General features: G+C 36.5%; 5 protein-coding genes across 6 annotated transcripts in view; 3 read left to right on the forward strand and 2 right to left on the reverse strand.

Moving 5' to 3' along the window:
• Nucleotides 1–14,004, reverse strand: part of tmem38a (transmembrane protein 38A) — a 19,926-nt gene extending 5,922 nt beyond the window's left edge. Inside the window, exons 1-3 of the mRNA XM_059341328.1 lie at nucleotides 13,297–14,004; nucleotides 2,882–3,038; nucleotides 1,844–2,028 (exon numbers count right to left, since the gene is read on the reverse strand). Of these exons, the coding sequence (XP_059197311.1) occupies nucleotides 1,844–2,028; nucleotides 2,882–3,038; nucleotides 13,297–13,420 (466 nt within the window). The 5' untranslated portion in view covers nucleotides 13,421–14,004. The remainder of the gene's footprint in view (nucleotides 1–1,843; nucleotides 2,029–2,881; nucleotides 3,039–13,296) is intronic.
• Nucleotides 14,005–15,562: 1,558 nt separating this feature from the next.
• Nucleotides 15,563–17,663, forward strand: smim7 (small integral membrane protein 7). Its single transcript, XM_059341476.1, has 5 exons — nucleotides 15,563–15,658; nucleotides 15,882–15,923; nucleotides 16,016–16,068; nucleotides 16,143–16,233; nucleotides 17,058–17,663. The coding sequence occupies exons 1-5, from the start codon at nucleotides 15,633–15,635 to the stop codon at nucleotides 17,071–17,073; spliced, it is 228 nt and encodes a 75-aa protein (XP_059197459.1). The 5' UTR covers nucleotides 15,563–15,632; the 3' UTR covers nucleotides 17,074–17,663.
• A 2,192-nt stretch (nucleotides 17,664–19,855) lies between these two features.
• On the forward strand, nucleotides 19,856–27,329 carry LOC131977378 (mediator of RNA polymerase II transcription subunit 26-like). Of its 2 annotated transcripts, none has more exons than XM_059340642.1 (3): nucleotides 19,856–20,360; nucleotides 24,206–24,283; nucleotides 24,386–27,329. In XM_059340642.1, the coding sequence occupies exons 1-3, from the start codon at nucleotides 20,289–20,291 to the stop codon at nucleotides 25,955–25,957; spliced, it is 1,722 nt and encodes a 573-aa protein (XP_059196625.1). In that variant the 5' UTR covers nucleotides 19,856–20,288; the 3' UTR covers nucleotides 25,958–27,329. The 2 variants fall into 2 exon arrangements, with proteins under 2 accessions (XP_059196625.1, XP_059196626.1); XM_059340643.1 differs by having other exon boundaries at nucleotides 24,209–24,283.
• Nucleotides 27,330–29,377: 2,048 nt separating this feature from the next.
• On the forward strand, nucleotides 29,378–46,510 carry slc35e1 (solute carrier family 35 member E1). The gene is made up of 6 exons (XM_059340645.1): nucleotides 29,378–29,739; nucleotides 33,503–33,573; nucleotides 38,045–38,182; nucleotides 39,076–39,201; nucleotides 39,845–40,090; nucleotides 41,721–46,510. The coding sequence occupies exons 1-6, from the start codon at nucleotides 29,412–29,414 to the stop codon at nucleotides 41,937–41,939; spliced, it is 1,128 nt and encodes a 375-aa protein (XP_059196628.1). The 5' UTR covers nucleotides 29,378–29,411; the 3' UTR covers nucleotides 41,940–46,510.
• A 4,011-nt stretch (nucleotides 46,511–50,521) lies between these two features.
• Nucleotides 50,522–59,853, reverse strand: LOC131977904 (prostaglandin E2 receptor EP4 subtype-like). Its single transcript, XM_059341369.1, has 3 exons — nucleotides 59,814–59,853; nucleotides 53,129–53,856; nucleotides 50,522–51,312 (listed from the first exon to the last, which is right to left on the reverse strand). The coding sequence occupies exons 1-3, from the start codon at nucleotides 59,851–59,853 to the stop codon at nucleotides 50,980–50,982; spliced, it is 1,101 nt and encodes a 366-aa protein (XP_059197352.1). The 3' UTR covers nucleotides 50,522–50,979.
• Between the last annotated feature and the right edge of the window lie 12,236 nt (nucleotides 59,854–72,089).

Here is a 72,089-nt window from a genome sequence, read left to right on the forward strand (position 1 = left end):
TTTTCAATCAGCTCTAATGGACAACAGAGTGAACTTTAACATTCATAATAAGGATTGTTGATGCTTTTCGAATTTTACCATGAAAATAACTTTTTTTTTAAGGCTTTTTTCACTTTTTGCTAGAAAAGCGCCTTCGACCGTTCTTCTTTTTAGGGTCAGCTTTATTGGCCACATACAGAGATTCTGCTTTTGTATTTTTAGTAAAGTCAAACAAATCTGAACAAACTTTAACTTTTAAAATTCTATAAAAATCTATTTCATGTAGTGATCAGTTTTTCCCGAGTGATTCTTTGATTACTCGTGTCTTAAGTAAAAGTACAACAGTAACAGGACCAAAATGTACTTAAAGTATAAAAAGTAAAAGTACTCATTGTGCAGAATGGACCCACTCAGATAGTTTTATATTTTCTAAATATGTTATTAGATTATTTGTATTGACTGCATTTGTACAACAACTTTTAATTTATCATGTTTTTCATGTTTGACCTAAAAAGTGACTATAACTGTCAGCTAAATGTAGTGGCATAAAAAGTACAATATTTGCCTTGAAATGTTCTTTGCCTTGAAAATATTGTTTTGATTAGACTTATTAAACAACAATTTACTTTTTTATCATTTCAGATCAAATACTAAATTATCTTAAACAGATCAAATTAATTAATTAATTTATTTCAGATCAAATACTAAATTATATTAAATATTGTTCAATAAGACAAAAAGTCTCCGAGCAGAAGTATGCAATCAGAATTAGGATGAATAATCTGGTTTCCTGGTATAACCTGCCGTCAAGTTACTAAAGTATGTAAGCCAACTGGTTATGAATGAACACCAGCATGCACACATGTGTCGTTCATTCATGTAAATCTAAATGTGGAGGCTGTCGACACACACAGCTGCTGCAGAGCGAGCAGCAAACTCTGCAGGCTGTATTAAAGATTTCCTTCCAAGTATAAGTTAACTATAAGTTAACTATGCTTTTTGCAACTACCGGATCTAAAGCAAGAACAATGCCTTATTACTTGTTAATTAATGGTTATTAAGGACCTTATTATAAAGTGTTACCTAATATTTTAGTATGTAAAAAAAATAAAAATAAAAACAAATTACCAAAGTGTACCAAAGCACAGACAAAAAATAAAAATAATCACTTTTAATATGTAATATGTGCCACAATATGTGAACAATGTACTGTAATATTGCACAATATACACACTACCGGTCAAAAGTTTTAGAACACCCCAATTTTTCCAGTTTTTTATTGAAATTCAAGCAGTTCAAGCCAAATGAACAGCTTGAAAGGGTCCAAAGGTAAGTGGTGAACTGCCAGAGGTAAATAAAAAAAGGTAAGCTTAACCAAAACTGGAAAATAATGTACATTTCAGAATTATACAAGTAGGCCTTTTTCAGGGAACAAGAAATGGGTTAACAACTTAACTCTATGGAGTCTTGGGCTATTTTGTCCATTTTTGAATTCTTTTCATGTCTTTGTAAGTCATTTTGTGTCTTTTTGTGTCTTTTTTTAGTCATTTTGTGTCTTTTGGTGTTTTTCTTTGTCATTTTGTGTCTTTTTTTTGGTCATTTTGTGTCTTTTTTTAGTCCTTTAGTCCAACATAAAATGTGATTTTGAATCTTTTTTTTACTTTCAAAACACTATCATGCTCAATAAAGAATTTTAAATGTTGCAAATGTGCATTAATTTCAGAGTACACTGAGACATTAAACTGCATCATTTTCAATTAAATTCTGGAAAAGTTGGTGTGTTCTAAAACTTTTGACCAGTAGTGTATATATATACGCTCAGACTGTAACACCTGTTCTGATGTTTACTAATCCCAGCTCTGACCTTTGACGTATCCAACGAGGACCATGATGAAGAAGCCGTGGTGGTAGGCGTGGTGGGCGTGGTGAACGCCGGCGGCGATCTTACGAGTGCGGACGACTTCCTTCAGGGCGACCAACACCAGCTTGACGGGCAGGAAAGCCACGCATTTATAGAAGAGGTTCAGAGGGCAGTAAAAGATGAGGTACCTGAAGAAGAAGAAGGTGGAGAACAAGATATTAGACTAAAAATGTAATGTGTGTTTTAAAATGTGCTAAACTACCAAACTTGTCTTGCTTGCTCATCCATTAAATTTCTGCTTTTCTCAACTGGCTGTTTCTTAAGTTGCATTTGATTGATTGTCTTTATTTCGAACATGCAAACAACAAGTTAAAATATTAATAGATGAATAAATAAAAAACAAAACAAAAAAGCAAAAAAAATATTGAGAAAACAGACACTTTCTGCAAGCTCGAAAGGGAGTAGGAAGAAGTAAAAAAACGTATCGAGTCCTACCCCTTAACAGGTCTCTATATCTATATACATATATATATATGAATAATCAATATAGTCACATACAAATTTTATAAACAATTATATATCAATATATATATATATACTATAAACAGTTGCAAATTTACTAGATTAAAATGGCAAATCTGCGCGAAAAAAGTTGCAGATTTACGAGAAAAAAGTGAGAAAAAAGCAATTTTTTTCTCCAGATTCACCACTTTAAATCTCTTTAAATAATTCTCATAGATTTGCCACTTTAATCTTCTTGTAAATGTTATTGTTGTTATAGCTTTGGCTTCTTCTCACTCCTTTTGAACACATATAAGTGTTGAGTCTTGTTGTTGTTTCACTTTGTGTTGTTGTCTTGTATTTATTGTTGTTCGTTTGTTTTTAAATGTTCATCTTTTATTTTGTGTTCAAATAAATTCTCAATCAATCAAAAAACTGGGGCGTGCCGACCTCCATCTACTGTAGGTGACTTTAATAAACTCAAACTCTCCATTTACAGCAGCATCTCTCCCTGTGAAGGTAAGCTGAGGACGTTCTCACCAGACAGCTGAGGCCAGCAGGATGTGGCTGTTGTGTTGGAAATAGTCGATGGGGCTGCTTCCAAGCATGATGTCTGCCAGGATGTAACTACCGAAGCAGTAGAGCATGGCACAGAGCCAGGAGGCCACGGGACTCCTGCGAGAAACCTCCACCGAGCCTGCAACACAGAGGAGGAGCGTCAATAACACACGGAGTGGAAATTAAAATGTCAGCGTGTGGTGAGACGGGTTAGTTCAGTGAAGGTCGAGAAGTTTTATACACTCAGTGTTTCTCAGTGTGAGATGTGTTCGGCCTTAAGAAGCTGCAGTGTGTCGTGGTTAAGGCTTTTACAGTTATTAGTCATTATGGCTAATAACACAACTTACTCAATTTATTCATTTACAACAGTGTTTACAAATGATTAACCCTTTATCAGGCGAAGAACTATATATGGTAACTTCAGTGGATATCAAAATGGGGTCGAGAAAAAAGTTGCAAATTTACTAGATTAAAGTGGCAAATCTACAAGAAAAAAAGTTGCTGATTTAAGAGATTTTAAGTGGTGAATCTGTGAGAAAAAAGTTGCTTTTTTCCCACTTCTTTCTCGTAAATCGGTGATTTTTTTCCACGCAGATTCACCACTTTAAATCTCTTAAATCTGCGACTTTTTTTCTTGTAGATTTGCCACTTTAATCTAGTAAATTTGCAACTTTTTTCTCTAAATATTTTCTTTTGGATATCCGCTGAAGTTACCAAATACGGTTCTTCACCTGATAAAGGGTTAATTACAGGTTAATGATTCAAACAAAGAGGAAATAGAAAATAATGTGTTAAACATTTAAAATATTCTGTGGATTATTTTAAAATATCTACTTTAGCTAGAGGTCATTTCAACAAAGACATGTAGATATCAACGTTCAAAATAATGTCTTTGTCCGAAATTTGGATTTTATATAAGCAATTTACTGCTTTTTTTTTACTTAAGTAAAACGTATTTGTGATGAACCACTGAAGAAAAACTGTTTCTGTGGTGTAAAACTGTTAGAAAAGTCATTATCAGTGGATCCCGTGTGTGTGTGTGTGTGTGTGTGTGTGTGTGTGTGTGTGTGTGTGTGCTGTATCTTTGTCCACGCCCAGCTGAACTTTTCTGTCGACGCCCTGATAATCCGCCCTGTTTGTCACAACCTAATATTGACTCACGACGTCTGAAGTCTTTATGAGTCGACAGTATACAAAGTCAGCAGATGACTGAGTCTTTAACCCTTTATCAGGCAAAGAACTATATTTGGTAGTTAGAGTCAGGTAATATTTAGAGAAAAAAGTTGCAAATTTACTAGATTAAAGTGGCAAACCTACAAGAAAAAAAGTCGCAGATTTCCGAGAAATAAGTGGGAAAAAAGCAACTTTTTTCTCCCAGATTCACCACTTTAAATCTCATAAATCTGCACTTTTTTTTCTCATAGATTTGCCACTTTAATCTCGTAAACTTTTTTCTCAAAATATTATTTTCGTATGTTTTTTTACACATTCTGGCTGTATGTAATATCCTCCAATATTCTCTAGGGTTGAAATTTGGAATTTGCAAATATTTCAATGAGTGTCCTATTAAGGGTTAAAGTGGTGAATCTGGGAGAAAAAAGTTGCTTTTTTCCCACTTTTTTCTCGTAAATCTGTGACTTTTTTCTTGTAGATTTGCCACTTTAATCTAGTAAATTTGCTACTTTTTTCTCGAAATATTACCTGAAGTTACCAAATATAGTTCTTTGCCCGATGAAAGGTTAAAGTGCCTTCAACAGCTCTCCATCATTTATTAAACTGATTGCACACTTTATGTTTACGACCATTTATTATGGTTTTTAGATGACTTAGTGTGGCAGAGACTCATTAAACGCTCAGCACCTATAATATAATATATATATAATATATTCAACAGTTCAAAGCGTTCAGACGACTGTTCAAAGAGGTTTGACTGGTTTCAAGAGTTTCCTCCCTCTGGTGTGTATAAAGTTACAAGCCTGCTCTGTTTGCTGCTTTAGCCGTTTTCTCTCACATTATCAGTAACAATGAACACAATCCAATAATTTCTTTTTGACACAAACTTACTGAAAAACAGCCGTCGGTTAGTTGCTTTTGTCACATCACACTTTTTAAAAAATCTGTTAAATTTACAGTAAAATATCAGCAGCTGTGGTTGCCAGAAGTGGGTTTTCTAGTGTGAATTAAAATATTAATTTTTTATCAAAAAACTGTAATTTTGAGTGAATAGTCCCTTTATTTTTAGGGTTATTGTGGCCTTGTGACATTATGCTATTTCTCCTTTAATTTCACATGAAAAAAATGTGTTTTTTCTACAGTTTGAAAGTTTTGTACAATTCCTTGATTGATGGTAATTAAAAGCGTACTGCAGTGATATTCAGTTTTGATGAAATTCTGATGCAGTTTGACAGAGTTTTACTGTAATTTCTACAAACACTTTTTTAAATGCAGACTGTCTTTTTACCTTAAGTTGTGTATTCTTGGATTACTTCAGGCCTTGTATCTTATTACTTTAGATCAGCTATTCTCAACCTTGGGGTCGGGACCCCAATTGGGGTCGCGAGATGATTTCTGGGGGATTTCTGTCTCCACTGTGTTAAAGCGTTCATGTGTTTTAGTCTTTTTGGTCACTTCATGTCTTTTTTTGGTCATTTTGTGTGTTTTTTCTGTCATTTTGTGACTTTTTTGGTCATTTTGTGTCTTTTTTGGTCATTTTATTTCCTTTTTTGGTAATTTTGTGTCTTTTTTTAGTCATTTTGTGTCTTTTTTTAGTCATTTTGTGTCTTTTTCTGGTCATTTTGTGTCTTTTTTTATCATTTTGTGGTCAATTTGTGTCTTTTTTGGTAATTTTGTGACTTTTTTGGTAATTTTGTGTCTTTTTTTTGGTAATTTTGTGTCTATTTTTAGTCATTTTGTGTCTTATTTGGTCATTTTGTGTCTTTTTCTGGTCATTTTGTGTCTTTTTTGATCAATTTGTGGTCAATTTGTGTCTTTTTTGGTCATTTTGTTTCCTTTTTTTGGTCGTTTTGTTTCTTTTTTGGGAAATCTGAACTGTGCGTGATTCTGTTCAGTGAGCGGGGGTCGTGGACAACATGCATGTTAAATTGGGTGTCACGACTCAAAAAGGTTGAGAACTACTGCTTTAGATACTGTACAAACTGTACTCTCTATGAGATCATGTAAACTTTCAGAAAAACCCCTGAGGGTCTCTAGCTGTCTGTTTGTTATCCAACAAGGACATGAGCAAGTTTGTTTGTCCTCTTTCTCTCACAATGTTCTCCTCCTTGTCCTCTCGCTCTCATTTCCAGCCATGCTTCTCTCTACTGGGACATACTGGGACATACTGGGACAAACTGGGACAATCTAGTGCTCTCATGCCAGCCCTGATCCAGTTTGATGGTTAAAGTCCAGAGGGAGTCTTATGCTTAACTGTAAAGGGCACGAAGGCAAATTTAATTTGTGATATTGGGCTGTATAAATAAAACTGACTTGACTTGGGCATGGGAATTATCTTTAGCCTGATTTGCTGGCAGGTATTTATTACAACTGCATGCCAAAAAACAATTCAATTATAGCTGCGGCCAATCGGAATGCTTGGTATGATAAAATGCAGCTAATTATAACGGAAAGCTTAATTAATTCTTAACATAAACTACTGTGATAATGAACCTTAATCTGGAAAATAACTCTCACTGTGAAATAAATGGAGTAATAAGTAAAAATGTATCAAATTAAATATTGTAGAAATAAGTATAAAGTATGAGGCATGAAATGGAAATACTTATATGATTACAACTACTACAAAGATCTACTTTATTCTAATAAATGAAGCCTTATTCCTCTCACTGCTGAGGAGTCCTCGTATAAAAACAATACAGTACACACTGTAAAAAAAAAACTGTTGTTTTTACGGTAAAAAACCGGCAGCTGTGGTTGCCAGAACTTTACTGTAATAAATACGGTGCAACTTTTTGTAATATTACGGTAAAAGGATATTAGCACTGTTGATTTCATGTTTAAGATTGCCATTTTATTCCATATTTAACCATAAAAAATAAAAACTTTTTCTGTCAAAAGAAATGCTGTTCTGCCATATAATTGACAAGAAAATACTTTATAAATGCTGCATAAATTAAAGGTTTTTACCATTAAATATTACAGTATATTTTTGTAAGAGATATGGTGTTTAGTACATTTAACAGTGATAAAAAATATTTTTACAAAAAATAAATGCTAAAATTACAGGGATGTCTTATATATGTATATATATTACAGTATATTTTTTGCTACAACCACGGTGCCAGTGTATTTTACAGTGGAGTAATGTATTTATTTTTTTTAAATGTAAAAAATACTGTTTTGGCTGGTATATATATATTTACAGTGTTTCATTGTTACTGAAACTGAATCAATCCATTTATCATTTTACAGTCTTTTACTGTCATGGTTTAGCAGTTTTTCAATGTAAAATCTACAGACATTTTTTACAGTATATAATAACATATAATAATGATTGTGTTCATGCTGTAGGCAGAGTAAGACATGGTTTAAAGACTGTACGTGTGTTTAGAGGCGTTCAGTAAGTGGAGACGTGAACACAGCGCGGCTGCTTCGCCGCACAAATCTCCAACAACAGGTGATGAGGGTGTCGTGGTGAGACCGGCGCTCGGTTTGAAAGCAACCTGATCCTGAGAAATGTTCCCCTATAAATACGTTCTGCTCAACTGCTTCTGCAGCCTTGCAACTGTCAGCCTATCTTAACCTTTGACCCCCCCTCCCAAAGCTCATTCATGTGTTCCTCTAACATAACCTGTGAACCAAGGTTATTATAGTTAACGAAAACTAACAAAATAACAAAAACTAAAATTGAAAAAACATTTTCGTTAACTGAAATAAAAATAAAAACAAGAGTTTAAAAAAAAATGAACTGAAACTGTATTTTGTGGTTACAAAACTAACTAAAATTATAGTGAAAATGTCCTTAGTTTTCGTCTTTGTCAACTTTTTTCAGACATTATTCAGTGTTTCTTTATAACTATGTTATGTCAGAACAACTTATTTCTGTATTTATTGTAATGTCTTAACACTTTTTTCTTGTATGATGCTCATATGATGTTTATTGTGATGTCTCTTCAAATTCTGTCAGGAAATGTTATGTAAAATTATTTAAATGGTTAAATAAAAAGTTCCAAAAATAATAATAATAATAATAATAATTCAGTGTTTCTATTTCAGCATGCAGGAACACATGGTAAATATGTTTACTGAGACTGGGAACTAGAACCAAAATACAAAACACCCAGAACTGTAAGAGTTAATAACCTTATTGGGGCTGAGATGATAAACCAAAGGAAATGAAGGCACATAGCCCAGTACAAAAAAACTAAAACTAACACTAAAACTAATAAAAACTAAACTAAAACTAAGCATTTTCAAAAACTAAAAACTAAACTAAAACTAGAAAACTCACTCTAAAAACTAACTAAAACTAACTGAATTTGAAAACAAAAATTCACAAAGAAATTAAAACTAAAACTAATGAAAAATCCAAAACTATTATAACCTTGCTGTGAACATGGACTCTCCACTCTGACACTTGTAGGGAACAATCTTGCAAATGTTGGCAGCAGGACACATTTGACTGTAAAATGAGAGTCAGGAAGTCTCTTTATCACCACGTGTTGCTGTTCGCCTCAGAGGAACTGATGCTGATTGTTTAAATAGAAAAACAAGAACCATGGACATGTCTTGCACCTGTTTTTCTTTCATTTAACACAAAATACAGCAAATTTGCTTAAACCTGAGCGATAAAATCCTCGTTTCTCGACTACAGTCACGGATAAAGTTAGGTAACACTTTACAATAACCAACTAAGTTATGTTTATATATGTTTTATAAACCACTTATTAACCATTTACTACATATTTAATCTTTAAATGTCTTCAACCAATTTCTTAAATGAATATGAATCTTTTCTAAATCATTAACATACTTAATATGGTGTTAAAAATGTTATAATGAGTGCAACTTAAACTATTAATAAACTAACAATTATAATTTAATTGTTTGTTAACGGTAAAGTAACTATAAACTTACATTAATATACCATCTATTTGCAATTTATAAATGATTTAGTTAGTTAAACATTAATAAATTATCTATTTACCATTCTAAAAGGCCTATAAAGGGTTTATAAATGTTGATTAAACATTAATAAAGTATCTGTTTACCATTTATAAATGATGGTTATTGTAAAGTGTTACCAAAAGTTATTAGACCACCTTGTTTTCTTCAATTTCTTGTTCATTTTGATGCCTGGTACAATTCAAGGTACATTTTCTAGGGCAAATATAATGATAACAACGAAAATAGCTCATAAGAGTTTAATTTAAGAGCTGATATCTGGCCATTTTCCGTGGTTTTCTTGATAATAACCAAAATTATTATCAAGAAAACAATGGAAAATAGCTAAATTTTTCCATAACTGTCTTGTGAGAGACTCCATTAAAACTTTAGGGACAGTAATAACTATGTTTCTGCATAATTGTTTTCATGTGCTAACAAATATAAAAGCTGTGAATGTTAACCCTTTATCAGGCAAAGAACCATATTTGGTAACTTCAGTTTCAGTTTTATTTTGAGAAAAAAGTTGCAAATTTACTAGATTAAAGTGGCAGATCTACAAGAAAAAAAGTCGCAGATTTAAAGTAGCAAATCTGTGTGGAAAAAAGTCACAGATTTATGAGAAAAAAGTGGGGAAAAAAGCAACTTTTCTCACAGATTTGCCACTTTAAATCTCTTAAATCTGCTACTTTTTTTCTCGTAGATTTGCCACTTTAATCTAGTAAATTTGCAACTTTTTTCTCGACCCCATTTTGATATCCACTGAAGTTACCAAATATAGTTCTTCACCTGATAAAGGGTTAAAAGAGGTATTCACTGGTTTGGCATTGTACTCCTTTAACATTAACATTAAAGCAGAGATACACTACTGGTCAAAAGTTTTAGAACACACCAACTTTTCCAGAATTGAATTGAAAATGATGCAGTTTAATGTCTCAGTGTACTCTGAAATGAATGCACATTTGCAACATTTAAAATTCTTTATTGAGCATGATAGTGTTTTGAAAGTAAAAAAAAGATTCAAAATCACATTTTATGTTGGACTAAAGGACTAAAAAAAAGAAACAAAATGACAAAAAAAGACACAAAATGACAAAAAAAGACACCAAAAGACACAAAATGACCAAAAAAAGACACAAAATGACCAAAAAAAGACACAAAATGACCAAAAAAAGACACCAAAAGACACAAAATGACCAAAAAAAGACACAAAATTACAAAAAAAGGACACAAAATGACAAAAAAGACACCAAAAGACACAAAATGACCAAAAAAAGACACAAAATGACAAGAAAAGACACAAAATGACTAAAAAAAGACACAAAATGACCAAAAAAAGACACACGTCTCCTCCCACTTTGTTCCGTGACGCCTTATTGCAATGTGAATGGACGCTAATATTACGCCGTTGCAGAATCAATATGAATGTCATAAGGCAAAACGACGAAAACACTTTTGAAAAGGCCCCATGGATCCTTTGTGTTATCTCCTTTAACAGACGCTTGACCATGAACTCCTTGCAGCAGCAACATTCAAAGTGACAAAGTGAGTTCCTGGTAGATCAACATCAATAACATCTGCCGTTTCATAATCATGGTGTAGATATTGAGTGTAGATCAGGGATGTGCAACAGGAGGCCCGGGGGCTGCATACGGCCCGCACCCTCACTTGAAGTGGCCCTCAGTACAACTACATGCATCTGAGCATGAAATCTTAAAAGTGCCGTGTAAAAATGCACAAAATTACTTCTTGTAATTAATGTTGTTCTGCTGTTCTTGCACTGAAAAAAAAGAAATCTCAGTAAGTGGTTATTTTTTACTTGCTTCAAACCTTTTGTATTCCTATTTATACTGTTATACATGCATTTGAGCATGAAATCTGTTTTGTGTCTTTTTTGTCTTTTTTAGTCGTTTTGTGTCATTTTTTTTGTCATTTTGTGTCTTTTTTTGGTCCTTTAGTCCAACATACAATGTGATTTTGAATCTTTTTTTCTTATCTTAAAAGTGCAGTGTAAAAATGCAGAAAATTACTTCTTGCAATTAATGTTGGTCTGCAGTTCTTACACTGAAAAAAAAAGAAATCACCGTAAGTGGTTATTTTTTATTTGCTTCAAACCTTTTGTATTCCTATTTATACTGTTATACATGCATTTGAGCATGAAATATGTTAAGTTACTGCACTGTTAACATATTAAAAATTGCAGTTTTATCATATCTGGTTAAATGCACGGTCCTATATGTGGCCCTGTGGTCGTGTCGATGATAAATTGTGGCCCCCTGCAGCATTTAAGTTGTTGTAGATACAGCGTTAATCTCTTTGCTCTGCAGTTGTCTTCACATCTTTATTTCATCTGATGTTCCCCTTCAAGGTCAAAGAAAAGTGGTAAGGAGAAGACAAAGGACTATTGACCGCAGCCATTATCTTTTTTTGTTTTTATTCCACACGTTTTGCTTCCTGTAAAAACCTGACGCCTACATTACCCACAATGCACCTCAACCATCATGTCTTTATGTTCTGAGATGATCGAGCAGAGAGGAGGAGAGTCTCCTTTAAAGTGACACTGTAAACTACATTAGATTAACCGAATAGTTAATTTTGGCCCCCAACTAATGTTGAAAAATGCAGTTATATCATAAATAGGCTACTATCTGTTTATAGTGAATGAAAAATCCTATTCTATCAATTAACTTCTTCCACACAGCTCATGGAGTATAAATGTTAAAACTGCTATAGACCCAAACATTCATTCAGCTGAGCAGTTTATTTTCTCCTGAGGCATCATTGTTGAGGAAAAGGTTGGATATAATGATATTATTGGGCTACAAAACACATGAAATATGTCGTACAAGCCATTTTAGAAGCATTTGATGGACATCTTCACTTCTTTGAAGCTGTAAACCTTTAGATCAGGGGTCTCAAACTCAAATTACCTGGGGGCCGCTGGAGGCAGTTTCAAAATGACCAAAAAAGACACAAAATGACAGAAAAAAAACTAAGTTACTTAAAAAAGACACAAAATGACCAGAAAAAGACACAAAATGACCAAAAAAGACACAAAATTAGAAAAAAAGACACAAAATGACTGAAAAAAGACACAATTACCAAAAAAAGACACAGAATTACCAAAAGAGACACAAAATTATTTGAAAAAGACATAAAATTATTTTTTTTTAAAGACACGAAATTACCAAAAAAGACACAGAATGACCAAAAAAATACACAAAATCAATTAAAAAAGACACAAAATTACCAAAAAAAGGAATTAAAGGGACCTTCCACACACAACACGGTAAAGTGCCATTCATATAAAACTCACATTAAACTTTCATATCAAGGTGGGGGCCACAAAATATCGTCACGAGGGCCACAATTGGCCCGCGGGCCGCGAGTGTGAGGCCCATGCTTTAGATGATGTGTTCACAGAAGTTTCAACTGTAATCAAAATGACTGAACTTTCATGTCAGGGTGAACTTTTTCCTTCAGGTGAGGAACATTTTAAAAGCTACACACTCTTTCGGGACAATGAAGTCACGCTTGGCTGATAACTCAACAGCTTATTTCACGTTAAACGTTCAACTGCAGCCTGAAAGTGTGCAGCAGAGGGTCTTCAGAGCCCCCCTGACTCTGGCTATTTCAGGATCTTCTATTTATTGCCTAAGTCTCTGGTATGCTCAGGCCTTTCTCTCAGGTTTCACCCTCCTCGGGGCTCCGTTGCTCAAAGGAGTCACAATCTTGGAAAATATCAGGTTTTATACCCAAGCTGAGTGGTTTAATCCACTCCAGTGATTTCCTCAGTGTAAATGAGGTCAGGCTGCTGCAGCAACAGACATTTCCCCACAACAAGCAAGCCGAGCTGTAAGAGCTCCTGCTGGAGTTTATGTAACAGGTCATGCTTTATAAGGACCGGCTACTATACTGATAACAGCTACAGAAAGTCCCTATAGGGAGATTACTCTGATGTAGAGTTAAAACACATTCATCAACTTCATATTCCCTTTAATTTCCCACACAAGTAGTTAATCATCTGAGAAATAACGTATAATAATAATGAATTAACCCCATGTTAATAGATATTTAATTCAAGATATATTTTTACTTTTTATGTTGTTAAAAAAATTAAAAAATAAGTATGTATGTTTATTAACATGTCTGGTGCGAGTTGATCACGTTCCTGCCAATATAATAATTAAAATAGCTAATACATTGTCATTAAATTTTAAAAAAAAAGGAAACTGGGGGGGGATTAAATGTTTTTAAAAAGTGTAAAAGACACTGACCTGGCTCATACTTGAGGTAGAGGATAGACACGATGTAATAAGCGAGATCAAACACCGGAAACATTCCCATTTTGGAGAAAATTTGGGCAAAGTCGCCCAAATTAAGAGCTGCAAGCACTTCCATGTTATTGTCTGACAGCCACACAGTCTCTGGCTTTAGTTGCGTTTATTCCAACTGCGCAGTGTGGATCGTGAAGCCCCCCCAAACCCGGTCCACCGACTCTCCACCAGACCCCCAGGTCTCAACAGTGAAAGCCTGTGACACTCAAGCCCTCCTATTAATACCGCTCATCTCCACAGCCTCAGCATCATCATCATCATCATCATCATCATATGCGGTCCGCGCCAGCTGCTCCAGCAGGAGCTTTACATGTCAGCTGCTTGAAATGCAGAAACAAAAGGTTTGTCCTCCAGTGTTCATCGACAGAATCATGATTTAACTCTATTATTACTATTATTTAATGCCACGAGACGCGTTTAGAGGTTTGACTGCAGCCTGTAAACACAATAAAACCCGAGACAAGAGTCCAAGGATTCAAACAGACAAAGACTCATTCACTGGCTCCGATAAAAACATCCCACAATCCGGATTAGATCCTGCACCGACCGAGGCTGCATGCTGAGATCAGCTGTTGACATTCTTCCAGATGGTGCAGCAATGCGCAGTTACACCAAACCCGCTATAAATGAACAGCAACAGTAAATATAGGCCTATGTATGTTAATAAAATGTTTCATTTATTTATTTTTCTGTTTTTGCTTTTCATTCTTGAGAATAAGAATCAGAGCAATGAGCTCCTCCACCACTAGAGGGCAGCCAAGACACGAAAAGTGAAAACATTGCGTCTCCAAAAATGCAAAATGTTGACTTAGATAGATAGATAGATAGATAGATAGATAGATAGATAGATAGATAGATAGATAGTTAGACTTTATTTATCCCAAGCTGGGAAATTACAGTGTAGCAGCAGCATTACACACAGAGACAATAACAACACAATTAAATAATTAAATAAAAAGAACAACCTAGGCATACTTCAGGCAATAAAATATAAAAATACAATAAAAATGTAATGTAAAAATACAAATAAAGTGTCTAAAGAAGGAGTATGTATTAAGGAGTAGAATTCCAGTGCAGAATAAATATGAATATGCAGTATAAAAATGTTGGTGCTATGAAACAAATAAATAACTTAACTTAACTTTTCAGGAAGTATGAAGAAAGAAAATGTCTTAATTTTATCATTCATCGGAATGATCCTTCCTAAACGTTGTACCATTTTATCAAAAAGTAAGAGACACCAAAATCCAAATGCTTCTACAAAATAAATAATTTTGCACCTCATCTCTCTATAGATGTATTGTTTTATATAACAGCATCTAATCGACTGTCTAAGTCATATTGTTTTTTATATTGTTGTTCTTGAATACTGATCTCAATTTGGTTTGGTTTGTGAAAGCAAAGACATATTAAATCTCATAATGTAACTAAATAATTTAATCATTCACTGAGTTTCTGAATTTAAAGACTAAAGGGACTTGAAATTATGCTGTACCTATAAAGGTTCATAGCCAGAAACTGTCTGAGGTCAATATTAATAACAACCACAGTTACCTTTTTAGAGTTCATCTCTCTAAGGGAGAACATTCTGATATTTGTGTCAGTAAAAAATAAAAAATAAAAAAATAAAAAAAATAATAATAATATGTAATATATGTATAGTATAGTATAATATATATATCAAATCAAAATCAATAAAATCAAAAATCATATATATATATATATATATATATATATATATATATTAAAAAAGCTGCAAGAAACATATTTTTTCCCCAAAACAGGAGTATGCATTTCGTTGCAAAAAACGTTTTTTTATGTATAATAAAATAAAATAAAATATAATATAATATAATATAATATAATATAATATAATATAATATAATATAATATAATATAATATAATATAATATAATATATCCGCTGCTGTTACATTTCTTGTCCACAGGGGGCGCGCGTTGCTCCGGTATGGTGTGGTATAAAATAGTGTTACTTTCCCCCAATATTCGTCTTTCAGGTGGAATTTTTCAGCTGCCATAGATTACACCTCCTATCTATTTCCCCCCAACCATACCTTTAACCTTTTTTCACCATTTATTGCTATTATTAGTGAAATGAAATATCCCTGTATGGCAGAGAGAAGGCACACAGCCTTGAAGGAACCTGACAGTCTAAACTCAGGGTTAATAATAAAACCCAGCTCTGAAACATGATTGGTCACATTCCTGATTGCGTAGACGAACACGGAAGTAAAGCGTCTCTGAGGTGATGTGAAAATGATCGGAGATCTGTTGATATTCGGGTAATTTGTTTGGTTTCTGACATGTTTCACACACGATACAGCTTTATTTTAGTGGAAATGTTTTGTTTGTGTGTTATTGTGCGATGTGTTGCTGGTTAGGTGGCGGTTTATTAAGCTGAATAACCGGCTAGCTCGATGCTAATGCCAGCTCAGCAGCTAGCTAGCGTTAGCTCCGCAGGTAAATAACATGTATTACCTGTCTGTCTGTCCCTGCTTACTGTAGGACCTTACTAGTGAATGCAGGGGCTGTGCTGAACTTTAAACTGTGAGTATTAACAGACACGGTGTTTAAAACCTCACACCAGAGATACAAAGACAAATAGACACGTTAAGAGTTTAACTGTGGATGTTTTTCAGAAAAAGGAAGGAGTCCCAAGGATTTGGAGATGACTCCAGATCACCGACAACAGGTGAGTTAGTATGTGTGAGTGTCTCAGTTAAACTCAGCTCTTTAAGCTCTGCCTCAAACTAACCTGTCTTTCAGGTGACAACATCAGAGAGTTCCTGCTCAGCCTCCGATACTTCAGGATCTTCATCGCTCTGTGGAACATCTTCATGATGTTCTGCATGATCCTGTGAGTAATCAGCTTTAACATGAGGCATTATTGTTATTATTGTTATTATTATTATTATTGTTATGATGGGATGTCATGCTGAACAAGCTGCGATGTCTTGAGAAATGGTCATAAGAAGTGACTTTGGCTGTTTCTGTCCCGAAACGTCACTTTTTTTTTTTTTTTTTTTAAACATATGTTTATTGACATTTTGAGTAAGACATGAACAAACAATACGAACCCCACCCACCAAAGATCTCATCCATAAAGGTCCAAAAAAGAAAGAAAAAAAAACTAAAACAAAACTAAAACAGGAAGACTAAATGAGCAAGTGGAAAATAATAAAAAATGAGGATACATAGAGCCATATAATCACACATACAATGCAATGCCATTAAGATAACAATAGCAGCAACAAAACAAAAAAAACAAAAACAGATGCAGACATCAGAGCAGCAGTACAGACAATTACAGGGCCGAAACGTCACTTTACTGTTCAATTACCAACTCAATTGGGTCATATTTAAAAATAAGGAAATGTATGTGGGCCAGACATTTTCAGCAGCCTATTTTAAACCTTGTTTAGCTTTTGGTAATGACAAATTTACTCAAATGCAAATGAATATAGTGAAAAAAAATAGCAATGTTTATTATTTCACATACAAAATAAAATTGTTATTGTTGTTATTATACTATTATTGTTATTAATAATTATGTTTAGAACCATTTCCCTCATTCAACTGTGGTTCAGGTTGTCCTACATTTTCCAAAATACCTTTTTAAAGAGTCAGAGAAATAATGGAGTTGTTGCATACTAACCTGCTGAATGTCTTTAATCCTCACAGGTTGTTTGGGTCATGATCATCAGATTGAGCTGATTTTCCACGTTGGAGGCTATAAACTTCTCTGTCAACTGAGTTTTCTGTTCTTTTGGCCCTTTTAACTGTAATTGTGCTCCACTTACTTTACAACTCCAAATCATACTGATTCTTGCTGTACAGGAATTTAAAATCACTGTATTTATTTTGTCTCACAGAAGTTGTAACATTTGTACCTTCTTTTTTTGTTTAAGCCGTAACTTCATCAGCACCTTTGCTGAATCGGTGTCGTTTTGTGCCCCTGTGCTTCATGAAAAAACACATTTTTTTCTCCAGCATGTCAGTCGCTTATTCAACTTCATTTTATCCCTTTTATTCACATCCATCAGAGTTCAGTTGGATTCAACAGAGAAGTCAAAATGATCAACTTAATGAACTTTATCATCTCTCTTTATCATAACATCTCCTCTGCACAAACATCTCTGCCCTAGTGTGTATCCTAACACATTATTTAAATGCCGTTTAGAAATTACAAGTCATTTCCTTTATTCTGGGGCACATGTAAGTAAATGTTTATGCCCAAAAATGTAAATGTGTTCTATTCATAACAATAAAAAAACACAGGTTTTCTTATCCAATGTCTGTTCATTGATTTGAATGGTTGTCTGAGTATCTATTGACACAAGGGAAGCATCATCTTTCAGCCAAAGCAGTATTCCCTATGAAGTGACTGATACACATAAATTCATTTTTTTCCTTGTCAGTGTCATAAGTTGATGGCATGATATTTCTCCCCAATAATACTTGTATATATATATCCCCAGCCATGCACCATACTAATTGTATACAGTATGTACTTTACAGTTATTACACTAGAAATGAACATTGTCCTATTTGTATTTTATATTAAAATTCAAACAACCACTTTTTAATGTCACTGACAATTTAACGTAGCGAATAAAAGCAAAAATGGCTATCGTCTCCACTGGCAGTTGGAATATATTTTATGGATGGAAATAAACTGATTGGGTGTTGAGTTTCTGTGTCTAGACTGGGACCAGTTCAGAAGCATTGATCTAGATGTTGGAGGAGATTTATTTCTCCCTTCACTCTTATTACAACAGTGCCATCAAGAGTCGACGTGAAAAATTAAATTAAGGTGGAAAAACACAATAGAAATAAAATAAATAGAAAATGAATCATTCTAAAATGAACAAATATTAAAATAATGACTTAAAGACAAATTATTATTTTTTAAATACATTAAATATTAATAGAATAAAACATTCAGAAAAAAATATTACTTATTTTTTTATATTATTTTATTTATTGATAATATGAAACAAAAATAAAACTATTAAAAATGGAAGAAGAAAAGAAAAAAAAACTACATTAGCTGAATGCTTGCCTAAATAAGTAAATCTTGATCTTAAAAAATATCAACAGCTTGTATATCTAATGGTGGGCAGGGTGTTACATAGTCGTGGAGCTTAGTAGCTAAAAGAAGTTTCTCCATTTGTTTTGTGCATTACTTTAGAAACAGTTAATATACCCGCATCAGAAGACCTGAGAGCTCATGTTGGTTGATAAGGAGTCAATGCTGTTCTTGATGATTTAATAGAAATAATAATAATAATAATAATAATAATAAAGTCAAAATTAGGTTTGGTGTCCATGCATCTCTAATCAATGTTTTCCAAAATTAATTGTACAACAAATATTAATGCTTTTTTAAAAATCTTGAAATATATATATATTTTTGGTCAATATACAATATAATATAATATATTATAATATATATGACAATAATTAAATGATTCCTTCCTGTTCACTGTAGGTATTTTAAAATTTTTCTTTTTCTTTCTTTCTTTCTTTATATCAAACATCAATGCACAGTTACGAAGAACAAGAAACGAGTTACAGAAAGATAAACAATGCAAAAAATAAAATAGAAGTAAATAATATTTTAAAAAAATAAAATAGAAGAATAATTAAATGGAAAAAACTGAAATAAAGGAGAGAGTTGAGATATACTGTTCAAACTCTGACATATATTATTTATATAAATAAAGTCATTTTAAGTAAAATAATATGATATATAATATATAATAATAATAATAATAATAATTAAGGCCGGTATAATAATAATAGTAGTATATTACAGTATATAGTAATAATAGTAATGGCAGCAACAGTATATATAATAATAATAATAGTAATAATATTAATAACATAGAAAAGTGTCGTGCGTAGATTTAGTGCATAGATTTAGTGCATTTCAGTAATGTTGGTAGACAGGAGAGAGTTGAGATATACTGTTCAAACTCTGACATCAACAAAAATAAATCAGTTTTTTTACTTGAAAACTTACATTTGTGTATGTGGTATTTGGCAAAAAACAAAAATTAAATTTATAAGAAAATATGCATCATCATCATCATCATCATCATCCTTCTTTTTGTGATCAAAACAGACAAATATGACATCTTTAGATAGATAGATAGATAGATAGATAGATAGATAGATAGATAGATAGATAGATAGATAGATAGATAGATAGAATTAAACTGGTGATATGATGGCAACAATGCTATATTGACTAGACGGTATATAATAATAATAATAGTACAGTATATAATATAATATAATATAATATGTAATAATAGATAATAAACAATATAAAAATAAATAAAATGAAAAATATAAATAAAGTAATTTTAAGTAAAATAATATGATATATAATATATAATAATAATAATAATAATAATAATAATAGTAATAATAATAATAATAATAATAATAATAATAATAATAATAATAATAATAATAATAATAAATAAGACATCTTTATAATGCAAAGTAAAACCATTGCAAATATTTGTGTGAACAATCGAGTCCATGTCCTTCCTGAGTTTGTATGTAAATCCACCACAAGACATATTTCACTGAACAACACCGCGGATGTGAACAACTGGTTACGTAAAGAATTTCCCATCATGCTTTGCGGCTTTGACAAAAAGCCCGATGAGCAGCGCGGAGAGGAGAGGAGGCGACCAGCCGAGGGGGGGAGCCCATTCCCGGACAGGCTCTTCTGTTCTTCGTCGTTACTAAAAACGTGACGGCGGCGGATGAAAACCAGAATAAAAGCATCATAAAACATGGTGCCCGCTCCCACGGAAGCTCTCCCGTCGGGCCTGTGAGTGTCGGCCGGCTGCCTCTCCGGGGGAATCCTGCTGTCTGAGTCCGTCCTGAGCCGCGATGACAGCGGCTACAGCCACTCCGCAGGGGATGAGAGACCGGCTGCTGCAGGCCGTCGACGGCCAGAGCAATGTGAGTATAGCCGCTGGTTGCTGCAGGAGACCCGGACAGCACAGGCCGAGCCGACCCCGGGGGGACACAGTGGGGCCAGGCGGTGTGTGCATGGCTAGTTATGATTTGGTTGCTAATTAGCCGGCTAACATCATAGTTAGCTACAGGAACTAATAACAGGCATTCCTGCAGCCAGCTAACTGACTTCTGATGGCCAAGTTAGCATTATTGTGTGTGTGTGTGTGTGTGTGTGTGTGTGTGTGTGTGTGTGTGTGTAAATGCTTCAGGACTGGGGACTGGCTAAACATGAACTACCACTATTAATTATAATATGAAGGTAAGTGCTGTTTCACTGACAGACAGTTGAATAATGGGGTATATGATCAAGGCTTCACACAGATTAAATTATCATCTCTACCCTTCTCTATCATACAGCTGATAACATTGTCATGGTGTGTTGCAGCTCTTTTTAAAGGCAAGATCCGTAGTTACATTACATTACATTACATTACATTACATGTCATTTAGCAGACGCTTTTGTCCAAAGCGACTTACAATAAGTGCATTCAACCTGATGGTACTAGACATAGACCACAGGAATCAAGTAAGTACAGAACTTTAAGAGCCAACTGTCATTGCTACAGGAGTGCTATATGTTAAAGAAGAAAAGAATAAGAATTTTTAGGTTTTTAGGTTAGGTGACCATGACTTAACCGATGTCCAGGCTGTAGTTCAGCCAAACTGGACAACATCCTATCAACACTATGACATTATAACACCAGACTTAGTGAGATGCTGTCCAATGCTTCTTGTAACACAGATACAGCACATACTCATCAAATACAATACAGATAGCATAAGCTTTATTAACTTAAGCTACTTATTTGCTGGCATAGAAAAATGTTAGAATGAAGATTTCAAATTTGGAAATTAAATCAACGGTTTAAGCACATTACATTTTTTAGATTACATGTCATTTAGCAGACGCTTTTGTCCAAAGCGACTTACAATAAGTGCATTCAACCTGATGGTGCTAGACTTAGACCACAGGAATCAAGTAAGTACAGAACTTTAAGAGCTAACTGTCATTGCTAAAGGAGTGCTATATGTTAAAGAAGAAAAGAAGAGAAAAGAATAAGAATTTTTAGGTTAGGTGACCATGACTTAACCGAAATATTGTTGGAAGAGATGGGTCGAAGAAGATGTCCAGGCTGTAGTTGAGCCAAACTGGACAACATCCGATCAACACTATGACATTATAACACCAGACTTTGTGAGATGCTGTCCAATGCTTCTTGTAACACAGATACAGCACATACTAATCAAATACAATACAGATAGCATAAGCTTTATTAACTAAAGCTACTTATTTGCTGGCATAGAAAAATGTTAGAATGAAGATTTCAAATTTGGAAATTAAATCAACGGTTTAAGCACATTACATTTTTTACATTACATGTCATTTAGCAGACGCTTTTGTCCAAAGCGACTTACAATAAGTGCATTCAACCTGATGGTACTAGACATAGACCACAGGAATCAAGTAAGTACATAACTTTAAGAGCTAACTGTCATCGCTACAGGAGTGCTATATGTTAAAGAAGGAAAAAAGAGAAAAGAATAAGAATTTTTAGGTTTTTAGGTTAGGTGACCATGACTTAACCGATGTCCAGGCTGTAGTTGATCCAAACTGGACAACATCCGATCAACACTATGACATTATAACACCAGACTTTGTGTGAGATGCTGTCCAATGCTTCTTGTAACACAGATACAGCACATACTAATCAAATACAATACAGATAGCATAAGCTTTATTAACTAAAGCTACTTATTTGCTGGCATAGAAAAATGTTAGAATGAAGATTTCAAATTTGGAAATTAAATCAACGGTTTAAGCACATTACATTTTTTACATTACATGTCATTTAGCAGACGCTTTTGTCCAAAGCGACTTACAATAAGTGCATTCAACCTGATGGTACTAGACATAGACCATAGGAATCAAGTAAGTACATAACTTTAAGAGCTAAATGTCATCGCTAAAGGAGTGCTATATGTTAAAGAAGAAAAGAAGAGAAAAGAATAAGAATTTTTAGGTTAGGTGACCATGACTTAACCGAGATATTGTTGGAAGATGTCCAGGCTGTAGTTGAGCCAAACTGGACAACATCCTATCAACACTATGACATTATAACACCAGACTTTGTGAGATGCTGTCCAATGCTTCTTGTAACACAGATACAGCACATACTAATCAAATACAATACAGATAGCATACGCTTAATTAACTAAAGCTACTTATTTGCTGGCATAGAAAAATGTTAGAATGAAGATTTCAAATGTTTGAACACTGCTTTAAATTTGGAAATTAAATCAACGGTTTAAGTACATAACTCAATGAGCTGATGTGTTTGCTTCTAGATATTCATTCATTCATTATACTTAACTGCTTATCTGAAGTCCAGGCTTACATGCGGTGAGAGGCAGGGTCCATCCTGGACAGGTCTACGGACTACCTCTCATACACTCTCATACACACCTACGGGCAATTTAGAGTCACCAATTAACCCTAAGGTGCATGTCTGTGGACTGTGGGAGGAAGCTGGAGTACCTGGAGAGAACCCACACTAACTAACAGAGGGAGAACATGCACACACAGAAGAGCCGCAAGCCGGATTCAAACCTGTGACCCTTTTCCTTTGAGGCAAGAGTGGTAACCTCACCACGACTCCAGCGTGGAGCCACATCTCCAGATATGAACTGAATAAATTAGACAAACCTTTCTACTTTGGTTGCACAGATGAGCCCTGACTTTTTAATTTAGATGCAACCAAACATTTTGATCATGCCACGTCTCCACAGTAACACATTTTAAGCAATACCTTTTTTTTGTCAGTTTCCATACACATTGGTAATACATAATGTAAAAGATTGTAAACAGGAATAAATGTGTATTTAGATGTTTTTTGGGGGTCAGAAGAAGCCAAAGATTGTCAGAAGAGCGATGGAAGTAGAGGATCCAAGGATCTTAAAGAAACTTAAAGAAATCAACTTTTAAGATCCCCAAACTTTGATTTATTTATTTATTTTTTATTTATTGTTGTTTGCACTTAAAAAACATACAATCGTTAGGAAATAACAGTACAAGAATCAGTAAAAGAAAATGCAGGAAAGATCAAAAAGCCCAAAGGGCTTATATACGCGACCCTCCCTCTTAAACCTATAAGTAACTATACTTTACTTAAATTACATAGCTAGATGAAAATAAAAATAAAATACAAACAAAATTTAAACAAAACAAATACAAAGGTGTAGAACATCTATAGGGATTTTTTGAGCTTGGTCTTAAAAGTGTTTAAAGAGGAACATGATTCAGTTAGATGTTTTATGTCATTCCACTGCACCGCACCTTGATAAATGCTCACATCATTACCATGAAATGGTGTTGACACGCACGCACACAGACACACACACTCACACACAGAATTCCTCACATATTTATTCATCAGTCACCCAAAACAATTATGTCACCCATCTTTAGCCAGTGCAGAGCAGGTTCAGATTAAAGGGAACTTCTGTCTTATTGCAGTTCTGTCTTCTTCTTGTGGGAAAAAATGTTAATTTGCATACAGTCTCAGTTGATCATATTGAGCCTGAAACCAGTAGGAGTACATAATTTCTTTAACATACAGGTGCACATTTGAAAGTCTATTCAAATGATCCCTGACCTTTTTAACAACCTCTCTCTCTGGTGAACTTGCAGTATCTATATAGAAACAACTGTATATGGAAGCTGTTGTTGTAATGCTGACAACATTATGATGTCTCAGGTTTGTGATATATAAACGTCTGTGTCTTTTCAGCAGATATGCAACATGGTGGTAGTTATGGAGGTGATCTCCTATTTGGAGAAATATCCTATCACCAAAGAGGCACTGGAGGTGGGTCATATTCACATCTATAGTCTGTTCATTCAAAATAACTTGCAGCTCAATCAAGCAAAGTCAAACCTGCTTTTTAAAACCAAACTTATCTCCTTAAAGGAAACCCGTCTTGGCAAGCTCATCAACGATGTCCGGAAGAAAACCAAGAATGAGGACCTTGCAAAAAGGGCCAAGAAGCTCCTTCGGAACTGGCAGAAGCTAATCGAGCCGGGGAAGGGCGAAGTGTTGTCCAAAGGACACAGCGCTGCATCGTGGTCTTCCAATGGTGGTGCTCATCCCTGCATCTCCACTCCAGCTGCCACAACACCATCAGGTAAAACAGGAGCAGAGCTGAAGAACAGAAATGACTTCAACAACTGCTCCTCCCCGAGGGTGGAGAAACCCAGCAACAGGAAACGTAAAGGGGACCAGAAGGAAGGACCGCTCCCACCAGCCAAGATACCCAAAACGTCTCTGACTGATAAAATTCAAAACTCCAAACAACTGCCAACTAATGGGATTGGCGGTAGTTCTGACATTTTTACAGATACTCGTGCACATCAGCCTTCAGACAGGGACAATCCTGAGCCTTCGGACAATGACAGGCTCATTAAAATCCCAGTCAATGCTGTAAAACCTCATCCAAGTGCCCCCGGACACAGCAAGCCTCCGAGCACTTCTTCTTTGCTAAAAGCATCAGTTCTGCAGCAACAAGCCCGACAGGAGCAAGCGGTCTCTGGGGGGCAGCATCGACCCAGAAGCCCGCGCTCCTTGCACAGTCCTCAAACTCCAAAGCAGGAAGCTGGTGTCAAACAATCTTTAGCACAAGCACAGGGTCTCTCTTGCCCCACTGTGAAGCCTGGATCTCTTGACACGTCTGGGCTGGGGCCTTCCACTCATCCTCTCAACGGTTGTGTTCAGGGTTCACACACAGACAGTTCAGATCTGGATTCTCAGAGTCGGCCTCCCGGTATGTTTCTCCACAGCTCGTACGCCTCCTCCTGCAGCGATGTGGTTAGTCTGGAAGACGATGGAGCTGTTGGCAATATAGAGAAAAGAAAAAGACAGAAATACAGAGCGAAGGACCATGTGATCAATTTAGAAGGACAGACTGTAGAAGACAGCACGAAACCAGTCAGGCTAAAAGACAGGAGGCTGACCTTTGACCCTGTAACAGGACAGATCAAGTCCTCCTTCCATAAGGAGTCTAGCCAGGAGGGGGGGGAGGTCACACCGGGCCACAGACCTGAACCTCAGTGGTCAGAGCAGCCCAAGCTGAATGCACCAGTTCCTCCCAGTCCCTTCCAGCAGACGGACTGGAAGGAGCTGTCGCGGAGTGAAATCATCCAGTCGTACCTTAGCCAGCAGAGCAACGTGCTGACATCATCAGGCGCCCACACCCCCGGTGCACACTTCTTCATGACAGAGTTCTTGAAAAAAGAGGAACACCGAAGTCCAGATGTGAAGAACACTCACGCGCTGGCACCAGAGCTCCCAGCCAGGGATTTACCGGGGGTCAGCAGAGAAATCATCAACGAAGACCTGGACAGACTACACACCAAACAATGGACCGGGGTCAACGGTTGCTACGACACAAAGGGTTCTTGGTACGACTGGACGGAGTGCATCTCCTTAGACCCGCATGGAGACGAGAGCAGGTTGAACATACTGCCATATGTCTGTCTGGACTGAACCGGAGCTGGATGGTGTGTTTGCTGCCTTCACTCTGCGTGTGTGAAGGCACTTTATTTAAGTGTACGCTGCTGTTTTGCACCGTTGTGAAAGTCAATGTGCTGCCTGCTTGGGTGTATGTGGAGCACAAGGGGTGTAATCAGTGTTTTTATGAGTTTTCGAACATTTTTGTGCGGACAGCGTGAAGGAAACAGGCTATGCATTATCTGACCATTTAGTTTCTAGTGTTCAGTAAGTGTACAGGTTGAGTTCCCCATTGGTGCCACTCTTTCTACGGGAGAAGACATCACATTAAAGTGCACAGCGACATTTTATCCGTCTTCTGTTTTCCACATGCCTTGTGGAATGTGACTTTTCTTCATCCACTCACATTTAGTCCACAGTGCAGTATGTCATTTAAAAGTTTGTTTAAAAATGTGACTAAATCAACGTTATCTCCTTTCATTAGAGAGTAAATAGCTACAACAGGTTTTAGTTTGCTCATGCATCTTGAACAAGGCTGTTTTGCTGTTAAAGCTACCATGCTATCTTTCAGTAGCTATCATCATTACCTTTGGTATTAACAACTTTCAACTGCTGTGAAAAACATCGCCATCATCGCACCTTTTTTAGAACAGCTGTTCCCGCATTGCACAAATATCTCATGCAGATACTTTTTAGCAGAAAGAATAACTGACAAATCAGATTTAAAACATTTGGATATTTTTCTTGTGTTGTGAGGTTTGGCTGCTGTTAAACAAAGTGACATGAAACTGCCAGATGTGACTGAGCAGTTTGAGGCGAGAGAAGAAGAAAAAAAAAAAAGGCTTTTATGAGGGTTGAACGGTGCACGCTGATAAAGAAATGTGGCTGTCATGTATGATATTTATTTACATATTCATTTTAAGATTTAATCATGTTCAGACCACACTAAATCTTTGTTAGATGTCTTTATCCGGGATTGGTTCAGTGATGCAGCGGCGACAGTCCAACCTTCTCCCACTGAAACACCAACCTACCTTACAAAGGAAAACTCTCTGAAATGACACATTCAGATAATGTGAACTAACTTTATTTTATACTTGCCTTTTCCCTTTACTGTGTATTTAGGTTGTAAAATATGAATTGAACAAGCAGATTCTGCTACAAACTTGCATCTTTGTACTGTCAGGAAGAACTGAGATATAAATTGACATGCTGGATAAAGTACTTAATATCATTCCTTTAGATATTGTTTGCCTTATGGAAACCTGTGTTTTCCCTAAAGACAGAGCCTTAGTGAATGTACAGAAATTAGCCTTTTGTGTTCAGTTGAATGCAGAAGAGAACATATTTGCTACTCAGTCCTTTAAGTGGACATTGTTGATATGTGTTAATAAAAAAATGAAGGAATTGTGGTTGTCTTCTCTTGCTTACTTCTGACTCTTTGCATTTATATGCATTAATGTAGCTGACAAATTAATTCCCACAGTGCAGGATTTGCATGCAAATCACTCCGATTCATTTTAATTAATTCCCAGGATGGTTTTGGAAACATGCTTATGAGATCATTTATCAATTCCTGATCCACTATAAGATGCAATTTCCCATCTTTAAATGCAGCTGAAGATGGTTTTATACATTAGTTACCTCAGGAGAATAATAATTGGCCACTGTTTTATAAATTAATTTATCTTTAATGTATCTTTTTTTAAAGCAATCATTCTCAAGAACATTTGCTGCTTTTCTTTATCTTAAGAAACTGTCGCTAAAGCAGTTTACCTGACATTGAGGACATTGTTGTAAGCACAGCTTTGACCTGTTTTCTGATGTTTTATTGTCTCAAAAATTAAATTATTCTAAAATTAAAAAAAAGATAATTTGCAGCCACAAATAGAACCCCCCAAGGGATTTTCTTCCAAAAGTTTAATGTAATATATTCTGTTCCAAGGAAGGAGTATGGAAGTGTTTAATGTCCATTTTAGTTGAGTTAAACTGGAGCTTCAAAACGTTTATTTAAATAGAATAGAATAGGATAGAATAGCCTTTATTGTCATTGTATATATACAACGAAATTGGAGTGCAACTCCCATTGGTGCAAAATAGGAAACTCAAAAAAATATATATATACAGTACAGGCCAAAAGTTTGGACACACCTTCTCATTCAATGCGTTTTTCTTTATTTTCATGACAATTTACATTGTAGATTCTCACTGAAGGCATCAAAACTATGAATGAACACATATGGAATTATGTACTTAACAAAAAAAGTGTGAAATAACTGAAAACATGTCTTGTATTTTAGATTCCTCAAAGTAACCACCCTTTGCTTACTAGAATATAAGACATGTTTTCAGTTATTTCACACTTTTTTGTTAAGTACATAATTCCACATGTGTTCATTAATAGTTTTGATGAATCTACAATGTAAATAGTCATGAAAATAAAGGAAACACATTGGATGAGAAGGTGTGTCCAAACTTTTGGCCTGTACTGTACACACACGGAAAAAATAGAAAATAAAATAAATAAATAAATAAAGTGTATTATTCCGTTCAATTACTAGTTAAAATCAAAAATTAAATGATTCTAAAATAAAAAAAGATAATTTGCAGCCACAAATACAACCCCCCAAGGGATTTTCTTCCGAAAGTTTAATGTCATATATTCTGTTCCAAGGAAGGAGTATGGAAGTGTTTAATGTCCATTTTAGTGAACCTGGTCTCGCAGGAATCCGTGAAATAGCCACGGATTCGCGTAACTCAAAATCCGTGGAATAGCCACGGAATCACTCAAATTTCCGTGAAACTGACACGGATTTCGCTACAATGCAAGTTAATAACAGTCATATCCCGTGGCTATTCCATGGATATTTGTTCCTATTGGTTTGTTCCAAGTCACGTGACTTTCAAGGTCCCGGCGGTCAGAACAAAAAACATGGTGGACAGTTCTCTCATTTTTAGTGAAAAAATCTATATTTTGACTTAGTTTCTGCATAAAAATGGATTTTGATCACATTTCTAGCGAGAAATATATGTTTTATTTTCTAAATATTCACTCAGTGAATGTACATAATCACTTTGTATGTTGGAATAGCCACGGGATATGACTGTCATTAACTTGCATTGTAGCGAAATCCGTGTCAGTTTCACAGAAATTTGAGTGATTCCGTGGCTATTCCACGGATTCCTGTGAGACCAGGTTGTTTTAGTTGAGTTAAACTGGAGCTTCAAAACGTTCTTTTATTTATTTATTTATTATTCCGTTCAATTACTAGTAAAAATGTTATATTTTTTTTAATTCAAAATAAAAACCTGCCATTTTAAATGCAGCCCTCTGCAGTTAATCTTTCTGATCGCACGTCCGCAAATAGCTTTTTATTTTGAAAGCGGTGACCGGAAGCTCCGCGTGTCCTCCATTTCCGGCAGCTTGACGGCGGAGCGGCGGACCCAACCAGACTCACTCCGCCGGTGCCTCGTCACTCCGCGCTGGAAGATGGCTGCGGCGGACCGGCCCCCCGTACGGGAAGGGATCCGGATAGTGGTCCTGTGCGTGTGCTGGTACACGGTCAGCTCGGGGGGCAACATCGTCAACAAAATCATCCTGAACGGGTTCCCGTACCCGGTCACGGTCTCTCTGTTCCACATCATCTCCATCGTCGTCTTCCTGCCGCCGCTGCTGCGGGCATGGGGAGTCCCCAAAGCGGAGCTGCCCGGCAGGTACTACCGCTGGTACATCGTGCCTTTAGCTTTCGGGAAATACTTTGCATCTGTGTCGGCGCACTTCAGCATATGGAAAGTCCCGGTTTCCTACGCGCACACCGGTGAGTACGGCGGGTTTGTTGTGAGGCCACCTGGTCGCTTGATGACGTGTTTGAACCAGCTGATGTTAGCTAGTTAGCGGCTAACGGTGGCTAGCTCGGCTACACCGACATTTAACTGGCTTCATGGGCCCCTGGTGGGGGCTGCGGTTTGGAGAAGATTGGAAGACTTCTTTAAGGAGGATAATTAATTTACCATGAGGCCCCCTAATAACAAATTAGTCCGCTTTTGGCTCCATTTAAGAATAGCGACATGTGTGCTGTTAGCTAGCTAGCTAGCCAACTTAATGAAGGCTGACAGAGCAGTCAGGGGGAGGGGCCATTACTCAACCTGCTCTCTAATAATAATAATAATAATTTGATCTCTGATAGAAATCACATCACAGCTACTCATCTAATTAGTTTTTATCTCTTAGAAACCCAATGTATATTTTTATTAGGTTGCTTGTTGTGAAATTCAATAAGGCTAACTGTGAGAGCAGCAGCGTATATAAGTTACACTCAGTTCCCACTTTATAAGGTACACCTAGCTGAAATTAATTCAGTCTAATACAACAGTCTTAATAAATACCTACTTTATGACGGTTTATATGTAACTTAATTTACATTTGAAGGTTTAATTTACATTTCCCTTGCAATTTTTTAAACATGCCTTTTTGACTTAAGCAAGATATGGTAACACTTTATTTTGAAGGTGTCTACATAAGAGTGACACAAGCCTGTCAGAAACATGACATGACAAGTATCATGAGCATTAATGTTACTTCAAATTGTCAAAGAAGTGATGATCTTAAAGGGATAAAATCACATGATCTGATCAACTGAGGATGGAGGAGATCTTACCATAGGTGGCTATGAGGAGATGATTTAGGTAAAAAAAAAAAAAAGTCTTAATAAATACCTACTTTATGACTGTTTATACTGTTAAATATATCGTCACCCTGTTAAAATAATCGCCTATCTCATTTTTTCAAGTTTTGCAGGAAACACAAAAAACTTCGCCAAAAGTGTAACATATTATTATTAGTTTATTTAAAAGGTTACAGTGCAATTTCATAAAACACATGATTACACATGGTTATTAAAAAAGCCAGAGTTAGCCAGAAGGCTAGTTTTCATCTGTAGTGCCTTAACATATGACATTTATTGATCATTTCACTCAAAAATGATGTAACAAAGGATGGATATTGGCATATTAATAACACTGTGTGTAAATTATGCAACTTAAGAGAAATAAATTACTTAGGCAATTTTTTAAACATGCCTTTGTGACTTAAGCAAGATATGGTAACACTTTATTTTGAAGGTGTCTACATAAGAGTGACACAAGCCTGTCAGAAACATGACATGACAAGTATCATGATCATTAATGTTACTTCAGAGTGTCATTAATGTTTATAAGGTGCACCTAGCTAAAACTAATTCAGTCTAATACAACAGTCTTAATAAATACCTACTTTATGACGGTTTATATTGTTAAATATGTGTTGAAACTGCTTGGAGACATTCAACGTAGCAGTATTTTTTTCGAGGCTGCACCGTGAGATGTATCTAAACTTATGTATTTATATTTGAATATGGGCAGACATAAGAAAAGGACCACCGCAATACATTTAAGAACCACAGGACCACAACTTACAGTCTACATAATAAGAACAAGGTTTAATTAACACACACTTCAAGAAAATAAGAACAGCCTTCATGACAGTATCATTTATCTTTGGACAGTTTTTAGACTGTATTACTTAGTAAATTGGCATTTAAAACCTGTGGCGGGAGAACATTTCTCTCTCTCACTCTCAGAATAAAATATTTTTGGAGGCAAACGACTTCAAAGATCTGTTTTTTTGCATCTGTTTTAGCTGGGTAAACCTGAAAAAAACCCTGTGAAGTAAGTAAATAAACTTTGAATGATGCCTTATTTACACCTTGTTGGTCTTTGCACCTAATTTAGTTTTTATTGCTGTCTGTCAGTAAAATCAATCATGGATGGCAGGTTTCCTTCAACACTTGAAACTGGGTTTACCCACTAAAACTATCAGTTAGAAACATTTAATTTGTTTACACCACAACTTTGACAGTGAAATTATTCACTCAGTTGTTATTATACATTTTAGACTAATAATAGTCCAAAGTCAGCAATGAACTCAGTCCTTATGAAGGTTTAATGCTCTTGTTTTGGTTTAAACTATTTAAGAAAGCTGTTGATTCAACTTGATGATAATTTTGGAGGCTGTAGGTTGTCTTGCTCTTGAACTGTTGAACATTTCATCTATTAAGGTTACCCCCCAGGGTATAAATAGGGTCACCATTTGTTTATACACCGCTCCATATAGGCTAAAACCTAATACAGCCTCATAAATTATCATACATTGAATTATAACCTTCCTTGTTACTGCATTCATTTTTCTATCTTAGTGTTTAATAAAACAATAATAAAACAGTACTCCCAATGTTTAATCAACTCTCAATCTTCAACTCTTTTAACCTCTATTATATTATATTATTATTAAAACTATTATTAAGAACCTTGGTGGTCACTGGGCATAATTTGAGAGTTACAGATGTCAATAAAGTCAGAACTCTTTCTAAAGTTTGCAAGTTTCTTTGCTTCAATAGTTATCTTATTTCCACCTGATTTGGATGTTTTCAACGGTGCTGAATATAGTTTTGATGGTTTAAAGTTTGAAAATAGTTGTTGATCGTTTTTTGTCTTTACGTTCTGTTTTAATGCAAATAAAACAGATTGCAATAGTTTTCTTAACCTTTGTGACACATTTTTAATTTTTTTTTTATTTTACGAAACAAAGCTTTTGTTTTTTATAAATATACACTACTGGTCAAAAGTTTTAGAACACACCAACTTTTCCAGAATTTAATTGAAAATGATGCAGTTTAATGTCTCAGTGTACTCTTAAATTAATGCACATTTGCAACATTTAAAATTCTTTATTGAGCATGATAGTGTTTTGAAAGTAAAAAAAAGATTCAAAATCACATTTTATGTTGGACTAAAGGACTAAAAAAAGACACAAAATGACCAAAAAAAGACACAAAATGACAAAAAAGACACCAAAAGACACAAAATGACTTAAAAAAGACACAAAATGACCAAAAAAGACACAAAATGACCAAAAAAGGACACAAAATGACTTACAAAGACATGAAAAGAATTCAAAAATGGACAAAATAGCCCAAGACTCCATAGAGTTAACTTGTTAACCCATTTCTTGTTCCCTGAAAAAGGCCTACTTGTATAATTCTGAAATGTACATTATTTTCCAGTTTTGGTTAAGCTTACCTTTTTTTATTTACCTCTGGCAGTTCACCACTTACCTTTGGACCCTTTCAAGCTGTTCATTTGACTTGAACTGCTTGAATTTCAATAAAAAACTGGAAAAATTGGGCTGTTCTAAAACTTTTGACCGGTAGTGTACATTCTGGAATCAAATATTTATGCTTTAGGTTTTTAATAACATTATTATACAGCATCCCAACTTTTTGAGGAATCTGGGCTGTAGTACTTTTTTAAAACATCAAGCCTCCACTCTTCACTTCAGTGCCTTCATTGTTGGCAACACACACCAGGAAATACCTGGAAGTGCGTCACTCAGCGTCTCAGTGATGCGTACAGGTGTGTTTGACACACATGTACACACCTTGAACGTATTCAGTGTTGCTGGTAAATGACATCACACGTTTGTCAAGGAAACAATCTGATTGTCATTCTTTCTAAGTTGATGTCTTTTTTTTCTGTCTTTCACAGTCAAGGCTACAATGCCAATATGGGTTGTGCTGTTATCCAGAATTATCATGAAGGAGAAGCAAACCACAAAGGTGAGTAGGTTCCAGCAGCAGACAAGGCTGGCTCTGTCTCAGCCGTTCCTCCATGGTGGAGGCTGAGCCGTGGTGATGTGGCACCATGCTGCAGCTCATGTTACGGCCTTCTGACGGGGCTTTGTCCCTGAAGGTGATCAGATGTTGTGTGGAGGGGGGTGGAGGTGGAGGTCACGGAGGGAAACTCACTTTTATTTCCACCAGCTGGCTGCATTCACCTGTTAAATTCCCACATCGACAAATGTTGGTGCAAGGCAAGTTTATTTGTATAGCACAATTCAACACAGGGTCATTCAAAGTGCTTTACATACACATTAAATTATCAATTGAGTGAAATGTATTATTATTCACTTTACTATTTTTAAAGCAAGTTTGAGTTTTTATGCCAGTAAAAAAAACTATAATAGTCATAATAGTAGTGAATATTGATTTTGAATTGATGGTTCCACTAATAATTTTTATCTGCCAAGAACTTCAAAACAGTAATTCATGCGTTCATTTAATCTGGATTAAATTACACTGTTCTCAAATACTAACTAAACTAAACTTCATGCCCATCACGGCTTCAAAGTCACTTCATTAGCTTCCAGTTCATGCTAAAGTGGATTTTAAAGTTTAAATGACCACAATGCAGCGTGCAGGTGGTTGCACATTTTCAGAGCAAGGGGCAGAGTAATATGAGAACTAGAGGAAGGAACATCTTAGGTTTTCTGTCTCCAAGTTGTAAAGTGAATTGAGGACAAATAACCTGATTTTTACAGACTCTTTGTTTGGTTAACATCTATCAGCCAATAGAAACCCTGGGAGCAGTTTACATTAGATGGACTGGACTGATAGATCTACATGATGTATCATAGTATATCCTGGAGCGTATCTGAGTGTTGTATTATAGTTTTAAGTTATAACTTCATCAGACATAAACATTCAATTAGTCATTTTTTAATCACAATTTGGACAACAGCTATCCAATTTGAACTATATTATAGTTAGTAAAGATTTAGCAGTGAGCTCTGTGCAGCTGTACATCTCTTCACATCACATCTCATTGAAAGTTAACATTTTTTGACATCTCTAGAACAGTAGTTCTCAACCTTTTTGAGTCGCGACCCCCGCTCACTGAACACAATCTCACACGCACAGTTCAGATCACCCAAAAAGAAACAAAATGCCCAAAAAAAGACACAAATTGACCACAAAATGATCAAAAAAGACACAAAATGACCAAAAAAGACACAAAATGACCAAAAAAGATACAAAATGACCAAAAAAAGACACAAAATGACCAAAAAAGATACAAAATGACAAAAAAAAGACACAAAATGACAAAAAAAAGACACAAAATGACTAACCCATTATTATTATTATTATTATTATTATTATTATTATTATTATTATTCTAGAGCTCAGTCACGGATCATTCATCATCTGGATGTTTCTCTGTGACCAAACCAATAACAAAGAGTACTATTCTCTTCTAACAGTCACAGTCTAACATGGTCATGTCATGTTTACTGTACAGTCTGCAGCTCAGACAGGGAGGTCCCAGTACAGACAGGGAGGTCCCAGTACAGCAAGCCGAGGTGTTGATGACGTGTCAGTGTGTCTAGAGATCCTGTTAGAGCAGCAGTGGGCGGCTCTGTGCTCTAATGAAGAACCTTAAGATCTATGAGTACTTGGTCAAAACAATAGAACTCTGTTTAGTGTTTATTCTTGGTTCAGCTCTGTTAAAAAATGACAGAATTTCAAACATTATAGAGTCTACAAATATGTTCAGTTGCTGCTTAACTTGGTATATAAGAGTTCTATTGAATAAGTGTCCACAATAAATTGGACACTTAAGAAACTGTAGTTATATGACTAAACCCTCCTCAGATACTTCCAGATACTCTCCCAACTTTTCCTTTAGAGTGCAGAAAGCCTTCAGGATGAATTTCCAGCATTAGTTGTGAAACCTGAAGTGGGGCAGAAATCTAGGCCTGTGCCAAAATAGACGAGGACGAGGGCCTCTCTTAATATGTGGGTTAAAAAAAACCTGCCACATTACAATAGTGTGCTTGTGTTAAGTACATATCAGATGTATATTTGCATGTTTATTGTGTTGGCAGAAGATCATTGTGTGCCTGGAGCTGCTCTGCTTCCTCTTAGTGCATCCTGTTAAATGTTTAATCATCAACCAACAAATGAAGACAGCTGTTTTAAAGGGACAGTAGAGCCACTAGAGTTTATTATTATTTATTATTATCACCTGCATTGGGAACAAATTCTGGCTAAAACAAGTTCCCAAACTTTTTTTTTTTTAACTTTTACAGACTCTTCTAACAACTTTTCTTTTACTTACCAAGTTGTCGTTCCGGCAGTTAAATGGAATCTAGACCTGTCACAATAATTGCAATAACAACTTTAACGTCATGTCTATATTATTGCCCATTGTGGATACTATATATATTGTGTTACTGCAGGGATTCCCAAAGTGTGGTGCGTGGACCCCTGGGGGGGCGCGAGCTGAAAAATGTAATGGCGGTCTGATAATTACACAATTACATTTTTTTCCCCCCACACAATAAAGAAGTGTAAATAAACATTTCCTTTGTAAAATGTAAAATCAAAAACTGTAATATTAATTAATAAATAAATGCAGGCTATTCAAAATGCACTTCATCTTAAAATGAAGCGTAGAAGAAGTTCTCTTCTTCATGTTTCCAGCCTGTGTTATGATGACGGGTTGTTTAGCTCCACGCTCATTTAAACTTGCTGCAATTTTTGTTCAACGTGGCTCAAAATATTATAACATTTTCCCAACTTGTCTGCTTTCTGCCTCTGATCCTGAGCCTGTCATCATCCTCTAAAAGTGGAAGCTTGTTCATAACTTTGTTGCATTATATTGAAACTGTGTTCAGGTTCATTCAAATGCGAGAGCGCATTGTTGTGATGGTGATTATTTTATTATATGTGTGTTCTCATTTGAGCATGATTAAACATGCTGCCTTTAATATGGCTTTAAAAAAGCTTATTGCATTTTTTTTTTTTTTTTTTTTGAAGGTGTGGGGGATTGGGGGGGGTCAACACGGTTGGGACGTAGAAGGAGGTGCACAGCTAAAAACGTTTGGGAACCGCTGCGTTACTGTATTTAAAAGACTTGGGCTAAGTGGCTAAACCAAATGAACAACAACAAAAAAAAAAACATGTCAAGACCTGTTTTGCTTTAATTTTCTGGTCTTGCTGCTTCTGTCCTCCCCTCACACACACACACACACAATTCCTCACATATTTATTCATCAGTCACCCACACAATTATTTGCTCTTTCAAAATAGTGCACCTGCATTGTTATGCTATAATGTTAGCGTTATATATATATCAGTGGTATTAAAGTGCCCTAAAATGACAATAATATGGTTTGTCATGATAATCTGGAACTGTCCGGTTGGTTCTGGTTGTAATGTTTTCCTTCACTCTGTGTGGCTGGTTTGAGGGGCGGAGAGTGGGTGACGAGTGGGAGCACAAGTGGGTTTCATAACAGCTGCAACAAATGTCTCTAGTCGTTTATCATGAGCCGACATTTCATTTTCAACACGCAAATGAATGGTGCTGTAGATGGTTTCTGATGAGGTGTTAGCATGTCCAGCTGCAGCCGCTACAGCTGTGAAAATGTTGTCACATCATCTTAACGTGGTCGGATTGATTAATGCTGGTCCTGCCATACAGTATTTTTTTTTAAACATTTGTTTATTGATTTTTCAGTGACATAACAAAATCAAGAGATGACATTACGAGAGTCAAAACAGTGTCAAGTGTAACAAGTAAAAAAATAATAATAAAAATAATACATAAAGACACAGAATGACCAAAAAAAGACACAAAATGACCAATAAAAGACACAAAATCACCAAAAAAACAACAAAATTACAGAAGAAAAGACACAAAATGACTAAAAAAAGACACAAAATGACCAAAAAAAGACACAAATTGACCACAAAATGATATAAAATGACACAAAATGACCAAAAAAGACACAAATTGACCACAAAATGACCAAAAAAAGACACAAAATGACCAAAACAAAGACACAGAATGACCAAAAAAGACACAAAATGACCAGAAAATACACAAAATCACCAAAAAAAAATTACAGAAAAAAGACAAAAAATTACTAAAAAAAGACACAAAATCACCAAAAAAGGAAACAAAATGACCAAAAAAGACACAAAATGACAAAAAAAACACACACACAAAATGACCAAAAAAAGACATTAAATGACCGAAAAGACTAAAACACATGAACACTTTAACACAGTGGAGACAGAGCTGACTTCCAAAATGATTTGGCGACCCCCAGAAATCATCTCGCGACCCCAATTGGGGTCCCGACCCCAAGGTTGAGAACAGCTGCTTTAATGTACTTGATATAAAGCAGATTGTGTTGTTGTCGTGGTTTCTGCTAACATGCTTGTGTCTGTGGTCCTGGTCCTGTAGGTGTACGTGTCTCTGATCCCGATCATCGGAGGCGTCCTGCTGGCTACAGCCACCGAGCTCTCCTTTGATGTCTCAGGACTCATCAGTGCTCTGGCTGCTACGCTCTGCTTCTCTCTGCAGAACATCTTCTCCAAGAAGGTAACTCCTCCTCCAGCCGACTGAAACATGTCACTTCATGGTGGTTTCATGAGAAACTCCTCAAACTGACTGTGGTTGGTGCAGTTGTGTGTGTGTGTGTGTGTGTGTGTGTGTGTGTGTGTGTGTGTGTGTGTGTGTGTATAAAATGCTGTCTGAAAAGAGAAGTTGTTTCTGTGTTGAAAGAAACCGGAGGAAACTGTGTTTCACAAGGACCATTAACAGCATGTTTTTCTTTTAAATACGACCTCATGCACCTTTGTAACTGTTTTTTGCTGTCATGATTAATTATTGTATGTGCATTTTTAGGGCCCGAGCAGGCAACGACCTGCGAGGTCCCTATTGTATTTCAAATGATTATTATCTTTTTTTTTTATTATTCTCGTACCCAAATGATCACATTTTTCACTGCCTGAACATACCCAAAAACTCATGAAACTTTAAATATAAGTCACACCTGGCTAAAAATGTTATAATCTATTGTCATCCTGAATTATCACGCCGTCTCCTGCCACAAGATGGTAGCTGCATTTTACTGACCTTAGCACAAATCTTCCTTCTTCCTCTGTTGAAGCTCAATGATCCAAAGAAAACAAAGTGAAATAGCAAAAATCGGAACTAAGATTGAAATATTTACATCTCTGAACATCACTGAACACAATTTTCAAAGTTGGAAACATTAAGAAAATAAGACCTGGGTTCAAAATATCTGAGCTTGGAGTAAATTTATATTTTAGGTTTACAGAGAAATATTATTTGTGTTTTAAAGAGGCAGTTTGTAGTGAACAACAGAGAGTACTAAGAAGAAAAGGTCCAAGATTTTATCACTATTCCCTTGGCTGGTGCAGTTGTGACTCATTTTTCCTAATAGTTTTTTTCTCTCCTGTGTTTTAAAGGTGTTGCGTGACACGAGGATCCACCATCTGAGGCTGCTGAACATCCTGGGTTTTAATGCTGTGATCTTCATGCTGCCCACCTGGGTCCTGCTGGATCTCTCTGTGTTCCTGGTTAATGGAGACCTGGTGAGTAGCAGTAACGGCTGTTTCATCACATGTACACACCAAGGTTATAATAGTTTGGGATTTTTCATTAGTTTTAGTTTTAATTTGTTGTCAATTTTTGTTTTCAAATTCAGTTAGTTTTAGTTAGTTTTCAGAGTGAGTTCATTAGTTTTAATTATTTATTATTTTTTGGAAAATGCTTAGTTTTAGTTTAGTTTTTATTAGTTTTAGTGTTAGTTGTTTTGTAATGGGGTATTTGTTGGGTGCCAGATTCAATAAGGTCACAATAAATGTTTCCTTTATTTCCCTTGTCTGATCCATTTCAGCCCCAATAAGTTTATTAAGTCATAAAACCAGATGGATTAAATAGATTTAATATCAACCAAAAGAATTACGTATGAAAAAAGTTGACAAAGACGAAAACTAAGGACATTTTCACTATAATTTAGTTAGTTTTAGTTAGTTTTGTAACCACAAAATACAGTTTGTTATCGTTTTTTTAAAAACTCTCGTTTTTATTTTTATTTCAGTTAACGAAAATGTTTTTTCAATTCTAGTTTTTGTTATTTGGTTACTTTTCGTTAACTATAATAACCTTGGTACACCTCCATGTTGTGGTGATTGATGAACCTGAACTAGTCCGTCCGTCTTGTTCTCCTCACAGTCTGAAGTCTCCGAGTGGTCAGGAACCTTCGTCCTCCTCCTCATCAGCGGCTTCTGCAACTTCGCTCAAAACGTCATCGCCTTCAGCGTGCTGAACCTCGTCAGCCCGCTCAGCTACGCCGTCGCCAACGCCACCAAGAGGATCATGGTCATTAGCATCTCACTGCTAATGCTGCGCAACCCGGTCTCCCTCACTAACGTCATGGGGATGATGACGGCCATCGTCGGGGTCTTCCTCTACAACAAGGTCAGTCACCAACCACTGGGAGGAAAAGAAGAAATCATCTTCTCTTCTTCCTTTTAATATGAAACTCTTCATCAGCCATCTACACCAGTTGATGATGACGAGCTAGTATCAGCAGATAAAATTGGTTTCCTGTAGTGTACAGTTAAAGGCCTTTTTTGTGGTAATAAACTAAAGAACAAGCCCAAAACCTATATAAGGTTTTAAGTTTAGTCTCTCATGATGGGTATACAAAGTCCTGTGAGTTTTTAAACACCCCTAGCATCTAAAGTGATTAGGGGGGGCTAGTTTGAACTAGTTTGGTTTAAACTGTTTGGCACTTTGTCTGATAGCAGCTTTACATATCTATCCCTCTCCATCCAACTCATGGCTGTTTGCCATCGACTTTAATGTAAATAGTGAAGGTACACCGTGTTTATCCTCTAGATCAGTAGTTCTCAACCTTTTTGAGTCGCGACCCCCAATTTAACATGCATGTTGTCCGCGACCCCCACTCACTGAACACAATCTCCACGCACAGTTCAGATCACCCAAAAAACAAACAAGAAAATGACAAGAAAAAGGAAACAAAAAGACCAAAAAAGACACAAATTGACCACAAAATGACCAAAAAAAGACACAAATTGACCACAAAATTATCAAAAAAAGACACAAAATGACCAAAAAAGACACAAATTGACCAAAAAAAGACACAAAATGACTAAAAAAGACACAAATTGACCACAAAATGATCAAAAAAAGACACAAAATGACTAAAAAAGACACAAATTGACCACAAATTGACCACAAAATGATCAAAAAAAGACACAAAATGACTAAAAAAGACACAAATTGACCACAAAATGATCAAAAAAAGACACAAAATGACTAAAGACACAAATTGACCACAAAATTATCAAAAAAAGACACAAAATGACTAAAAAAGACACAAATTGACCACAAAATGACCAAAAAAAGACACAAAATGACTAAAAAAGACACAAATTGACCACAAAATGATCAAAAAAAGACACAAAATGACTAAAAAAGACACAAATTGACCACAAAATGATCAAAAAAAGACACAAAATGACTAAAAAAGACACAAATTGACCACAAATTGACCACAAAATGATCAAAAAAAGACACAAAATGACTAAAAAAGACACAAATTGACCACAAAATGATCAAAAAAAGACACAAAATGACTAAAGACACAAATTGACCACAAAATTATCAAAAAAAGACACAAAATGACTAAAAAAGACACAAATTGACCACAAAATGACCAAAAAAAGACACAAAATGACTAAAAAAGACACAAATTGACCACAAAATGATCAAAAAAAGACACAAAATGACTAAAAAAGACACAAATTGACCACAAAATGATCAAAAAACGACACAAAATGACCAAAAAAAAGACATTAAGTGACCAAAAAGACTATAACACTTTAACACAGTGGAGACAGAGCTGACTTCCAAAATGATTTGGCGACCCCCAGAAATCATCCCAAGGTTGAGAATAGCTGGTTTAGAGGAAACATTTGACCGACCCAAACCTTTTAGGAGGCGTGGGCGGCCACAGGGCAGTGCCAGGGAACCAACTCTAGAGACAACCAGTCATTAAAAGCCATTTCTTCTGTGCCAACAGGCCAAGTACGACGCTAATAAGGAGAAGAAGCTGCTGCCAAGCTCTAAGCAGGACCTGATGTCCTTTGACAACCCGGCGCTGGAGAAGATCCAGGCCAACGGGTCAGTGCCTTTCTCCCACGGCTCGGAGCAGCAGCACAACTGGAACAACGTGCTGACGGATCACTTCCAGTACAGCCGGCAGACCTACACGACAAACAACCACCAGTACGTGGTGTAGAGGAGGGGCGGTCCTGGTGTGGGGGGCTGTCATAGACGTTACTGTGTAGCCGCCCCCCCAGCAGCTGGACCAGCCCCGCCCCATCCAAACACCAGACTGAAGGCAAGTGCTGTTTGTTGTGGATAGGAAGAACGAGACGGCCAGTCATGTGACCTGTCCCAGCTCCTCCCCGTCTAAACGTCACTTTCTGACAGCGTCACTGTATGTCATTATTTATTAGTTTGGTACTGACTGTGTGGGGAGGAAACACAACTTAAATCACCTGTTAAATCCATTTGGGTGGCAGATTCAGCCTCGTTATCCAGACACAGAGATGTGCCACAGCAGGTCGACACGTAAAGCTCGTTGATGAATAATTTGCACTTTACTGTCTGGAAATGTCTGAGTTTTGTTTTCACATCCAGCCATAATTCATTTTTGGGTCATTTTGTTCACTTTCAGAGGAAAGGATGTCAAAAGCTGTAACTATTTAACGTGAACTACGCTAACTTGCACCGAAACAACCTTGCAGCATGTTACATTTTATAACAAACAGATCGTATCGGAAGGCATTAACTCTTTGGTTGCAGGCATTTCATATTCAGGAGTGTCATTTTTCTTCATGAGGCACCTGTAATGATGTGAGGAGAATTGTTGTACTTTGTAATTTAATCATGTTCCACTCTTTAAAAGCTTGAGGCAGCTTGGACTTAATTGTAGACAGTGGAGGATTGAAGATATTTGAGCTGTTACAGTGAAGGAATCTCAGCTGCAGGGATATTTGGTGGCTCAACAGTGTGTTTATGTAGATTGATGCACATAATGCGCAGTCTTAGTGTGCTCAGTTTACTGGAGATATCATTGCAGATATGAATTTGGCTGCACCTTCAACATGGTTCAAAATTGCAAGTGCCTGATGAAGAAAAAAAATCAAATTAAAACACAAAAATCCATTCAGTGTGTCTGCAAGAAACTTGTTGCACATGCAGATCAGTTAAATTTCAGTCACACTTGTTGTAAGCCAGAGTTTTTAACTGCTGCTATCAAAGAACCTTTTCACACACACACACACACACAAACACACACACACACACACAAACAAAGCCTCCATGCCCTTGAACTCAGATAAACTCAGAGTGAGACCAGTTCTGTCACCAGAGCAGTCAATGACCTCCAACACGTCTCTCCTTTTCCCCCCAAGATAATAAATAAGTTCACGGTTTGTTGTCATGGAGCCTAAATGTAAAAAGTTAAAATTAGATTTACCAAAACAAAGCATCCTTTCAGAATGCGTCCTGTTAGGATGCTCATTTTTCATTTTTCTTAGGAAGTCTAACCATGTAAACGCTAATAGAGATGTTAAAATTCATTACTTTGCTGTCGTAGTTTGGAGAATGGATTTAAAACAATGCATAGTTTTTCTAACTGATTGTTGGTATTTATTGATCTGCAAATCTTCTCAGGAGAGAGCTTTTCTCTCCTGACAGGTGATTTTCTTTCAGCCTGAACCAAAGCTGCTCTGTCATGTTTATGTTTTTAAAACGGAGACCTGGTTCGAGTTTGCACATCATGGAGCAACTAAATGTGATACGCTGATGATTTTGACCACCTGTCGAGTGACATTGGAGTCCCAGTGTTTTAATTTAAAGCATTTTTGTAACATCAGACAGTCACTGGACAGATCAGAAACGAGACATGCATGAAATCACAGGTTTGGTTTATGCAATGGAATATCTAGTGGACTAGAGGTCTGCAAAACTGTTAACTAATAATCATTATTAATGAAAAAGCCTTTTTTTTTACTGCTTGAAGAACTATTTGATTTAGGAAACACCCGCTTTTCTCCTTGCAGGATCTTTGATGCTCACTGAGCATCTCACTGCAGCAATATGAAGTTTTTATGTTCTTTACTTTTTGGGTGATTCAAATGTCTCTACATCTGAAATCAGCAAAGTATTTCTGTGCATTTATTTTGTCGGGACAAAGCACGTTAATTGAATTTTTGTAAAAGTGCCAGTTGTAGACTGTGAGCTTGTTTTTGAAGCTGTAGTCCCTGGTAGAGGTGGGCGTGGGGATAGTACGGTTAGATTCTGATAATATGTACCATGTTTGTCTTCTGGCAAATTAAAAACGCTGTCGCAGTATTTGGTCTGGAGGAAACAGAGCTCTGTGCAGTCTGTGTGTGCTGGGCATCCCAGAGACAAACTACTATCTAAAATGATCCTTTTTTCTTTTTTTTATGGAGAAACCTAGCTCCTAGTGCTGAGATAGTTTGTAGGCTATTTGGAACCTGTAGCTGCTCTTTTCTTTCTGTTTTCTCCATCAGGGAGGAAATCAGCACAAAGAAAGATATAAAATCAGCTGTTTTACAGTTATTGAAACACCCATATGTGTCATGTAGTGAATTTTCAACAGCCCAGAAATAATCTCTTTTTTCCCTCCTTCTTTCCTTCTTTTTGTTAAAGGAGCAGTGTGAAGGATTTAGTGACATCTAGTGGTAAAGTTACAGATTGCAACCAAATTAATATCCCTCTGCAGCAGAACCTACGGTGGCCTTCAGGTAACGTAAAAAAACAAAAGATAAAGGCCCTCTTATCTCCGGAGCCAGTGTTGGTTTGTCCGTTCAGGACTTCTGTTGAAACATGGCTAATCTTAGGCTTAAATCAGATCAAATTCAGATGATTATACACTTATGAAAACATGAAAACATAAATTTAACAGGGCTGAGTGTTGGTTCTCGGTACCTTTTTAAGGTTTCGCCAAAAAAATCCAGCCTAAAGTATCAAAACTCCTTCAGTCAAGCCATCCCTGACCATAACACTATAGCAGCTACAACCCAGATTTCATTCAAAAGTACTGAATGAAATCTAGAGAAAAAGGTATCACCTAAAGAGTACTGCTATCATACTTTATAAACAAGATATTATGTTCTATTCCTGTCTGAATCCTCCACACTGCTCCTCTAGGTTGCTGCTGTACTTGTCTGTGTGTTGACTGTACTTTGTTTGTTGGGCTGCATTAAATTAAAACGTATCAAAACAGAAATTTCCGAAACTACAACCACGACACCACAAACAGCAAAAAGACTCCTCAAAAATGACAAAGATTATACATTTCACTAAAGTAGCATTTATCTACTCAGATGTTTAATTTTTCAGTTCAACCGTTATAAAAATCTCAAAACTTTTTACCAACATTTTTTATATTAACGTTGAATTGAATTAGTTTGTAATATAATATTAGGTGTTTGATCAAAGCGGAGAGAATAACCAGCTCTCTCTGCAGCTCTATGATTGTTGGTTTCCTGTACAGTTTAATGTAAATGCTCTCATCAGCTGCAGTTTAAAGTTCCTCTAATGAACCTTTCCAACTACACACAGCGGGCAGATTTACTGAGAGCCTGCAGAACAAATTGGAGCAGCAGGTATTATATGGGGTCAGGAACAGAACTTAAAGAAGAGTGGAAATCATTTATGAGGCAGCAAGAAATGTATAAATGTTAATTTAGAGTAGCATCTTCCCAGTTTCTGTTCTCTGAAGAAGCAGATGTCTGACTTCCTGTCTGAGACTTTATTAAACTAAGCAATCATCACTTCAACTCTGAAGCATCAGAGAGTTTATCCAGCAGCTTCGTCCTTCAAGTTCTGTCAGCTGGATCTTTAAAAGCTGATGCGAAAAAACTGTTTTTGTAAATATCAAAAAGGGAAATTTGCTCCCTTTACTCAACACAAATGCTTTTAGAAACAATCAGAATTAGCTGGTTTATGACATATTTCAGAACCGATAAAATATCAAACGGCAACAACAAATCAGGTGATATGAGTCACATTGTGCAACTCTACATGATCAGATAAAGGTTTTATTTGAAGATCAGAGGAAAATATTTCATCCAGTATAACAAACTTATCAACAGCTGATGTTACATGGTAAACAGCAGTGTGACATCAATGCCAACACTTAGAGAAAACTGTTAAATCAAGAAACAATCGTTTCATAGTTAAATTGACTGTTCACGTCCAACCTGCAGAAAGTATTTTAAAGTTTTTTCAGCTGCTGCAGTTTTCAGACGACTTTGCTTTTCTTCATGTTTTCTCTTCATGTTGCCAAAAGCAGTTTGCGATCAGTAAAAACCTTTTTGACTCTGACACACCACAGGATGGGCGCCTTGTTTTGTAGGCGGGCAAAATGTTAAAGTTCATAAACTTGTTGTGGTTTATGAATTTGCATCTGAGTTTTTTTTTTTTTCTGTGTCCTGCTGGCTGTTTGTTCCTGTCCAGTGAGCTCACTGGGAGAACTGTTTGGATGTTGCTCTCTCCTGTAAAGCTTTTAACTGTAAATGTTAATAATCCGAGAAAAGGGGGGAAGCTCACTTTGTAAAACTTGTACAATTATTATTTTTGTGCATCTTCAATGGACCTCGACAGCAGACTTTTTACTTAACTGATGTTTCTAGATTTTTATTTATGGTGTCAAGGTACAAAACTGTTGTACAGAGGTGCAGCTATGCACAGTCTCGTCTGCTTATGTTTAGTAAATGCTATTTTTAAATGTTGTGGGGGGGAGGGGGAATAAATGCATTATGGAATACTGAATATATTTAATTCCTTTATGTATGAAATATTTCTTTGAGTGCAGAAAAATGGAAATTTGACAACGGAAGAAGTATTTTCAAATACACTTGAATTATGATTTAAAATATTGCACAAGCATCATATTTTCTGTGTAATTTATTGAGAGCAGGTGTTAAATATACACTGTAAAAAAGATAAACAATAGCTACTCAATAAAATTGAGGCAACAGATTGCACGCAATATTATTAATTAAATCTAACTACGTTACAAGAGTTAATTATTTAACAGGAAGTGCCTGTCAATTGAAAACGGACTAATTCTATTGTGTTGAATTCTTTCAAAATTCTCTTGATTTAGAATTACATACACATAAAGATTATATTTAATGTGATCAGAATAAGTAGATTGTATCTCAAACATTTTTATATTAAAGTTACTTAAACAACTGCCTCAAAATCAAGGACGCATTTATATTTAATACATTTTATCAAATATATTAAGTAAAATGAAATGACTACAGAATAATTTATTACAGTGTAGTAAATGTAGTTGTGAGGCTAAATGAAAAGAAATGTGCTTGTCTCTGCATCCTTTCTAACTCTCATTTGTTTAAAAAAAGCAAATATCTCCACCAGAGTCTCACCAGAGTGTGACATGCTCAGTGGTTTCTCTAGCAAGCAACAGATATTTTACTGAGCAGCTGAAAGTTGCTAAAACTGAATAATGAACTTATTCATCAGGTTCTGAGAAACAAAAACTCTGCCCTCTATTGGCCAAAAATATAATTACAGCAACATAATTTCAATTTCAGCTTCCTTGAGATCAGAGCAGTGACGCATTTACAACTGAATGTGGCTTGTAAATCATTTCATGCATATTGATCATGTTTTTGTTTAACATGTAATCTTGAGGGAAACCTGCATCAACTCCTTTATCTCTCCTTCTATAGAGGCTGTCTGTGCCATGCATGAACTGTTCAGGGAAAGAATCTGCAGAAGGTCCTGGATTGTGCAGTTTTGGTTATGAATGGAGAAAAAAAGTAGTGTGAAAGAGGACAACTTGCAGCTTAGTTATGATAAAAAGCTGAATAGTGACTGTCAAAGCTCCCAGAGGCCAAAAAATGACCAAAAGCAATCATGGAGATCTGTTGAGTTCATCCTTTTGGTCTGTTTTTCTATACTGTCTCTTCCTTTTCTTTCTCTTTAACCCTTTATCAGGCAAAGAACTATATTTGGTAACTTCAGGTAATATTTCGAGAAAAAAGTTGCAAATTTACGAGAAAAAAGTGGGAAAAAAGCAACTTTTTTCTCCCAGATTCACCCCTTTAAATCTCATAAATCTGAGCTTTTTTTTCTCGTAGATTTGCCACTTTAATCTTGTGAACTTTTTTCTCAAAATATTATTAATAGTATTTAAATGCGTGCCTTATTAAGGGTTAATTGGAGGGCATTTTTTATAATATCCTAGAGAGAACGTCCCTCTGCTGCTCATGTGACAGATACCAGGATGTTGCCTTCATGCTTCCCTTCCTTCACACACTCCCCACAGGTAAGTTCAGCAGAAATACGCTCCAGGTCTAAAAATAGCTCAAACTCAAACTGTGTGACTGCCTGCTTACATGCAGGTTTAACCCATAAGAACCCAGATCCAGTTATCCATAAAGGAAAGTTATGGGGGATATATCACAGACCAAGTGAACCACGCAGAACATATTTATGATGTGGGGTTTTTTTGGTCATTTTGTGTCTTTTTTAAGTAATTTAGTTTTTTTCTGTCATTTTGTGTCCTTTTTTTAGTAATTTTGTGTCTTTTTTGGTCATTTTGTGTCTTTTTAAGTCATTTTGTCCGTCTTTTTGTCTTTTTTTTAAAGTAATTTAGTGTTTTTTCAGTCATTTTGTGTCTTTTTTGGTCATTTTGTCCGTCTTTTTGTGTCTTTTTAAGTAATTTAGTGTTTTTTCAGTCATTTTGTGTCTTTTTTTGGTCATTTTGTGTCTTTTTTGGTCATTTTGTGTCTTTTTTAAGTAATTTAGTTTTTTTCTGTCATTTTGTGTCTTAAAGTCATTTTGTCTGTCTTTTTGTGTCTTTTTTTAAGTAATTTAGATTTTTTTGGTCATTTTGATACTGCCTCTAGCGGCCCCCATGTCATTTGAGTTTGAGACCCCTGTTCTAGAATATTTAAAGTGTTTGTTACATGAGTGTCACCATGGGTTCTTATGGGTTAATGTTCCTTAACAGAACCTAACCTGAAAATACTGAAGGCTGCTTATTTCATGCTCTGGGAAAAGGTTAAGTTCAATCAGTTCTTATAGAGTCAATCAGTTCTTAAAGTTCCATTCAAGGCTGAAACATTCAAACATTAAAGACAAAAGACACAGAGGCTCAAATAATAGGATCTTTAATACAAACATGAATCAGTAGCTTTCAGTCAGTGCAGCTTCATTGAGCTCATATCAGTGTTCAAACTTCTCCTGATGCTAAGCTAACTCCTGAGAGGTTCCCTGAACCAAAACACGTCTCAGAAAAATAGCTGTACTGTCTCACCCAGTGATTCTTACAGTGTGCATATGAAAACATGACTTATAACAATACCTCCAGATGAAATGAACCATTTACTATTACTGCAGCATATAGCTGATTGACCTTTGTGCCTCACTTTAAAAAAAAAAGTAGCCTTTGTGTCTTTAGAGGACAAAAATGTCCTTGTCAAAAAAAGTGCCATAAAAGGAAATTCAACTTTTACTTTCAGTACAACTACCAAATATTTAGTAATAGTTTTCATATTTTTAAACCTGTAAATATTAGCTTGTTTAATTAGTATACACTTATTCTCTTACACAGCCTCCCAGCTGTTTTGGAGTCAGTGCTGTTTATCTAGTGATTGAGACTAGATAGCATCAAACACTGCAGAGCTCCATGATACAGCAGCAGAAACCCAGAGGAAACCAGTCAAATAGTCAAAACAAACATTTTAAAAGTCCGGGTTTTTTAGCCTTAGAATGTATGCTTTTATAGACGTGGGATCAAATGTTGTTTTAATGGGACATTTTTATCCTTAACTATGTGAGTGTTTGTATTTTGGCTGCACAGTTTATTATAAACTTATTAGTTTAGACTAAGATTAGGAATTGTCCAAAAAGTGAAAGTGAGCAGCATTTATGGGTACGAGTCAGGAACCGGCCTACTTTACTTATCTCAAGGGTGCTGAATCCAAAAAAAAAGGTTCCCAAGGGAAATTTTGAGCTTTTGACCTTCTCATTTGCATATCAATATGGCGGCCAAATTGCCCATCTTGCTCAGTTGTTGGACCATTTCCCCTTAGTTTTTTTGTAAGTAGGCAATCAAAGATGAGGAAATTAAGTTTCTGGATCTATAGTCTAGAGTCAGAGCAAGGATATAGTGGAGGCTCAGTGTCTTTTTTATGTATATCTATATATTTATATGCAAAATACCAACTTTTAAGGTGAAATTAAACATTATTTGTGTGGTTTTTTTAAGGCCGACATAAATATTCAATCAATATCACTTTTAAATGTTCCAGTTGGTATTTTGCATATATATATATACATAAAAAAGACACTGAGCCTCCACTATATCCTTGCTCTGACCCTAGACTATAGATCCAGAAACTTAATTTCCTCATCTTTGATTGTCTACTTACAAAAAAACTAAGGGGAAATGGTCCAATGACTGAGCAAGATGGGCAATTTGGTGGCCATTTGATACAAATTAGAAGGTCAAAAACTCTAAATTTCGCTTGGGAACCATTTTTTTTGGACTCAGCACCCTTGAGATATGTAAGGTAGGCCGGTTCCTGACTTGTACCCATAAATGCTCCTCACTTCTTATAGGAGGCCTTTATTATAGGAGTTGAGGTTAAACTTCCAAAAGACACTCACAGCCTTACCAGAATGTTTGCCATATGCATTAATACATCCAAAATATTCCTATTGAGGCACAAGAGTGAATCCACATGAACTGTAGGACGGACTGAGGCCAAAGAAAGGATGTGGGGTTAGTTATCTGGCTGTGATGGTGAGGAGGAAGCTCTGGTTGTATGAGGAGAGGCTGGGCACTCGGAAATAAATACCCATATGAAGCAACAATTAAAATCTCTGCATTCAAAATTAGAATAAAATTAACTACCCAGCAGATAAAATATATAAAACAGTTCAAATTGGTGTAGAGATCATCTACACCAAGTCATCTGACAGTCAAAGGCACAAAATAAAGTCTTGTCATATCATCTTGTTGCACTTCTGGAATAACATCCCAGTTAGTTTCCCCCTTTTCCACTGCAGGAGGCGTTTCCATAGGAGCAGAGCAGCAGTCCTCTCTGGTTTATTCAGTACTCCTGCAGGAGGCCTGGGGCTGGTGGTGTCCAGCCGTGGACCCTCAGAGACGTCACAGTGTTTCCACAGTGTTTTTCTCTTCCGGCCAGCATTCAGCTGCCGGCAGCCTGAGAGAGCAGCAAACGTTCAGAGACCTGGTTCTAGGTCTGGCCGAGGCTCTCCGGGTCTCTGTGTGGGGTGAACTTTACGGTGGCCGGCAGCTGAGTCATGATGTTTGTGCTGCACATCAGCTGTGTGAAGACGTGGCTGTCCCTGATGATCTCAGGATAGAACAGATTCATCTGTGCAACAGGAGATTCACTCCCACGAGGGCTGCTGCCGCGTCTGGATAGACTCAGTAACTTGCGGAACAGGGACCTCCTGAGCAGGATGTAGATCCAGGGGTCCAGGATCGGGTTCACAGAGGCGATCCGGATCGCTGCCAGGTCCGCGATGGAGTCAGCTTTCTTCAGCATGTTAGCAAACACACGCACCTTGAAGATGAAGATGAAGAAGATTACTTTATTAATCCCACAATGGGGAAATTCAACCTCTGCATTTAACCCTTTATCCTTTTTTACACACCAGTGAAGACACCATGCAAGGAGCAGTGGGCAGCACATTACTGCAGTTATTTACTTGAAGAGTAAAACAACTTATTATAGCTCAGATCTTTCTTTATGAGATAACAATGTCTGCAAATATACACTGAAATATTTATTCTTTGTATTTATTTACCAGGTTTCCCAACTTAAATCAAGGTTGTTTTTTTTATTTCATAAAGAATGTAATCAAGAACTATTATAAAGTGTAGACCACATCAATGTTTCCCAAACTTCAACTTTTTAAGACTTCAATGTGTTTATTTAATAGCAGTGGCACTCGGAACAACAATTAAACAATTAAAACAATTAAAATCTCTGGATTCAAAATTAGAATAAAATTAACTACCCAGCAGATAAAATGTATAAAACAGTTCAAATTGGTGTAGAGATAATCCAACAATATTCTGAAATGTTTAGTATATTTTGATGCTCATACTTTTATTTGTGTAAAGGTTTGAATGCAGGACTTTTATTTATAAGAGATTATTTCACTGGAGAGTTTCATCTTTCGTTGATATTCTTCTTCCACCACTGCAATGAGGTAATACTACTTTCACTGACATAAAGCATCTGAATACTTCTACCATCACTGATTCATTTATCATAATGTTAAAACACCAGTGGTGGAAGAAGTATTCAGATCCTTTACTTCAGTTAAAGTGCTAATACCAAACTGTAAAATGACGCCACTACAAGTAAAAGTCCTTCATCTAAAACTTACTGAAGTAAAAGAAAAAAAGTATTAGCATTAAAATGCACTTAAAGTAAAAGTACTCATTATTCAGAATGGACCCACTCAGATTGTTTTAAATATTCTAAAGATATTATTATTGATTCTTATTATTGATGCATTTATGTGAGCTGCATTGTCTCGGTAGGGCTCATTCTAACTACTTAATATACTGCTGTGAGGGTTAAATCTGAAAAGTAACTAAAGCTGGCAGCTAAAGTACAATAAATACCACAAACATGTAGTGAAGTAGAAGTATAAAGTTATATATAATGTAAACACTGAAGTTTTAGTCGTGTCTGGATTTTAAGAGTTGTAAAAGCAAAGTGAGTAATATTCAGGACCAGTTCCTGACTCACTTACTAGTATTTATTGTTATAAATCTCTGAAGAAGCTCATCATAGTGTACACCAGAGGTGGAAAAAGTATTCAGATCCTTTACTTCAGTAAAAGTACTAATACCACACTGTGAAATGACTCCACTACAAGTAAGTATTCCTGCATTCAAAATGTACTTAAGTGAAAGTACAAAAGTATCAGCATCAAATTGTACTTGAAGTATCAAAAGTAAAAGTACTCGTTATGCAGAATGGAGCCACTCAGATTGTTTTATATATTCCAAATATTATATAAGATTATTATTATTGATGCATTTATGTATACAGCGTTTTAATTTTCTCAAGGTAGGGTTTTATTGACTACTTAATACACTGTTATGAGCTTTATTTTAAAAAGTGTCTAATCACCTAAATTTATTGTGTTTTTTATGTTAAACCTCGACCTGTAAAGTAACTAAAGCTGTCAGCTAAATGTAGTGGAGTAAAAAGTACAATATTTGCCTCAAAATGTAGTGAAGTAGAAGTATAAAGTCACATATAATGTTTTAGTTTTAGTAGTGTCTGGATTTTAAGTTTTGCTGCTCCAAAGAGTTGTAAAAGCAAAGTGAGTAATATTCAGGACCGGTTCCTGACTCACCACCAAAGGGGCCGAACAGGCCAGAACCACCGCGGAGGTCATCACCAGCACCGCCATCATCTGCGTCTCTGCAGCCGAGGACAGAGCCCTCCACCTCTGCCGGACGCTGGACCTGGCCCCGGGCCGCTGCACGGTCCTCTGGCGCATCAGCAGCAGCGCCCCGCAGACCGCCAGGTTGAGCAGGATGGTGCCCAGGATGAGCAGCAGGCTCACGGCTCCGTACAGCACCGAGTAGGCGGCGGCCACCGGCTCGTTGGTCTCCCAGTCGATGAAGCACCAGGTCCGGGAGCGCTGCAGCCTGCTGGTGGACATGCCCATCATGGGCAGGCAGCAGAAGAAGATGAGGCTGATGTAAGTGAAGAAGAGGAACTTCTGCGCGAAGCGGCGGTCCACCCCCCACCGCTGGTAGGTGTACGGGCAGCAGATGGCCATGTAGCGCTCCGCCGCCATGGCGCAGATGATGCTGAGCCCTGTGACTCCGAAGAACAGCAACAAAAAGGAGTCAAACTCGCAGACATGCTGGTTCTCCAGCACGGTCTGGTCCAGGTAGTTGGCTATGGTGAGCGGGCTGGCCAGGCAGGTGCCCAGCAGGTCCGTCACCGCCAGCCCGCACACCAGCGTGTAGAAGGCGGAAGATTTCCTCTCCTGCCGCGACACTGAAAGCACGATTATGGCTATTAAATTCCCGATGGCGCCTCCAGCAAACATCAGAACCGGTAGAGTGATGTCTGTGTCGAGCCCGATGGCGCGGGAAGGCTGCGGCAGGGTCTCGTTTGCGGGGACGGAGCCGTGCGTAAAGTTCCGGATCTCCATAGCCGTAGAGGCGCACAGGCTGCTGCTGCTGGTGGGCGAGACTTGTGTTGGTCTGTAGCGGGTTGGAGAGTCCATTTCTTTTTAAACCCCCTGTAGGATAAGATAAGGAGTCAGTGGGGGTCTTTTCTCTGGAAGGCTCATCCCCTCTGCTTACCAGTAATCCAGATGTGGTGATGCTGGGACCGGGAGGCGGGATGAAGCACCAGCAGCAGCTGATTGACGGACAGCATGCTCCAGATAGACACACAGCGGGGTTTCTCTTGGTTCAGACTACACTCAGTGTCTCATGTTGGCGTCATCACTCATCAACTGTGTCATGTATAATATGTGAAGCAGCCTGTCAGCAGGTCAACAAGCTGCTGCTGACTAAAAACCAAATAAAGACGGAAGTTTTCTGACCCACTTAGACATCAACAAGAGTCCGGATGCACAAAAAGTTTTCTCAACTTACCACAAAGCTTTGATGGGATAATACAGAACAATCAAACAAGAAAGAAAGGGTGGTAACACTTTACAATAACCATCATTTATAAATGGTAAACAGATTATTAATGTTTAATCATCATTTATAAACCGTATGTAGCCCATTTAGAATGATAAATACATAATTTATTAATGTTTAACTCACTAGATCATTTATAAATGGCAAATAGATGGTATATTAATGTAAGTTTATAGTTACTTTACCAATAACAAACAAATAAATTATAATTAATAGTTTCAGTTGCACTCATTTTAACATTTTTAACACCATATTAAGTATGTTAATGATTTTGAAATGATTCATATACCTTTAAGAAGTTGGTTGAAAACATTTAAAGATTAAATATGTATTGAAAATGGTTAATAATAGGTTTATAAACCATCTATAAACATTATATAGTTGGTTATTGTAAAGTGTTACCGAAAGGGTTTGTTTCCATCATAGTAAAAAGTTGATAATTAAATGTTCTTCTAATATTATAAACGTTCATTTCCAACTCTTTTTAATCATCAAAACACTTTATAATGCATTATAAACACACATATAATGTGCTACATTCTGCTTTTATCTCTGTATATAAACACTCATAAATATTAATAATGCTTCATAATAATAATCATAGCACATAATGACATAAGGTCAAGAATCAAAATACTTATAATTGCTGTCACACTGACTATAATATGATTATAAACATACTTATAATACATAATAGGGTTAAAATGAGCCCAACCCTTTAATCACATTGTAATGTATTATAGGAAAAAAGTATATTATACTGTATTACAACTGATATGATCCTTGAATTCTGAAGTATTATGATACTTGACCTCATTAGAAATTATAAAATGCTTTATAATGTGGATATATAGTGTTGGCAAATTACAAATGGATAACCCAATAATCTACGAATTTACACAATAAATTTGGGTTCTATCCAATAAAGTGGGGCTGAATAAATAGACTTCAAAAGCAATATCGCTTCCCACAAAGATAAAATGGGATTATATAGACACCATTGTCTTGAGAGCAACCTGGTCTCACAGGAATCCGTGAAATAGCCACGGATTTGCTTAACTCAAAATCCGTGGAATAGCCACGGAATAACTCAAATTTCAGTGAAACTGACACGGATTTCACTACAATGCAAGTTAATATTTGTTCCTATTGGTTTGTTCCAAGTCACGTGACTTTCAAGGTCCCGGCGGTCAGAACAAAAAACATGGCGGACAGTTCTCTCATTTTTAGTGAAAAAAAATCAATATTTTGACTTAGTTTCTGCATAAAGATTGATTTTGATCACATTTCTAGCGAGAAATATACGTTTTATTTTCTAAATATTCACTCAGTGAATGTACATCCGTGCCTATTTCACGGATTCCTGTGAGACCATGTTGCTTGAGAGTAATGTGTCTTGGAGGTGATGTATCTTCTGTTTAGAAAAGACAAAATATCATACATAGTACAAGCTCATGTTCTGCAGACCACATGATGAATGTGGTGCTCTATTTTTTCCGTTACAGGAAACATCAAAGTGTGACCAAACTGAGACCGAAACTGCAGCTCACCAAACTTTGTTTCCTAGCAGAATCAGAATGGCGTTAAGTGTTTTAGGCGTCTTGGGTAGCATGCACCTGCTGAGATGTTCCAGTGTGTTTCCACTTTATGTTCTGACAAGTCTGCTCTGTGCCAGGCTTAAGCTTTTTAACAGCTTTTGATTGGCTTTTAAAGTTGTGACGTGTCTAATCTAGCCCCTGGCGTATGTTTGAATCTCAGATTTTAGAGAAGTGCACAGACATCTCCCCCTTCAGTGGGAAAACAACTCACTAATAACAAAGTTTGCACAGTTAAAAGTCAGTATAGTCAAACTAAATATAGAAATAAATACCCATATTACTTTACTGAAAGTAGAAGCAACAATTAAAATCTCTGGATTCAAAATTAGAATAAAATTAACTACCCAGCAGATAAAATATATAAAACAGTTCAAATTGGTGTAGAGATAATCCAAAAATATTCTGAAATGTTTGGTGTATTTTGATGCTCATACTTTTATTTGTGTAAAGGTTTGAATGCAGGACTTTTATTTATAAGAGATTATTTCACTGTAGAGTTGCATCTTTCATTAATATTCTTCTTCCACCACTGCAATGAGGTAATACTACTTTCACTGACATAAAGCATCTGAATACTTCTACCATCACTGATTAATTTATCATAATGTTAAAACGCCTAAGACCAGTGGTGGAAGAAGTATTCAGATCCTTTACTTCAGTAAAAGTGCTAATACCAAACTGTAAAATGACGCCACTACAAGTAAAAGTCCTTCATCCAAAACTTACTGAAGTAAAAGAAAAAAATATCAGAATTAAAATGCACTTAAAGTAAAAGTACTCATTATGCAAATGGACCCACTCAGAGAAAAAGAACAATAATTGGAGATTTTCAAACGTCTACTCCTCCGGCATAATTTCACCTAGAGACTCCATTTAAACTTTAAACAGTAGACACAAGTCTTGTGTATTGGTGTATTACTCCACATTTCGATAGGCCACATAGTTTTTTATCAATCCCTGTTCAATGACCATGATCATTTTTGGAGAAATTCTGAGATTATAATGGGTGTGTATTGCACGGAATGTTCGTGTCACAGTGTGTGATGTCATCGAGTGAGTGTAGAGGGAGAGAAAACATTGTCAAAAAATACATTTTAAAACTGCGCTCCAGGCCGCAAATTCCACTCTACAGAAATAATTTATACATAGAAACGTAGGAAAATGAGTCTTCTCCCTCACAATCCTCTGGTAAAGCTGTCAGAGTTATAGTTTGGGCGTAGGACGCACAGATGATCCACCAACACCACCAACAGCCTCATTGGCTCCCATATTAAAAACACAGGAAGATTTCGGTAAAAGGGAGATGGAACAGTTTTTTTAGATCGCTCTAACAAAGCTATTTTTTCATTTTTCTTAAAAAAAAAACATATGTAGACGTTCAGGAAGAACTCAGGACGCTCAAAGTGAAGTCGGATCAATGATAGGTATTATGGTTTTGCCAAAAATGCTTTCTGTTCGAGGCCAGGAATTTCACTCTGCCCACCTCTGGCTGCTTTCACTCTGCCAGAAGATTCCACAGCTGTTAATTCTGTTGATTGCTCTGCTCTGATTGGTCGACCCCAACGCTTTGATGCTTTGATGTGATTACAGTTAAAGATACACGCACGCACGCGCGCGCGCGCACACACACACACACACACACACACACACACGCTCCAGATACAAATGTTTCACACACACACATTTTGAGGTTAAAGGTCATAGGTTGCTGTATAAATAAATACTTGTAAAGGAATGCTTGTTGTAGGTGTGCTCCTTGTATATTATATAGTATCACAACATACCTAGTATTAATTGTTTGAAATCTCTGAAGAATCTCATCATAGTGTACACACACCGGCAGTAGCCCCCGTGGCCCTTTCAGAGGACATTTTCTAGTTGATTTTTATTATTGATGATATTGATTATTATTGATTTATGTGAGCTGCATTGTCTCGGTAGGGCTCATTTTAACTACTTAATATACTGCTGTGAGGGTTAAATCTGAAAATTAACTAAAGCTGGCAGCTAAAGTACAATAAATACCACAAACATGTAGTGAAGTAGAAGTATAAAGTTACATATAATGGAAACACTCAAGTTTTAGTTTTTAGTAGTGATTTTAAGTTTTGCTGCTCCAAAGATTTGTAAAATCAAAATGAGTAATATTCAGGACCAGTTCCTGACTCACCACCAAAGGGGCCGGAACCACCACGGAGGTCATCACCAGCGCCGCCATCATCTGCGTCATGCGGTATGAACATAAGAAAACACATTTTCTTATGCCCCCCCCCCCCCCCCCCCCCCCCCTCCATTCTAATACAATGTATCAAGCTAATTGTTCGTCTGATTGTAGAAACAAATCAATCAAAATGAAAATGTTCATCGGAATTGGACATCATAGGAACTAAAATTTTCCCAAGGTTTTCCTTTTCTTGTGTATATTTTTCCGTCTTCTCTGCCCTTCACGGGTGAAATCACGTCATCTGAGTCAGAGGGGTTTCTGTTACCAGAAAAACAAGCCTCATATTTCCTATGTAGGATTTCTTAATGAATTCCAGTGTGTGTTGATACATTCCCAATTTCCCACATCTCACAATGTAGAAACTCACACACCACAGACTGTGATCTAACCAGCCAATAAACAACACCAAAACGTACAAACTACAAATGAGATACAGATCTGCTTCTCACCATTTTAGTCTATTTCCAGACATAAAAGATCTCCAAAGACCTGCGATCAGGAATTGTTAATTTCCATCAGACTGGAAGGGGTCAGACGCTTTTATCCAAAGTGACTTACAGGAAGAATAAAAGCAAACAATCAAGGTCTAGTGCAATAAGAGCTATTAGTGCATCAGTAAGTGCTAGTGACAATTCTTTAAAGAGTAGAGTTATGGTGTGGTGCTAGGAGAGAAGATGCTCTCTGAAGGTCTTCAGGAGGTTTTTAAGACAAATGGTCCACTAATGGAGATGTTTTAGTACTGTGGCGACTCTCCTTAGAAGTGGCAGTGGGTGCCCAGCCAAGTTCACTCCAAAGGCCCAAAACAGAAAGATCAGTGAGGTAAAAAAAAAAAAAAAAAGAACTGCAGAATATCAAGTTTTGATATTGAAGAATTGAAGGAACAGGTGTAGTTTCAATGGCAGGAAGCCACAGAGGAAGCTGCCACTATCAAAGGAAACATCACTGAATGCCCAAGTTTGCCAAAAATTTGGCACAACACTACTGGGAAAATGTTTTTTAGACTTATGAAACTAAAGCTGAATTGTTCTTGAAGAACATGTAGAACTACAGATGGGGTAAAAAGGGCACCGCATACCAATATGAGAACATAATAATAATAATAATAATAATACATTTAATTTATAGGCGCCTTTCATGTCACCCAAGGTCACCTTACAAAGTCTAAAATCATAAACATCTTTAAAAACAAGACAACATGGTAAAAACATCACGACATGGTAAAAACAAGACAATATGATAAAAGCAAGTGAATTAGTGTCCAGTTACAGAGTGTATGCCAGTTTGAACAGGTGAGTTTTGAACATCATCCCAACAGTGAAGTATGATGGAGGAGCATCATGACTCTGGGCTGTTTTGCTGCCTCAGGGCCTGGACCACTTACTATCATTGAGGGGGGAAATGAATTCCCAATTTTATCAGGTAATCTACAGATAAATGTCAGGCTGTCTGCCAGCTGAAGATCAGTAGAAGTTGGGTGATACAGCAGGACAATGAGCTTAAACATCAGAGTAAATCTACTTCAGAATGACTTCAAAAAAGAAAATCCACCTGTTGGAGAGGCCTCCAGAGAGCCGTTCACACCAGACATCCTGAGAACATGGCTGAGCTGAAGCAGTTCTGAAAGGAAGAATGGTCCAACATTCCTCCTGAATGTTGTCCAGGTCTGACCAGCAGCTATCAGAAGGTTATTATTGAGGTTATTGCTGCCAAAGGAGGCTCAACTCTTTTAAATCAAAGGTTCACTTTCCATTTTCCACCATCACTATGAATGTTTAATGGATGTGTTCAATAAAAACATGAAATATTATAATTGTTTGTGTAGTATTAGGTGAAGCACATTGTGTCTGTCTAGACATGGGACCTACACTACTGGTCAAAAGTTTTAGAACACACCAACTTTTCCAGAATTTAATTGAAAAATGATGCAGTTTAATGTCTCAGTGTACTCTGAAATGAATGCACATTTGCAACATTTAAAATTCTTTATTGAGCATGATAGTGTTTTGAAAGTACAAAAAAGATTCAAAATCACATTTTATGTTGGACTAAAGGACTAAAAAAAGACACAAAATGACAAAAAAAGACACCAAAAGACACAAAATGACTAAAAAAGACACAAAATGACCAAAAAAAGACACAAAATTACATACAAAGACATGAAAAGAATTCAAAAATGGACAAAATAGCCCAAGACTCCATAGAGTTAAGTTGTTAACCCATTTCTTGTTCCCTGAAAAAGGCCTACTTGTATAATTCTGAAATGTACATTATTTTCCAGTTATGGTTAAGCTTACCTTTTTTTATTTACCTCTGGCAGTTCACCACTTACCTTTGGACCCTTTCAAGCTGTTCATTTGACTTGAACTGCTTGAATTTCAATAAAAAACTGGAAAAATTGGGGTGTTCTAAAACTTTTGACCAGTAGTGTAGATGCAGATCAGATCACATTTTATGACAAATTAATGCAGAAAACCAGGTCATTTCAAAGGGTTCACATACTTTTTCTTGCAATTGTAATGAAACACATAAATGCATGTTTGGAGAACTGTGTTCCAGCTTTGTCCCAAACAGAGATGACTGTAGATGGCTGTGAGGAACAACAGGTGGACATCGAGAACACACACGGGACGTCAGTGCACTCAGCCTGCTCCCACTCTGAAGCCTCGGCACATTCATTACAGCGTGACTTGTGTTTACAGTGGGGTCTCTGTCTGCAGCCGACCTTAAAAGACAGAACACAACACCTCTGAGAGGTAAACCACGGAGCTCATCTCTGCTGCAGACTGAAGGGAGCTGGCAGCTTCTAAAAACAACAAACCACTTCGGTGATGCCAAGGCTCGGAAACTCCAGCTGACTGGAATGTCCTTTTGTTTGCAGTGAATCATGGGACTTCTCTGCACGGTTTATAGTTTTTCTTAATGTCGTAAAGGTAATTCATTTATTGCAAATGCACTCAAATTGCCTTATCTCTGTCTGTGGTCTCTGCAGTGGGCTGCAGCTATAAAAATGTATGTTGTAAGTGTGACTCAGCTGCGTCACAGAACATGTTACAGTGTCGCCCTAAAAGGTCATTATGAAGGATTTATTTTTGTCTATAAACTCACCTCTACACTCATCTTAAGGCATGAATCACACACAGATGGAGAGGGCCTTTTAGCCCACTTAGAGCAGCAAATCAAGCCCAGAAATGCAGTTCCTTGAATGGCCACTTGAGGCTGGCTTCAAAAACAAGTCTGTCCCTATTGTCAGTCCCCGTAGACCCCTATGTTAAAACTGCCAACTCAAAAATGATATTTTTATCCTGCCACACACGTGTAAAAAAAAGGCGTTTGCTGTAAAAGTCTCTAAAGAGATAACTAGGAAAATGAGAGTCTGATTATTCCTGGAAGGAAATTTTTTTTATGAACCCGAGGGAATCTGAAGTCAAGAGGTTGGGTCAGTCGGGGGTTTAGAAGCAGAAATTATATAACAGAGCACTTCTTCCACCACTACAAATAAGATGCTGTTTTTGCACTCCATGCAGTAGATATCATATGTACAGAATATATATTAAAATATAGTCATGGTCATCAATCAAGAGTCCAAAGTCTGACTAAATCCTGACGTGATATTTCTTTACAGTTACAGCTGCTTTTGTTTTAGTGCTGCTGGCATTTTAATTAACTCCATGGAAGTTATTTAAACACTTAGTGTCTCCACCCAGTGAGCATGGAAACAATAAACAGTAACAACTGTTTGATAAGTTCTCAAGAAAAGATTAACTGTGAGATAACTCTCCTCATTATGCTTCTCTCTCACCACAGCGGAGGTCTGCCACTGTAAAACGGAAGGTGTTGTCACGTTCAAAAGAAATAGAAAAAAAACTCTTCACACGAATCACTTATTCTTGTTATGTGGAAGTCTTTAGCAGATGGGAGGTTTTTAAATATGTGTGATTGTAAATGATCAAAAAAGACAACAAAAAACCCCATTGAAAACATTAATTTAGTCTTTTTTTCCTCCTGTTTATGTTGCAGTGGTTCCAATTAATAATTGAAAAGTTATCACAATTTGAAGGCTTATTGTGCAACAGCTTATATATCTGGACAACAGATGTCCAGGCCAACTCCACCTGTCTTCATTTACCATGGTTTGTTAGTCAGTTTACGAAGAATATACAAATGCAGATACATTTTTTAAAAAGCTAAATAATTGTCAAATGATAGCCGATGGGTTCTGAGAGCTCTCCACACACTGTTCAACAAGATCTCCAACTGAAACGACAGAATAGATCATTTGTCAAAACCAACCAAAATGACCCATATGAGCTTTGTGGTACAGACAAATTGTTGTGGTTCTAAAAAAAAAAAGACAGTTTAGTTGAATTTAGAGCCGAAACCACTGATCTAGAGATTAAGGCAGAAACTCCCTGGTTAGAAGTGATAAAGACAATTTGAAAAGTAAGTAAATGTATGTAAATGCCTGATGTGAAGTGACATAGTTCCATAAAAATGTGATGCACAGTTTTGTTTTGACACCCGTATAACAAACACTTTAAATCTTCTAGAATCTCCCATATTCAGCTTTATGCTTCACATTAACTCTTTAAATCCCCAAGCGACACATACTCTACACCCTGGTGTGGTGGTCATGTGACTGTGACAGGAAGTGACTTCTCCAAAGTGTGGGTGTGACTGGAAACAGAAATGCGAAAAAAGTAGCTCATTTAAAAAAACCTTATTTTTTGTTACCAGGCCAGGTTTAAACCCATTTAACAATTCCAATCTGTTAATAGTTTGTCCTTTGCAAATGTGTGTCTCTGTAAGCAGAAAATGTGTCTATTTTTTTTCTATTTTAAAATAAGAAATATCATAAACATAAATAACATAAACGCCCATTGTAACATCTATCTCACATTATAGATCTTTGACATTTAGCGGTAGTATTTTTTTAAACAACATCAGAAACATGTTCTATGTGGTCCACTTATAGAACACATCCTTTAAGGATAACTGGCTCTGGGTTCTTATGGGTTAATATCGTTCTCCCGGGTGAAAGTCTGGGTTTGTTGAACCCGAACTGCAACCTCGGTGTTTGATTCTCTGCCTCGCTGTCATTCATAATCACTACGGCCACTAGAGGGTGAAGGAGGACAGTCTAAAGCGTAAATATATGCCGTATTCTGCTGCTTGTACAGATGCCAACTGGGTAGTTTTTAAGTTTTAACTACCAGTCTGGACTGTTTACCTGGATGCAACCAAAGCCTCGTGTCAGGATTCCCACCTGGACAGTCAGTGTTGTCTCCTCCTACCTGTCAGGTGTGACAGTTGTTTCTGTTTGCAAAGCCATGTGTTTGAGTCATGTGCCCGGGGCCCCGCCCATGTCCTTGTTTGGTACTTCCTACCTTTGTTCTTTTCCCGCCTTTTTCTCTGTTCTCCTGGCTCTCATTTGTGCCAATCAGTTGGAGTATTTAAAGCCTGACTTTTATCAGATCATCACCGTACGCTGCCTGACAACCACGTGAGTGAGACGAGTATTTAGTTTAAGTTCATATTGGAGATATTTAAGAAAGTTTTTGTTCTGTTTTGAATCCTGGCTTTCAAGTGGTCATGTCTGGATTATCTGCCTGTTGGAGAATCCTACCTCTGACTCTGTTTTTAATAATAGTAATACAAAAGGACCATAAATGCAACATAATATATGAAATACCGTGCAAATCATGCAAACACACATACATCGGGGAAACGGGAAGGAGCTTTAACGTAAGGAAAAATGAACAGAAGGAGTGTGAAAAAGTAACAGCAGGACGACTCACAAGAAGAGAAAAACACAAAGCAGAACAGGAACACCTCGAATCAGCAATATGGGACCACTGCAAGAATCACATCATGGACTGGGACACAAAGATCATCACATCAGAAAGCAATAAACACAAAAGATTCATCAAGGAGACAATAGAGATCAGAAGACGGGGGAATACAGCAATAAACCGGGATGAAGGAACATACATGCTCTCACACACCTGCACTGCAAAAAAAGAAAAGTTGGGTCAACTCAAAATTTCAAGGCAACAAACTTCGATAAAATTTTAAGTTGGACAATTAAACTAAATATTTTAAGTTTTGTTTTTCAGTTTGCTCAACTCTGAATTTCTCTGGCACGATTGTAACGCTGCTATGAAATGTCAGCTAATGTTGTGACCACAATTTTGAGTTAGCATTGATACGCTAATGGCTACTCTTGTAGCTGTAACAAGCAGCGCCGCTAGCGTCAGTTAGCCGCTAGCATCAGTTAGCCGCTAGCTTTCGCTAATGACCGAATTTTCCCAAAAAAGAAATAAGAGTTATCAGAACTATTGTCCCTTGTTGTGAACCCCAACTTAAAGATATCAGTAACAACAACTCACCAACTTGTTTTTGAGCAGACAACTGGCTTCCTTTGTTGTGCTAACTTACATTATTGCCCTAAATGTCAATAATTTATATTTCCAAGTTTTACCAAATTAAATCACTGTTTTAGGCCAAAAAATACAAGTTGGCTTTTTTTGCAGTGTGGGAAGTTGTCAGGTTGACCACGCCCCATGAGGAACTCCACTAAAGATACATCACATCGATCAGCTGACGCCTCTGAAGAAGACTGAAGTTGTCAGTCGAAACATGTCAGGTAAAAAAACATCTCCTACTGTCCCTTGTCTGAACAAAAGAAACTCAGGATAATGACTCTGTTTCTGCCGACTGGACTGTCATTGAATAAAATCCGATCAATGCAAGAAGTTGGATCTACTCTTGATTCCCCACCTGAGGTCCGACACCCCGAAATGTGATTTTTTTTCGGTACTACCCGGACCAAAAACTGGAACCTGAACACTGTGGTCCCGCTGCCAACTCTGGCAATATTCATTTAAATGGATGGCACACATTCAAAATGGATTTCCAAGTAATACAAGATTTGAGGTCTCTGGGGGCTTGTGAAACAACAAAAACAAGAGCTGTAAATCCTTGAGCTGCTTTTAAGATGCAGGAAGTCTGTTGTTAGTTCAGCTGAATTCCATCTCATCTTTTCCAGAACCTCAACTATCAGAAATGGCATCACTCCGCCTTTCCGGGATCCTCCAGCTCCACCAAATAAAGTTAATCATCTCGTTATTCAAGGCAGCTCTTGATCATGTCAATTTGACATGTCAACAATTCTAGAGAATAACAGAGATTTTATGGTAAACGAACCTTTGATTGAAGTCACGACGGCGCATGACGACTTGATGTTGCATGACGAGCACAAATGGTTAAATCCCCAAAGAGTAGATTTAATGCTGCTTTTTACCTCAAGATGTTTCATTGTGTTGCATTAATTGTTTCTCACTGAAATAATTCATCCTGTATGTCACATTCCTGCACTCACAGGAGGAGATGATAAAGATTCCACACTGCAAAAAAAGAAAAGTTGGGTGAACTCAAAATTTCAAGGCAACAAACTTCGATAAAATTTTAAGTTGGACAATTAAACTAAATATTTTAAGTTTGGTTTTTGAGTTTGCTCAACTCTGAATTCAGATTTTTGAACTTATACTTTTACATTGTAATAACTTTTAATCCTTACTTCTGCTAACTTCTGCAATGTGCTGAATTGGCACGATTGTAACGCCGCTATGAAATGTCAGCTAATGTTGCGACCACAATTTTGTGTTAGCATTGATACGCTAATGGCTAGCTGTAACAAGCAGCGCCGCTAGCATCAGTTAGCCGCTAGCATCAGTTAGCCGCTAGCTTTCGCTAATGACTGAATTTCACCACTTTCCCGCATTTCCCAACAAAGAAATAAGAGTTATCAGAACTATTGTCCCTTGTTTTGAACCCCAACTTAAAGATATAAGTAACAACAACTCACCAACTTGTTTTTGAGCAGACAACTGGCTTCCTTTGTTGTGCTAACTTACATTATTGCCCTAAATGTCAATAATTTATATTTCCAAGTTTTACCAACTTAAATCACTGTTTTAGGCCAAAAAATACAAGTTGGCTTTTTTTTGCAGTGCAGCAACATTAAGCACTGGCGGGGTTCATATATGAAGAACAGGAAGGTGGTTATGTGTAATTTTAGTTCTGTTTTTGTTTTTTTAATTAGATCTCACTGTGATGATGTGTCCTTATTTCCCGAACTGGTATTGGCTTTCCCATGAATTTCTGTTGAACCCCCCCCCCCCTTGTGGGTTTATTCTCCCCTCTCTATGTCTGAAGGTGCTGACAGCTGAAGGACTTAATTAATTTTCCATGATGTATTACTCAAGTGAGGCAACTGAGTTCCTTGTAGCCACAGCGCCAGATTCATTTACTGAAAAATTTGTTTTCTGAATCTCATGGATTTTCAGTTGGATTTTTTGTGTTTCATGTCAGGATTTCTGCTCATCTGTCTGCAGTTGGAGCAGTTTTAAGGTCTGATTTTTCAGTTTGGCAGCTGTCAAAAGATCTACTATAAGCTATAGTGAGCCTGTTTTAATGATAATTTACATGTTGTGGATAAAACTAAAACAGCTGAGACTGAGGCCCATGGACACAGGTTGGCCTTTCATTAACATGCAAACTCCACTTTAGGTCACTGAAAACAGAGCTGTTGTCAGTTTTGACATGCAGACAGAGCTTTAAGCTTGTAACGTCAGTGTGCAATGTTTCAGTGCAGGTTTCAAGCAGTGCAGGTTATGAGCTTGCTAACAGGATTTTTTACTAAAGTTTCACTATATTGAGGAACCGAGGCGCCAAAATGCGATACTGATCAAGATGTGCCACTGCAGCCAGAGAGTTTTTTATCAGGCTTCTGATTGGTCAACATCTTCTTCTTCTTTGCTCGACTGGCCAATGTGTTTTTGTTGTGTTGTGAGATTTTCTTTAACCCATAAAAACCCACAGTGACACCCATGTAACAAACACTTTAAATATTCTAGGACAGGGGTCTCAAACTCAAATTACCCGGGGGCCATTGGAGGCAGTATCAAAATGACCAAAAAATCCAAATTACTTAAAGACACCAAAAAAGACAGACAAAATGACTTAAAAAGACACAAAATTACTAAAAAAGACACAAAATGACCAAAAAAAGACACAAAAGGACAGAAAAAAAAACTAAATTACTTAAAAAAGACACCAAAGACAAAAAATTACTAAAAAAAAGACACAGAATGACCAAAAAAAAAAAAACACATCATAAATATGTTCTGCGTGGTTCACTTGGTCTGTGATATATCCCCCATAACTTTCCTTTACGGATAACTGGGTCTGGGTTCTTATGGGTTAAAACAGTGCTGGATGTGAAAAAAGGAGGTAAAAACCCCATTTTCAAAGCTATATGGACGTGTTGGCGCGGCTGCAGGCTGCTGGGATATAGTGAATAGTTTTGCAGGTATTTGGTTGTCAAAGTGTTGACCTGATAATTGCACTAGATCAAAAGTCAAACAATGAACCAGGTGATTAGGATTCATCCTCACAGGGAAATTAAATGTCTGTTCAAAATGTCTTGGTGTGGCACAGATTTTCCCAAATATGGTAGATGTCTGTGACAGATGTGGAGGCTCACCCCGTAATCTTACGCATATGTTTTTCTCTTGTCCAGCTCTGACGAACTTTTGGCAAATTTACTTCAACACCATGTCTACGGTATTCTCTAGAACTATTCACACTTCGCCACACATTGGCGTTTTTGGTCATCCGAAAGATTATACCCTATATTCTACTAAAGAATTGGAAGTGATAGCTTTTACCTCAGTTATTGTTAAACGTCACCTCCTTCTGAACTTTAAACCCACAACAGCTCTTTCCAGCACGCAATGGATTAAAGAGGCTATGTCCCTTTTTAAAAGTAGAGAAAATTAGATATTCAAGAAGGGAAACTACATTTATCGTAGCAAATTCTACAATAAATTTATGGACTTTTTTGTGACGATGTAACCCCCCCCACACTCCTTTCTTTTCTTTGTCCCTTTTTATTTTAATTTTTTTTATTTCCTTCACTTTCCCCTCTCTCTTTTACTATTATTTATGTATTTTATCTGTAATGTGTATGTGGTCAGTTTATTGATTTTCTACAGACTACGTCTAAATATCTAAATATTGTATAGTCTATTTGGTTTTGTTTTATGTGACCGTTGTTTGTTCTTAAAATCATACAATTTAAATCTAAGGATGTGTACAACATGTTTAATGTCGACACCAATGTACCCTGATGTAGGTATGGCCCTCTGTTTTTTTTTTTTGTATACACATCAATAAAAATATGAAACACAAAATGTCTTGGTGAGGCAAATGTGAGACTCATTGTGAAGGGAGAGAAAAAGTCATCAGGGCTCATCCTCTGAGGACCAGGATCGTTTCTATCTATCTGAAAGTTGTAGATGTTTTTCATTCAGAACCAAAGTGATGGTGTATATTTGTCAAAATGTGTGTTTCCTCTGGTAAATCTTGGTCGAATCATTTAGATATAAACCTTCAATAGTTCTAATCATCACTCTCCTACAGAGGAACAGCTAACGTAAATTCAGTAGCCATCAGATTATTTAGAATTTGATGAAAAGGTTCATTACATCTGAGAAGACACAGTGTGCTCTCTGCTCTGTTTAACCCTGTTACTGTAGTGTGAATGTAAACTGTTCGTAAAGTTAAAATAAACACTTGTACTTTGTGTGTGAATTGTATCCAGGAGCTCAGTGACAGTACGAAGCAGATATTATGACTTTACAGGAGTCCACATGCTGTAATCCAGGCCAGAGGAAAACCAGCTGACGGATCAGGATTTGAACCCTGAATTTACTGAAATATTGAGCCATCAAATACTCTGCACATATAAACACCAGCAACCTGACAAGATCCTCAACTTTTTTCAAATGGAAACCCTCTAATCACCCAAAAATGTGACAGAAGCAGCGTGTTGTTTGGTTTGAACATTAAGAACATCTTTCAGTTTATCCGGTGAGGTTTTGAATCGGTTTCATCTGCTCAAGAGGTCACAAAGTTTCCACAGCACACAGAGGAACACGTAATCCTTCAGTTTAACTCTGACAAAATGTAAATCCCCCAAAACTGCAACAGCAACTGCAAGCAGATTTTCTGTTCTCCGTCGTATAATGCCGGATGTGGAAAACATTTGAGCGCTTTAGTCAGAATAAACTGACTTGGAGAGCTGCTGATGTATTTAATTTTATTATTTAGCTGTGAATTTGAAGCACATTTGTCGGGAAATGCTGAATGAATGTGTAAATTTGATGAACGTCACATATTACAGGTATTTGGTATTTAAAATTTTATTCCGAACATGTAGAAGGAAATGATTATGATACAAACAAGGAGAAAATAAAGAAAAATTGGCCTTAAAATTAACTGCAATGATGTAATGAACATAATAAAGAAAACAAAAGTCTGTATGAAACCTTGACCGTCACTCTCAATAACCAAACTCTCCAGGTACTTAATCTTAGATATTTCATGTTCAAAAAGTACTAGGAAGTAGTAAAAATGTATTTTTTCCTACCCCATTTTTATGTACACTACCGGTCAAAAGTTTTAGAACACTCCAATTTTTCCAGTTTTTTATTGAAATTCAAGCAGTTCAAGTCAAATGAACAGCTTGAAAGGGTCCAAAGGTAAGTGGTGAACTGCCAGAGGTAAATAAAAAAAGGTAAGCTTAACCAAAACTGAAAAATAATGTACATTTCAGAATTATACAAGTAGGCCTTTTTCAGGGAACAAGAAATGGGTTAACAACTTAACTCTATGGAGTCTTGGGCTATTTTGTCCATTTTTGAATTATTTTCATGTCTTTGTAAGTCATTTTGTATCTTTTTTGGTCATTTTGTGTCTTTTTTTTATTCATTTTGTGTCTTTTGGTGTCTTTTTTTGTCATTTTGTGTCTTTTTTTGGTCATTTTGTGTCTTTTTTTAGTCCTTTAGTCCAACATAAAATGTGATTTTGAATCTTTTTTTTAATTTCAAAACACTATCATGCTCAATAAAGAATTCTAAATGTTGCAAATGTACACTGAGACATTAAACTGCATAATTTTCAATTAAATTCTGGAAAAGTTGGTGTGTTCTAAAACTTTTGACCAGTAGTGTATATATATTAATGTACAAATATAAAATGTTCTTTACAATATAGCAACTATCACAGTTTTATATACAACCATTAGAAATATAAATGGCTATTTCAGTGTCATATACAACCTAATACAATAAAAACAACTATCCCCCCTGTTCTTTACATTGAAGTATAATATGTAGCATATTGCACATGATGTTATATAATATGATGAGTTGTGTAGTTACATTAATTTACTTCAACTGTTTCCAACTAGTTATGAATGATATCATAATGTGTTTTACTTCAGTCACCTTTATAATGAATTATGAATTGGAACAACAAAGATGAGAATTGATTGGACATAATTAAAGTTTTTACAACATTGTGTAAAACAACTGTAAACACTAACAAGCACTTCAAGTAACATTACTTGTTTTAACTAACATTTACTGTTTTAAAATGTTCCTTTTTTAACTTTGAGCACCTGGCCCTCTAAAGGTCTCAGCAATTTTCAAACCCAGAGAAATCTGTTGGGTTTTTATTTATTTTTTTATTTGTTTGTTTTTTATCAATGCTCTCCCTCATCACCTGTCAGTGACATCATCATCATCATAATAATAATAATAATACATTTTATTTGTAAAGCACTTTTCATTGTTAAAAGCAATCTCAAGGTGCTACAGAGTGCAACAAGATTAAAAACAGGTTAAAAGGCCAAAGCACAATGATACATTTAATAAAAGGCTTTTCTAAAAAGAAAGGTTTTTAGGCCTTTTTTAAAAGAGTCTGTTTGTTTGTGGAGCCCTCAGGTGGTCTGGGAAATACATCATATTTTCTTTGCCCATGTCAGGATGTTTTCTCTCAAAAGATAAATCATAAATTTACTTTTAATTCATTTTTAAACCACATTTTCACTGCACACTTTTCAGATCTTGATCATTTTTACGTCTGTATTTTAACCGGATGAAGGATTTTGATCATCAGACGTCTGGACCTTAAAATATCAGAGAAACGAGCTTCTTATCCGGAACGCATTCTCATCCAAACTCGTCAGACACAGACGTAAAAATCACGTGGATCCTCCCAGACACTCACTTCCTCTCTGTCACTGTTTGACTCTGTCACTGTTGGGAAATCAGCCATGATTATTTTCAGAGGGATACTTGAAGCCCCCTCATGCTGAGCTCACAGTAATCTACATGACCTTTTTTTCTTTGGTGGATTTTCAAAGAGGATTGAATCTGGTATTTCATGCCGTCAGCTTACTAAATTCTCTGCAGACTCTCTGTGTTGGCATATTATGTTGACTTTAGAAGAATCCCTCTCATTTAGAGGAGATTTTGAAGAAAGCTGCTCCTGATCTGACTTAAAACTCTTCCCGTTTCTGGGGGTTATCAACAAATTAGCTCCGCTTCCTGGGAAAATGTTTCTACATGCAGAAGAGCTGCTTTGCTAACCTAAATATCATGTCACAAGTGATCTGCTTTATAAATATTTATCTGACAAAGTGCACCGCTTGCATGTTGAGCTCTCTCGAGTGGAAGGCCGAAGACTTCTCTCCACTTGAATTGAATATTTATCACTATTCACTGTGTTTTCTCATCAAAACTGTACTACTTTACAATATTTTTACAGTATTTCTTTTCACAGTTAAACTGTCAATGTTAAGCTGATCTGGTTTGCATTTGTAGCTACTTTAGTGGCAAATTCTAGCTATTTGAACCATTTAGACATTACTTTTAGAAAAAATATAGCCGCATCTTCATCAGCTGTAGTTAACTCTTT

This window comes from Centropristis striata, chromosome 9, assembly GCF_030273125.1.
Source record: "Centropristis striata isolate RG_2023a ecotype Rhode Island chromosome 9, C.striata_1.0, whole genome shotgun sequence".
In the NCBI taxonomy this organism is placed as follows: domain Eukaryota; kingdom Metazoa; phylum Chordata; class Actinopteri; order Perciformes; family Serranidae; genus Centropristis; species Centropristis striata.

Excerpts from the sequence above, each read along its gene's own strand:
- slc35e1 (XM_059340645.1), top strand. The coding sequence starts at position 29,412 with ATGGCTGCGGCGGACCGGCCCCCCGTACGGGAAGGGATCCGGATAGTG. Across the intron at positions 29,740-33,502 it reads GGTTTCCTACGCGCACACCG|TCAAGGCTACAATGCCAATA; the intron begins GTGAGTACGGCG and ends TGTCTTTCACAG. Across the intron at positions 33,574-38,044 it reads AGGAGAAGCAAACCACAAAG|GTGTACGTGTCTCTGATCCC; the intron begins GTGAGTAGGTTC and ends CTGGTCCTGTAG.
- smim7 (XM_059341476.1), top strand. The coding sequence starts at position 15,633 with ATGATCGGAGATCTGTTGATATTCGG. Across the intron at positions 15,659-15,881 it reads GGAGATCTGTTGATATTCGG|GACCTTACTAGTGAATGCAG; the intron begins GTAATTTGTTTG and ends TGCTTACTGTAG. Across the intron at positions 16,069-16,142 it reads CTCCAGATCACCGACAACAG|GTGACAACATCAGAGAGTTC; the intron begins GTGAGTTAGTAT and ends CCTGTCTTTCAG.
- LOC131977378 (XM_059340642.1), top strand. The coding sequence starts at position 20,289 with ATGACAGCGGCTACAGCCACTCCGCAGGGGATGAGAGACCGGCTGCTG. Across the intron at positions 20,361-24,205 it reads CCGTCGACGGCCAGAGCAAT|CAGATATGCAACATGGTGGT; the intron begins GTGAGTATAGCC and ends GTGTCTTTTCAG. Across the intron at positions 24,284-24,385 it reads TCACCAAAGAGGCACTGGAG|GAAACCCGTCTTGGCAAGCT; the intron begins GTGGGTCATATT and ends ATCTCCTTAAAG.
- LOC131977904 (XM_059341369.1), bottom strand. The coding sequence starts at position 59,853 with ATGTCTGGTGTGAACGGCTCTCTGGAGGCCTCTCCAACAG. Across the intron at positions 53,857-59,813 it reads TCTGGAGGCCTCTCCAACAG|ACATCACTCTACCGGTTCTG; the intron begins GTGGATTTTCTT and ends GGCTCGACACAG. Across the intron at positions 51,313-53,128 it reads CCTGTTCGGCCCCTTTGGTG|GTGCGTGTGTTTGCTAACAT; the intron begins GTGAGTCAGGAA and ends TTCATCTTCAAG.